At 33.6% G+C, this 71,357-nt stretch overlaps 2 protein-coding genes and 1 long non-coding RNA gene across 3 annotated transcripts in view; 2 read left to right on the top strand and 1 right to left on the bottom strand.

Annotated features, from left to right (window-relative positions):
* The window catches only part of LOC119073690, a 20,509-nt gene extending 4,639 nt beyond the window's left edge, over positions 1-15,870 (bottom strand). Inside the window, exon 1 of the long non-coding RNA XR_005087070.1 lies at positions 15,726-15,870. This is a non-coding gene — a long non-coding RNA (uncharacterized LOC119073690). The remainder of the gene's footprint in view (positions 1-15,725) is intronic.
* Positions 15,871-23,132: 7,262 nt separating this feature from the next.
* Positions 23,133-24,175, top strand: LOC119073192 (piggyBac transposable element-derived protein 4-like). Its single transcript, XM_037178500.1, has 3 exons — positions 23,133-23,152; positions 23,221-24,067; positions 24,134-24,175. Exons 1-3 carry the CDS (start codon positions 23,133-23,135, stop codon positions 24,173-24,175), a joined length of 909 nt encoding a protein of 302 aa, XP_037034395.1.
* Positions 24,176-30,174: 5,999 nt separating this feature from the next.
* On the top strand, positions 30,175-58,499 carry LOC119073539 (zinc finger protein Gfi-1b). The gene is made up of 2 exons (XM_037179086.1): positions 30,175-31,622; positions 56,147-58,499. Exon 2 carries the CDS (start codon positions 56,305-56,307, stop codon positions 57,643-57,645), a length of 1,341 nt encoding a protein of 446 aa, XP_037034981.1. The 5' UTR covers positions 30,175-31,622; positions 56,147-56,304; the 3' UTR covers positions 57,646-58,499.
* Positions 58,500-71,357: the final 12,858 nt, after the last annotated feature.

The raw sequence follows: 71,357 nt of genomic DNA, 5'->3' as shown, positions 1-71,357 counted from the left end.
ATGTTCAAAACAAATGAAGTAAAAGATTTCTGAAATCGATCTCTGAAAATCTTCGATCAATTGAAGTAATAGATCAGATATAAAACTGTCAATATGCTTGCCGTCTGTGATAGGTTAATTTAAATAAGAAATTTCCATGAAACTACGTAATCATCAGTATACTAAGGCGCAAACTGTAAACAAGACGCTTCTAACATGCTTGTTTAAAAACTGATCTGTCGTTATCGCTAACGATGTCATATCTTTCTCTTTATCATGTTGATGTTCATAAAATTTTATGAATACAAGTTCTCTTATCGCTTAGCTATGCTAGGAGGTATATACTAGGTCATTGGTATCAACATAAACAAAAAGGTCGTACTTCCAGTTATTAATATTCGTATTCAGTTCGTTCGTTCGTCAGCGATCGTAAAATTGCTCAGTCGTATCATATGTGACTGCACTCCCATCAGCTAGCAAGTTGTTTTGATCCACAGAGTGTTTTTTTGTTGCTTAAAAATAAATGAAAGCTCACACTTCTTGTCACGGACATATATACTAACAGGATCCTACATAATAAGTTGTAAAATTAACGTAGTCACACAACAAATCCAAAACGTGAAATTTGATCTTGAAATTAATAGTACTACGGTTCGAAAAAGATCGAAAACATTGGAATAATCGTTTTGTTGCAGCCAAAATGTTATAAACTTTGATGCCATTCAAACAATGCTCAACAGAAAACTAAATTTCTGCAGAAAATTCTTTAAGGTATGGGTAACGATAGATCAGGAGTAGAGTGTAGCATCTAACATAATCTTCTTGTATCGCAAAATTGGTATACGTGTCGCGCTAAAAGAACACTAAAAAAAATTATGAACTTGTGATACTTCAGCATTCGTTACAATTACACCTTTTAAGCATATGTTTGTCGGTGCCGTATAAGGGAATTCGATTGATCGCTGCAGTATATTATATACTGAGTAACGTTACGGGTTATATTCGAATTGAATTGATGCTACTGTGATAAATACAGAGGACAAGCAAAATTTATTTATAGAATTATCTTCATCCAGTCTCTAACAAGAAAAGTTTTTATTGGATACGGAAACACTGGCACAGGGAACTTAACTGGAAGAAGTTAATAATTTTTTTTTTCAACAATTACTTGAGTTGAACAAATGCGTAAAACTTCATTTCGTTTGTGATAAACGATTCATCATATCCAATATCTGAGATGAGGACACACCTTCGCTTTGGTTATTTTTACTTTTTTACAGAAGGGAATTTATCCAGAAATTTTAATCTTTGATAGACGGCAAGCCAGTATTATATCGAGTCTATAACTCAAATCAATCAAAGTATTTTCAATCAGTTGATTGCAAATCTTGTACTTCATTTTTTTACATGCATTTTACTGTATAGAAGACCAGAATTTGTCATTATTTTTTTCGTCATTATCGATAACAAATGAATAGCCGTATGTGACAGGTTGATAAGCTGGTTCTTTCGTGACGTAATTAACAATTTTCCACAGGATAACAATACCATTTCACTGCACATTGCATATCTGGGTTGAGAATCCTTGTATATATTCCAGATGTGAGAAAATTTCATAAAAGATTATTGTTGACGATGTTAATCCCAGCAATAGAATTTATTTATAACCATTACGCTGAGTATTTCGGTGTATTACACCATAAAAAATGTCGGTAAATATCAAACAAGCAAAATTTTCATTGTAAAATCGATTGTCTACCTACTCACGCGGAACATAATAAGAAAGCAATTAATTTTAAACCAATGTTTCTGATTCAGTAATTCCAGTTAAGCAAAATAAAAACTAATTTCTTTATTTCTATAACACCATTCCAGATTTATTTGGAATGGTTCTACGATGATGATTTTAATGTCGATACAAAACAGTAGATATAATACCGAATACATCTCAGTCAATATAGAAAGTTAACAAAAATTTCTACTTGCTCTTCTGCATAAAATATGTTATATAAACTGCTCAAGTATTTCTATATCATTCCGCAATCGACGTTAGCAGTTGGCTAAATTCATGAAGTTATCGAAACTGAACGTATGAAGACTAAATTTTTCTAATAAATTTTCTATGCAGTCTGTGGCATTCAATTTCGTGATGAGGTTTGCATGCACCAGCTGGTAAGCATTCCAATTATTCGCTATTGCTTGCTTATAAGGATACTCTAGCTATTACCAAGCGCGTAGTGATTTAACTGTGTAAGCGCATACCGATCATGTGTAGGAAAATTTACCACCTGGAATTCTCATGTAGTATCTTAATGATATTAGCTGACACTTTATTGAAAATCAAATTTCAATATTTTTTTTCAAAAATCATTTAGAGTGAAACACTTTATTTACATTTTGCAGCCCCTGTTGCTGAAAATGCTAATATAGTATCTTGATTAGTGCAAGGCTGTTAGGGGAGTTCATGAAGATCACCAATTTATTAGTTACGTGGAAACATACCCAGTACTGATGATCACGCGAGGTGAATTTTTTGTAAGAAAATCGACCATATTATCGTGTCACCGAGTATCTGTATCTGATTGACCTTGTAAGACTAAAATAGTATGTTGTGTTACAAGTATTGTAATGTTGATTTTTTCAGCACTAGACCCAAGTTTTCCTTACGAGCGGAGCGAGTAAGGAAAATTGGGTCGTGTGCTGAAAAAATCTCATTACAATACGTGTAACACATCATGCTTTGTGCCAACCGAGAATTGAAATAGACAAATGCACAAAAATTCAGAATTTTCATTGTAAACAATCACTCTTCGAATTTGATCGATCACGTTGCTTTGCATTTTTTTAAAACGAATGCTGTAATAACTCATACGAATTTCATTTCAACACTGGTTTGAGTGTTGTAATAAGCCATGAAAACGGGTGTTGTAATTTTGGACATTTCAATCTAGTTATCGATATTGAAATCCGTCGTATTTCAATTCTCGGTGGCACAAAGTGATTTGTGCCAACCGAGAATTGAAATAGACAAATGCACAAAAATTCAGAATTTTCATTGTAAACAATCACTCTTCGAATTTGAGCGATCACGTTGCTTTGCATGTTTTTAAAACGAATGCTGTAATAACTCATACGAATTTCATTTCAACACTGGTTTGAGTGTTGTAATAAGCCATGAAAACGGGTGTTGTAATTTTGGACATTTCAATCTAGTTATCGATATTGAAATCCGTCGTATTACAATAGTATGTTGTGTTACAAGTATTGTAATGTTGATTTTTTCAGCACTAGACCCAAGTTTTCCTTACGAGCGGAGCGAGTAAGGAAAATTGGGTCGTGTGCTGAAAAAATCTCATTACAATACGTGTAACACATCATGCTTTGTGCCAACCGAGAATTGAAATAGACAAATGCACAAAAATTCAGAATTTTCATTGTAAGCAATCACTCTTCGAATTTGATCGATCACGTTGCTTTGCATTTTTTTAAAACGAATGCTGTAATAACTCATACGAATTTCATTTCAACACTGGTTTGAGTGTTGTAATAAGCCATGAAAACGGGTGTTGTAATTTTGGACATTTCAATCTAGTTATCGATATTGAAATCCGTCGTATTTCAATTTTCGGTGGCACAAAATACTATTACTTTACTAGTGAGGTAATGTGGCCTTTCCCTCACTAGTGAAGACCCTTTCCCTCGCTCGTAAAGTAAAACGCCATACTTTACACGTGAAATAATTTGATATCAAATTACTTCACTGGTATAGTAATGTACTATTTACTGATCGAGAGATTTAAATACAAAATATATGCTTCAAAAGTTGCATTGAAACGGTGATTTCCGCTCACCATTTCGAAAATTATGTACTCAGTGGTCACAGGAGAGGGAAATAATGGATTTTCATATAGTATGGTAAGTGGTAAGATTGTTGTTTAAGCTATCTATTGTGTGCAACTTATGCTGCATCATGCTGATTTTTTTCGCACGCTCGACGTCGCCTCAGATTGACATTTCGTATCTATAAAAAATCGGTTACTATAACTAACTATTATCATCACAAATTTTTGTCATTTCTGTCAATATTGTAATGCTTTCTTTGGTATCTTGCAGACAGAAGTGATAAAATATTGGAAAAGTTCATCACTTATCTCTGCACGTAAACGGTTATTTTCTACTTCGAACTACCGTTATACTAAAACTAATTTTTCAAGCACATAGCAAGCCATTAAAAGCTCCTAAACACATAATTATTTGTCAATTAATTTATTTTTTCTTCTTCAAATATTTAAAGACCTGAAAGGTACGAGAACAAAAAAAAAACAGAAAAAAACTTGTGTTGAAGATCGCGTGCTAATAAACTTAAACATTGGTTGCGTCTATGCAATAATTTCCGAATAACAATGAACTGAAACAATAATTGTTAAGTATGGGTGAAGTTTTTAAAAACAGAGGATTTCTTTTCTATAATCTTTATTTAATAATACACTTGTGCCAACGTTTAGCCAAGGCGTTTTCATCTTTTACCAGAATTACAAAATTACAACGCGTTTTTTACATTTCGTTCAAAAACTATTTTGAAAATCAAATGTATATAAACGATTCGAATGTGAAATATACAATTTAGTCTTTAGCAAAAAATATTTATCATTCGAATAATTAAGAAAGCAAAAGAAATGACTGAACTGTATAAGAAAAGAGATCGCGTGCATTATTTCTGTTATTCTCTGTTGTGGACCTTGGTATGTTTTTTCGTTTTTTTTTTTTAAATTTTGGTATTCGTTTTATAGGCCAACAATCTGTCTGCTTGCAGGTGGATGATGATTAAGTTTGAAAATTTTTTGGTAGCAAAACGTGATCATAAATATTATTTTGCGGCTGGTTCTTTCACTAACCCGTCGGTTTGCGTGTTTGTTACTGAATGAACCAAAAAATTATCTTTCAATTCGGTTGAAAAAAATTATTTCCTATTTGTTTTACTTCGTTATATTGATTTGAATTTACTTTCCAACTCCCTACTAAGCGCACACGCACACACGTTTAATAAATGTAACCGAAAAAATTAGATTAACCAGTCCTGACAATAAATACTTCCGACTGCGTAATGGTTTCAATATGCATCATCGGTATATCTTCAGGTACTGGTTTTTCTATTGTTATTGAAATTTTTCGTTCTTTGTTACCACACAATTTATCCTCAAATTTATCTTCTGTATGGATTAATTTCCAGTTTAGAAACGAAAAACGGATCTACCGTCGTTATTGCGATTCAACGTTTTCGGGCAATAATGGTCTGTGTAATGTAAGTTTTCAAGCTGGGGTGATTTCATATCAAAGCATGTCGTTTTTCTAGTCCCCTCGCTATATAATGGTCGTGAAGATTTTATGCGAATAAAAAGGAAAAGATAAACTTTGTCTTCCCGTTTTGAACAGACGTTCGGTGATTTTTAGGTGTATTGTTGTACAATGTATACAAGACTTAGACCAATTTCAGTTAGAAAATATTCTTTTCTTTATTTATAGTGTGCAAGTAAAGGACTTAACGAATCGAATCGATCATTTTGACTGCGTCACGTCATAGTATGGATATATTTGAACAACATTCCGTCGAAAAGGTGATTTGATTTTAATTTTGACGAATCATGATGATGAATCAACGTGTAGAATAGTGACTAGTGGGTATCTATATGTTTAAATAAGAAACAATAACTAATGTCCAACCAACTTACCGAATTCTTTTACGATTATCGCATTAAATTTTAAATCCTAATTGTTTATGCATGAGTGTCCTTTATATACCCTAAATGAACATCAATAATTAATTTCACAAATTCCTTTGTCGTATCTGAATCCAATACTACTGCAGGTATCGCTAAATGTAATGTTAAAACATTGTAGCCAAGTATCCAATTAATTTAAGTTTGTATCAATCAAACGACTTCTGTTGCTCATACCAATTAATGTATGTGAATATTAATTAAACTTATGTTTAAGCTGAAATTTACAATTAAGCTAAATTGGCTATTTCAAAAGTCAAACGGTGTTTGCTTTTGAGATGAAGATGAGAGTTGGTTGTTAAGGTATGTTTACACGCAAAATAATTGCTTCAGCGTGAGACCACATAACTACTAATGCCAAAACATCTCTGGTTTGACCACTTAACTAAGGCATTGCCGCTGAAGATACATATGTCAATGATTGATGACAAATCTTGTACTTCATTAGCTGTAACATTCGCGTTGCTATAAAGTGAATCCCTTAAGTCGTTTTTTATCGTTATCGTATTCTTAACCGTTTCTGTAGGTTCATATGAATCAACTGAAAAAAAACTTGTATTCATTCGATTTTTTGCTACCATTACGCGCATTGTGTAAACAATCCTTTAACGAATTAACGACCGATGAAAAAAGCAAACGTATAAATACGCATGAATATCAAAAAGAAATCGAAACAAGACCATTCGAACTGCTGACTAAGACTGAGTAAGAGGCTAAAATGTTTTTCTTTATTAGTACGAAGCGAGTGAAAAAAAAAATGATTTCGTTGTTTTCAACGATGAATTTACGCGGACCGCCTGCGAAGGTTCACATCATTACATCAAAATAAAATAAAAATAAAAGTTAAAATTCAAATTTAAATTCAAACAAATTGTTTTATTAAAATTCAATTTTTTTTACCGAAATCATTAATTAAAACAAATATCTGCGATGCTATACATTCATTGATATCTCTGGGTTATTTTGTTTCGTTTGCTGCCTATTCCAATTATTTAGATTTATACCACATGGAATTTTATGTTCGTATTTATATAGAAAAAATCTATTTCCTATTTCATGGGTGGCTGTAGAGGGCACACGTAAACATTATTTGATGAATTGTAAAAACCAAAAGAAAAAATTGTAATCTAATCGAAAATACACAGCAAAGCGAAGCAAAAAATTAACACGATCTCTAGTAATAAAAATTAACAAAAATTATTAGCATCAGCAACTTTGCGTTCATTTAAGTCAAATACACTTTGCGAGAGTCATTACTCAGAAATTCGCATAAATTTCATTATCTTTCGGATTGAGTGTTATAAATTTATTATACGCTCAAATAACAACACCTTCATAAATATTTAACTTTGTGTGGGCGTTTGTCTGTTGCATTTTCGTTCAGCAGACGACTGCAATTATGCTGGAGGTGATTTCACCTTTATCGTAAATATGCGCTAATTATATAGTGAAGAGTGTCTGTATATTTGGCGAAAAATGCATCCAATTGAAAGACGAATATCGATCTTTTTGGTTTTATTGCATAAGACACTTTGCGGCCGTTGTTATCATTGAAAGGTTCGACAGTGAAAGGGTACCTCGTTCAACCGTATTAAGTTACAATTTTTGCATATTTTCATTCTATAAACACATATCTCACGTGTCACTACATATTTCCGTTAATTAAAGAACCCCTACACATTCTGAATGGTACACAAAAAATAACGATTTTTTTCATTATTCTATGGATGAATGTACCACGTGCTAAAAAATCATATCTTTTCATAAAGAAAGATAGTTCGTTTATATAGATCCGTTGGTGAAAAAAAGACCGGGACGAAACATAACGAAAAAAATAGCACGTGCTAAGCAAAAAAAAAATTGATTTTAAAACTGTATTTACCCTCGAAATGAATATGATTTTCTTGAAGATTATTGAACTGCCTTTACCTTCTCATATGTTTAAAGTTTAAAGACATTCATCTTAAAGAAACAGAAATGTATTCATCAGTAGTTATGATCGCCCCTACACGTTGTGTTATGCACAGACAAAAGAGAGAAGAAAAAAAACATCCATCCATCCAGCTGGTTTTTACCAAAACATATTAGTTTTTGTAGCTAACAATAGAATATTGGAGGCTGAAGAAAACCTTTCGTAAATCTTTACGATTTGCTTTACATAGTTTCTCTCTTTTCTTTAAAAGGCTGACAATAAAAATACACATCTGAAAATCATTGAATGCAACTGATTTCACAATGGGCACCCGCGTGTTAACAATAAAAATATATGTGTAAACAAAATCGGTGACACATTAACACGATACATTTTGTTGATCACCTTTTAAGATTTCTGTTGTTCATTACCGTACATAAGTTATACGTCTTTGCATTGAAAGACGAAGAACTATTTAGAATGATTTATGTCTTAGAGGTAAATCTGTAATTGCCGTCTAATTGGTAATGGAAAGCAGATCGTGGGTGATCAGGACTTTCAGGAAGACATAATTATAGCTTACAATTCGGTTAACTTTATCTTCAGCTGTTATTCGCAACGGCGTCAACCATGAATGATGATCTCTTACTAGGGTTCGCTTGTAAGTAGCAAAACGTATAGTAGAAAACAAAAGAAGTACAAGATTTCATATCAACATTAAACAACACTTAAAAAAATGAAGTATTAGATTGAATCTTTTGTGATAATATCTTTGCGGGACTCCCATATGCTTATGAATAAGCTGAAGCAAATCAGACCAGACAGTAAAATGTTCAAAAATATCAATAAACTTTTGGGTGATAATAGAAAGACGGTGCCCGAACTGAAGGCAAGTGATGGCTCTCTAATTAGTAATCCATTCGATAAAGCTAACGCCATTGCTAAAGTATATGGCGACGTTCACCGACAGAATAGAGAAATGGGTGATCCTGATTTTGATGTAGTCGTGTTGTCTGAGGTGAATTCGTTCTCTCAGTTGGTCGCGCAAAATTTATTTATTTTAAAGGTATTAAAAACAAAAAGTCTAGTGGACCTGATGCTATTCCGAACGTTGTCCTGAAGAAACTTCCTGTTTCAGCACATGTACTTCTGGCTAAGTTGTTTAATTGTATTCTGAGTTTGGGATACTACCCCAGTTCATGGAAGACAGCCCACGTTGTACCGATTCCGAAGCCGGGTAAACCGGCAAATGAGGCAAAGAATTTTAGACCCATCAGTCTCTTAAATGGCCTGAGTAAAATCCTAGAAAAAGTTCTCTATGTTAGAATGCTAGAATACTGTGATGAAAATGATCTATTACCCAACAGCCAATTCGGCTTTAGGAGCAAGCACTCCACCGTACATGCTCTCATAAGGTTATTCGAAGAAGCAACCATTGGTTTTAACGATCTCAAAGTGACAATAGCAGCATTCCTGGACATAGAGAAGGCTTTCGACACGATGTGGATTGAGGGACTCATATATAAATTGATGAAGATGAACTTCCCAAATTATCTCATCAGAATTGTGTTTTCCTATCTCAAAGAACGGAGCTTTAGAGTTAAGTTGGGAGACCAGCTGTCTGACTCAGTATCTGTGAATGATGGGGTTCCACAAGGATCTATATTAGGTCCTTTACTCTTTATTATATTTATGATAGACCTCCCGACGCACATGAACACAACTCTAACAGTCTTTGCAGACGATACGAGCATTTTCTCAACTCGATTGTCGCATAGTAGAGCAAGATCAAATGTACAAAGCCACCTCGATAAGTTGCATAGATATTACCAAACCTGGAAAATTAAAGTGAATGTGCAAAAATCGGAAGCACTCTTCATTCAGAGATCAAACCGTTCGCGTATTGTCCGTGAAAACTCGTGTGCTATTTTAATGAATGGCACAAAAATCCCATTCAAGAACAGCGTCCGTTTTCTGGGTTATTATGTTCAATCGAACCTCAAGCATAACGAACATGTGAACAGAATGTTACTCAAGGTAAACACTGGGCTGCATAAACTGTATCCTATCATGAAAGCGAATAATGGCAATTTACAAGATGTGAAGGTTAAAATCTATGTGACTATACTTAGACCGGTTCTCACCTATGCTGTGGCGGTTTGGCATACCTTACCAAAGTACTTAATTAAAAGGCTGAAGGTTTTTGAGAATAAATGCCTTCGTATGGCAATAAACTTCAGAAGGTCAAGAACGAATTATAAATTTATATCTACTGAGGAACTGCACAGAATTGCGAAAGTACCAAGACTCAACGTGTACTTATACAAATTGGCTAAAAATGTGCTTAGCAAGACCTATTTACATGATAACACTGTTATCAGTAAATTTGGTAATTTTTCAAACGAAAGAATCGCTAACTGTATTTACAAACCCCCTCACTCGTTGATAAGAGGCCTTGACTCTAAGCTGTTGTCTTTAGACACACGCGCATCTTGAAATTTTATTTCCCATTGACAATAATAATTATTGAAAATTAAGAATTTATTGGTTTCTTTCTACTTTGATTTGTTAACAACAGATTAGTTGTATCTCTAGGTTAAGTAATCCCCCCCCCCCCTTCAAAAAAATAAGAATATTGATTGTTTTTATATACTTTTTTCAATCTATAAGGTGATATGCCTACTGAAATTTCATTTTACAGAAAAAATTTTACTCTCTGAATTATCGAGTCCAAACACGAATCAAAATGTAGAAATCTCGAACATAAATTTGAAAAAGTCTGGATGACTGTAAATTTATTTTAACCTCAAATATTTATGTAAAAACTAATTGTGTACTTAATTTGATTGAATAAACTAAATATACAAAAAAAAAAAAAAATCTTTGCGGTTTAAAAAACGTCAACAAATCTCGAATTCGGTTCGCTAATTTTTTTTCTTCATTTCTCACATATTTCCATGTGATAATCGATATCTTATAAGAATGCAGAAACTGGAAGAAGTCGAGCACATTTGTTTCAGTTGGATACTAAGAAAATAAAATTTTAATTTCAATAAGATTTCCAGCAGAAAGAAACTGTTTTCGAATCGGAATCGGAATATTAATCGTGCGACGTATCCTCTAGTTTAATGGCAGTAAATCTCCCGAAGGGAGACCAATCGTTACGATATAAATTTGGAAGCACTCGCGTACTATATTTTACGTGTAAATGCAAAATTTATGTTAGTACCGCGAATGTAACAGTAATTTGTAAAACACGAAAATGATACTTTTATCCCGAGATATGTGATCGATTTACTGAAAATTTACGTCGAAAATACTGCTAAAAACATGAAAAGTACGGTTTTCGACGCATGTTAAGACGTCTCACACACGTAAATAAATAAACTGACAAATCAATATCATAATTTAAAATAGCGTTTTACCGAAAAACTGTTATACACCACAAAACGTATAATACTCTATCTTACTTCGCTTAAACATCTTCAATTGTAAAAGAGCAGATGAGTTTGTTTGCACACAAATTCAAACGAAGGTATACATGCCGTTCGTGGGAGGCTTATTATTATAATAATCACGTCGTCGACGAGACATGGAATGATGTATGATGTTTGTTGTGACGAATAAAGTTAACGCATGAAAATATTTCCAAATAATGATTTAGTTTTGTTGGTTAAATAATATCTTGTTCTTATTTGAATAAGTTGTTCGTGTTTGTTCATATTTGTTTTGAAAATATTAAATCTGTAGGTTTGAGTATGTTTATATGTAGCGTCATTTGTTTCAAGAGGTCCAAAACCATTCGTTTTTTTTAAAATCTGTTCAGTGAGTGTAGAGAGGGTGGATTTGATATCCGTAGGCGCAAATAAAAAAATCCGATGTTTTTATTGTCTTCTATTACTTCTAATCTAATCTTCATCAATTTCCAGAGTTGTAAAATAAAGGCTTAAGAAAGAATGTGTTAAACACTAAATTTGATTAAAGTGTAAAGTTCAATCCAAAGGTCAATACTCCTGCTACATTGGACACAGTATCTTTCAGTTCGATTTATGTCAGAAAAATCTTACATTTCATCCTGTTGTTTCACACAGCCGGTTGTATTGTGTAAGTGGCTACAATCGTTTCCGTATACATATACAAATCAGCTGGCAAAGACAGCTTTATGAACCACTACGCGAGAATTGTATAGCATAATGTGAGTAAAATAATCGGATCTAGGTGCTTTGAATTAAACCATTGCCACGAATTATACGGTAGTAGAGAGTCTTCAAAATTTTAAAGAAAGAGTAAAAGAGAATTTCATTTAGATTCTTTGGCGATTTTCCAAAGCTTGCTAGGTCATTGACTGGAACAACACCATAGTATATAAACAATGAAGGTAATGAAAACCCGCAGAATGACATGTGATTTTAGTTTCGGTTGATATAGTAAAATGCATGTCAAAAAAATTGAAGTACAAGATTTGAAATCAACAGAATAAAAATATTTTGATGGATGGAAGTAATAGACCAGATAATAATACTGGTCATATGCTTGCCGTTTTTAATAGGTTAAAAATGAACCTATGCACTCACACGCTTTAATGCCATTATTGAGATAACCAATAAAAGTGGTTAAATTTAACACAATTTTATTTTACCGGAAAAAGTTTTTTGCCGATAAAGTTCAAAAAACATTTATAAATTCAACCCCAATATAATCAGAATACCGAAAAGTTAACTGCAGACATGACGGTATTTGTTTAAACCAATAATTTCTCACGAGAAAATTCTTGATAAAAGAAAACTTTATAACGTAAGAACTAACATCGAAATAAAATATTTATCTTTTTATGAAAAACAATTTTTTTTTTCGTCGATTTTATATAAAAATATATCTCAATAAGTGAATCTGTTGTTCAAGGGATTTGATTTTTTTATTGGTTTATCGATTTAATAGTCTTACTGATAAGTGATAACGCAATGATAATAACTCTTTATGTTGAAAGATGGTGTAAAACGGTTCGGTTGGCATTCGATAAGAATGTTATGAATGGTCTGCTGGTGAGAACTAAAATGATACAGAAGGTTTATCGACAGTTTATTTGTTTATTTGCTAGATTTTACGTTGACAAGCTTATTTTTTTGAGTGAGATGTAGTATACCGTTTCACACGGTTTTTATGTGCTGATCTGAAACGTTTTGTATCTAATGATATGAGGATGATGCAACGAAATTCGGTTCTTATAATTTGATGTTGACGTGTCATCCCATGGTTTTACATGAATTGGTTATGGTTATTGTTGTTGGCTTTTCGTGATTTTAGTTTTATTTTTTTCATCAGAGGGCAGTTACCAGTGAACATATATATGAGGAGGGTATGGCCTCCATGTGCATTGTTTTTTTCTAAAGTACATGGTGGACTTTGCTAGAATTTATGATACAAAAAAACACGGTGTTGTCAAGTAATTATTAACTTAATTATCTACTTAAATGGTAGCGCCACCGTGGATTTGAGCTTCCTAATATACGTTGGCATGTTCGATAATTCATTGGGTTGGTAAAACAAAGATTATTTCCTTCAAAAATTTAATATAAATCTAACATTTTATCGATAATCGATTAATATCGACTGAAAATCAATAAATACTGACTGATCATTCGATTATCAGTCGACATTTATCGCTTATCGATAAAAGATTGAATTAAATTTATCGTCGATTGATAATTTCTGGAAGCAATTAGTCTGTCTCAAGCTGTGATTGTGATTAGCATGCTCTGCCTGTTAAACTTTATAAACCATCGAGACAACGATTGTTAATTGGACTTACAATTCAAGTTTTCCTACTAAATTTTTGAACAAGAGTTTGCTCATTTGCTCGTGAACCGTCGTCAATTGCATCATGTACAATTATCTATAATTTACTAACGGTGCAACCTGTAAGTCACTTTTTTTCTCCTTTTTTGCTAAGCATTGCTATTGTTTAACATTCTACGTATGAATTGCGTTAAATAGCGGCTTCGTTTGAAATCCTATATAATTTGAATTATTCATTCGTGGGGGTCTGTGTTAACTTCCCAACGTTAAAGAAAAAATCAATATCAAAGTTTCATGAATTTGAAGAATTTACAAAATGACAAATTAACAACTTCTGTTTTTTTTCCTGTGCGTTCAACATAACAACTTGTAACAGTGAAGCCTATCTTTAAATACTTCTTCATATACATACAATATACCTCTACCTACAAATCATATTTACGTTGGTCAGCATTTATTGCGGTATGAAGGTATAATAGCACATAATTGCCCACGTCCGCCATAAAATGCACTTAAGATGCGATGCATATAAATAAAATGTCTCAAGCGGGATTACATTTAAAAAAGACTGGTTGAAATTAATCAACGTTTGAAAAACAATTTTATTACGTCACCTGAAATGGTTTTACTTTAATTGAAAATAGTTCACCAACATCCTCGCCAACATCTTAGCTCCTCACTGCATGTTGCGAATAGGTCTAGAAACAGTCTTACTTTGATAGAAAAAAAATCACCCGGCAAGTATACCGGACCACTGAGGGTTGGAAAAATTATAAATGTACGAACAACCGTAGCCTAACTTTCTAAATAGCAATAGTCATGGGTGCTTTCGAACAAAAACCGTTTTTCTTATGAATCTTTCGTTAGGTTGTGATTTCCTACATATCAACCAAAAACCATATTTCATGTTCAATGGTGACATTTTAATCTTACAGTTTGGTATACAATATCCACACAGAAGCATTGACTTCTAAAGGAATTTTCAGATCAATGGTAATGCTTTTTTTCGTATAAATGGAACATTAATTAACAAATAATGGAATGGATTTGCTTCATTTCCGAAGAATACCAAAAAAAAATCGTTTTCTATTTCCCACGCCAAAGATTGTAAATGTAATACCACGTTATACGTTATTATCATCTTAATACCTTTCAATACCACACTCAACTGTTCGATCTAACTAAATTTGACTATTCAAAAAATCAATACACACAATTCTATTGATGGGATATCCATGGAATTCCCAAAACTACACACTGTTTATTTCATTTGTGTAACCGTCATCGTCAATTTGTAAATTACAATCAAGCTTCCGAACGAAAATTATGTATATCGAGAAGAAAAGACGAACACACTGATCGAACCAATTCAACTGCTCTACTTAAAGTGTTATGTTTAGATGATGATATTGTTTGGTGGACGTTGGTTGCATTATATTTCGATTCAGAAATTGTATTCCGAATCATTATTGGTTATGGTTTTTGTGGAGGAATTGTTTCGGTTGCTGTAATTTTTGTTTGGTTAAAATTCACACGATAATTATAACTGTTTCGTACATATACAAAACATACAATTTTATATCTATTTGGTTAATGTTGATTAAATTTAAATATTTCGGTAATGTTTTCTATTCAAATTCTGTTTTTTTTTTTTGCTTTGTAAGCTGAATTGGAGCGAAGCTGTAATTTGTAAAGTTTATTACGACCAATATTCGAATTTACCAAACAAATCAGAACAAAAAAAATTAAAACCGCTTAATACAAATATTAGAATTCATGCAAACGTAAACTAAAATTTTTGGTAAGTTTTTCAACAAGAAAAGAAATTTCTTTTTGTTAAACTAGTCACTACACAGGCACAAGTAACTCACTGACTGTTTACTCGAACAATCTCACCTTTTGTAGTGTTTTTATTCGCTCAATGAATAAATTCGGGTATGAGATGGATTTTAAATCAACTGTAGATTTCTTTATTTGCCTTTTTATTATCGTTTTTTTAATGAACTTAACATCTTTGAAGCATAAAGTTTTGCTAGAAAATAATAAAAAAAGATTTTTGCAATTTCACATTTTATTTGGCTTTCTTCGTTTTATTCTGCGTTTATAATGCAAAATTGAATTACAATTTTTAAAATATCGAAGACTAGGGAATCCAACACCGGATTTCGGTATTGAATATTTATCAATAGTTTTCTCCTTTTGTCAGGTACAATACTACCATCTCATTAACTCCAGAAGACCAGAAGGAAACGCAGAAAAACTTGACAAATCCTTCAAATTACTCAAATTCTAGAACTGATAGCATGGTATACCATGTAAAGTGGTGGAATTTTAGGAACTAACATAATATAACCTCAACAATCCCAAAAGTCCAGAAGGTAACCCAACAAAACCTCAGATATCCTTCATAATACATACGTTCTAGATTTGGGACCATATTGTGCATGTGCAGTGACATAATTTTAGGAACTGACCTATTACCACCTCAACAGTTGGGGTTCACCAGAAGCCGAGAAACTTAACACCTCACAAGAAAAACATGTCTACCGCTTACAGATTTTCACAAAATATATTATGTAGCATATCGTTGGAAAGGTGAAAGAAAGCAGAATTAAAACATTTAGCTTTTAGATAGGTCCCAATGCCTGGCAGGACAACCAGCACTCTTCAAAGTTCACGGTACCACCTAGTTTTTGGTAGATTTGTACAAAAGTCCCTACCGTCTGGTGCAGTGAGACAATACCAAGGATGTTTTTTCGTGGTATGATAGTACAGAGGCTAGGCTATCTAACCCATATATACATGTCACGGGATCCCGTCACTGCAGACAGGCAGACACTTTGGAAAATGTTCATTTTTTTCACCGAAAATGGGCGATATCTCCAGCAGGTCGAAATGTCCATGATCGTGTGTATACTCAAAATAAGCGTCTTTTCAAGGCCTACAATCGTGCTGAAAAAAGTTTTACGATTATTTTTTATTTACATGAAATATCACACAAAAACGATTTTTGCCACTCTCATGCAGACCATCACTTCGCGCCCTCTAGCGCCAACCACAGAATTTATTTCGCCAAACGTAGTACTACGTTTTACTCGCATCAGTCCCACGAATCGAACGAGCTATAACTCGACCAGAATCCCGACCCCTTGTCCCAAACTGTCTGATTCTGGTCGACGTTTTCGCGATATCGCTCTTAAATGTAAAAAAATAAATTCCACAAAAAAAATTGACTTTTCTCTATAACTTATACTTATCTCGCTTACGAATGAATAATCATAGAAAAAAGTGGCATAACGGCCGCTCACCAGAGAACCATTGAGCTGCCGTCTTGGCAACATCAATTTAGAACCAGGAATCGATACGGAACAGCCTACAATCATCGTTATAACGATTTTGTAAGATGCCTAAGCAGGTCCACTATATGTCCGATATTCAAATTTTGTTAATATTGAAAGTAGTGTCGTCTGTTGAACGTGCAAATCGCGAATACGAATTTGAAAAATCATCGGAAAAAGTTAACTATTCCTTGAATTCATAGGAAGAGGAAGAAACAAGCAGTATTTGTTAAATAGATTTCAAATTAAAAAATGTTTAATTTTTATCTACTAGACGAAATTCAAGTGAAAATAAATTTCAAACCACAAGCACACCCAAATCAGAGTACGTATTTCGTGAGAGTAGAACTAGTTTAACACAAAGTCGAATAAGTAATCGTAATTATCGTAATTTTATCGTGATGATAAAAATGAACGTTAATAATCTATTGAAGTAGAAGATTATTGTATCAGAATACAGGTGATACAAACGAAGTAGTAGACTAAATGATAATATCGCTGTTCTCTATCTACAGCATAAAAAACTTAGTGAGAAAAAATATTTGAAATTCTCTCGCAAATTCGCGTCTAGCAGGTTTTTATGCGTTGCGTTATGGTAGTAATGTTGTCCGTAAAAAGTCTAATCAAGGTATACTTAAAAAATCTACGTTGCGATTGTGAGACCTAGTTTAGTTGAAGTAGTACCCGTCAGAAAATTGGAATAATTTTCTAAAATTCATGGCAAATTAATGAATGACAGTAATTTATCTCACACTCTCGAGATGTTTGCAGACGGTATGGGATATGCTACAGAGATAACAGATGGATTCGAGTTTCGTCAGAATATTTTTTTTGTTCCTGTATTTTCCCACACATTCAACAATCAAATGTTTGCCTCTAAAGAAATCGCATCTCGGTGTGTTGTTTCTTCCTTGAGTTTACGAGAAAAAAATATCCTAAACTCAACAATACAATAATAATTATTATCGTTGCTAGCGTAAAGTTATTGTGTTTATATGCACAATGGTTCCATTATAACACTACAGCGATTTAATATAAGCATAGGAGGTACACCAAGAACGAAAAAAAGAGTCCCGAGATCGCTCAAGGCTGTTTTTAAATATAAAAATGGGGTGGCTAGTTTTAGTTTTCTATTGTACTCTACACCCCACATGCAAGAAGCTTTACGAACAACCTATCCAAATAAATATACCCAAGACGACGTAACAATATGAACAAGAATAATGAAATTTTGGTTTTGCCGAATGTAAGAGGGGTCGAACGCATGATGGATGTGTTGACGACGTAGGATAAAGGATCCTTGAAAATAGCTATACAGAGAATGGCCTAATGGAAGAACGAAGCGTGAGAAAATTGCACCCTTTTCGATAATAAAATGGTTTAACAAACGAAATATTCGACGGAAAAAGCGTACATTTACTACAAGTATGATGCATAAATCATACCACCTATGTAAGGTATAAGTCGTAAATGCTTTATACTTTGATATTGTATGCTCTCTGTGCTATGAGTGTATATTGTGTAAGAAAATGCGGGGAAATCGCGAACTTGATTTTGTGACATCTGCTTCTTGTAGCCATGTATTTTATGTAGGCAATAAAATCCTCTATCGCTATGTAATATGAGCATAAATATATGTGGCTAAATGAAACGATGAAGTATTAAATGTGCGTCGTAAATATGAATAACATACAATGGTGCTTGTCGTCCGTATTCCCACAAATTCCCACGAATTCGCTTCATATCAGTAATCGAATAAAAAAAAGTTGCTATATTCTATGACAGATTTTGATAAAATTTACAATTTGTGTGTTTAAAATTAGCATGGAAAATGGTGATCAACGATTCAAATCAGCCAATAGACATGCACTACTGCTGATATGCGAAACAGTTTTTCTTTATATTGATTGATCATTTGAGTTGCAATACATTGAAGGCAGAAAAAAAGAACTCTTGAATCAATAAGAGCAACATACCTACATGTATATTACATTGACCCGTACCACGAACGACACACTACGCCTCATCCGTATATAAAATATTTCATAACTTGTGGTTAGCGCTTCCTTATCGCTGTGTTTATGTTTGATTTTTAAATACAAGTTACTTTAAACAAGGCATCAGAACAGTCGGAGCGTTTGCTGCGACTTAGCCCCGTACAACCCGTAATTCTATTTCGTTCGCAACCATTATACGTCCGTAGCCCTAATAAGCCCGGAACCCTAATACGTCTACAACCCTCTAATGCGTCTGTTACCAAAATGCAAGTCAAGTTGCGCATTGTCAAATTTACTGAAACTGTTCATTTTTAAAATTGCGCATAGCGCAATTACGAAAGCCCGTACGAAGTACCTTTCAAATAAAACCAACAATTTACGATATTATTTTAGAAGCCCAAAATTTTTTGCCAACTTTCCATTGGGTATTCAATTACCTCTCAAATGAAACAAAAACTATCAAAATCGGTTGAGATTTACTCGATTTATGTGCAAAAAGCACTTAGGGCCGAGTAGCGGCCTTAGTGCAAGGGCCCAAATTTGAAACTTTTTTTGCCATCATTCTATTCGTCATTCAATTATCTCTCAAATGAAACAAAAACTAGCAAAATCGGATGAGATTTACTCGATTTATGTGCAAAAAACACTTAGGGCCGAGTAGCGGCCTTAGTCCAAGGGCCCAAATTTGAAACTTTTTTCGCCATCATTCTATTCGGCATTCAATTATCTCTCAAATGAAACAAAAACTAGCAAAATCGGATGAGATTTACTCGATTTATGTGCAAAAAACACTTAGGGCCGAGTAGCGGCCTTAGTCCAAGGGCCCTAATTTGAAACTTTTTTCGTCACGTTCTTTTCGGTATTCAATTACCTTCCATAAAAAACTAAAACTAGCAAAATCGGATGAGATTTACTCGATTTATGTGCAAAAAACACTTAGGGCCGAGTAACGACCTTTGAGCCCTCCCAACAAGCCCACGTTGCATCTTACCCAAAAACAATGTTCAGCAACTTTGTTCTACTCGTCAATACCTTTCATTTGATATATCACAAGCAGCTATTGCGTGCGCATTTCGGTAGATATCGTCGAAAGACTGAAAAACACCTATAGGGCCCTAGCTCTGGAAGGGCCGACCCTACCATGCCCATTTTCGAACTTGACCTTACTTTTGTCGATACCAATTGGGGAAAAAAAGAATTTTGAAAAAAGGTTGTGATTTACTCTAGCTAGAGGGGTCACGGACGGACGGACGGACGGACATTTTTTTTATTGCGGATTCGTCATCTATGAACATAACCAAATGCTTTGCCCTTACTGTCTGCTTCCAATTCGACGTGTTACAAACGGCATATTAATCTTATAAGCCCCCAGTACTTCGTACGGGGCTAAAAAGGCAGACGTTAATCATCAGCAAAATTGATAAAAAGAAACTAAAATAGTGTTCGAAATGAATGAATTCATGATTAGTATAATTGATAATTAAATTTAAATAAATTAAATAACTGGATTGCAGAGTCGAGCAATTTATTCATTCGTTCATCGCTCATTTATGAAATGAAATTTAGATATTTTAATTTAATATTGGATTTCCATTTTATGTTTCATTCTGGCTATAGATTAGTACATAGTACACCCTTGAGATAAATATACGCTATTTTAGGGAAAATTGAAAGTGACGTTAGGATATCTGACAAAATAACTTACACTTTTTACAAACGTCGAACAATGTCCTGCATAATAGTTAAATCTTGCAATTTATTTGTTAAAACTCTCGACTGGTCACCACTCACTGGTGTTGGAAAACTGTTACTTCATAAGTTTTACCATTTATTTTGCAATGTAAATTGATGTCTGGACAGCTCATATCTTATTTTGGTTGCCGTTGTCGATAACACATGATCATTCTTAACACTATAAAAATGGTTTTGAATGATTCAGGTTTCAGAGACGAAAATGAAGGATTTTTTTTATTTTTCCTTGAGTTTTCCTACAGTTGAAATTGAAAACAAAAGTTTACAGGTGAAAGTAAAAGTAAATCTCGGTTGGCCTGTAGTAGAGGCGCTAATGTAGTACCTCATTCTTTGCACCCTATTTTATTTTGAAATAACTTCACTCCGGTTAATACATGTCTTCGCTGTGAAGTCTGTTCACAAAAAATTGAGCTTTTCTTGGATCTAGCGGCGTTGTATTGACGAAAGAAAACGAGGATTTTCGCAATATTTCGAGGTTTATTCACCTCTTCATCAGGCTATATTTGAAAAAAACATTTTGATTTGGTTACAAATTAATGATGACAGAATTCTACAAAAATTACATTACATTTGAGCGTTAGTTTCGAAACAGCCTTTCCCTATTGAAAAAAATTGTGATCAATTCTACTAAGCTGTATCCTTTTGTTGTTTTGGCTTGTGCGATTACTCCGATTACTTTTCTGTAAGTCTCGTATGCCTGTTCCGAGCCTTATAGGCTAGGTTCATGTCATGCAGAAATAACTCATACGTCTTTAGAATAACATGACAATAGATGGCATAGTAGTAGTATTTTAATCTTTTTTTGTAGTAAGTTGTTGAAAGTTATGATGGATGGATGGATGGATGGACTTTACCATTATAAAGATGCGAGGGCGCCTATAACTAATCAAAATTATATTTATTCGAGGGAATATTTTTTCCCCGTCTACCAATATAATCTTCATTTTACAAATATTTTAAATCGCGCATTCAATCCAAAATTGGAGTGCGATAATAATTGCGCCATCAGAAATACATGGCGCAATAATTTTAGCGCAATTTTATTCGAGTGCAATACTAAAGTAAAGTGATTTAAAATATTTGTAAAAGGAAGATTATATTGGTAAATGGGGAAAAAATTTTCCCTCGAATAAATATAATTTCGATAAGTTATAGGCGCCCAGGAGAATACAATTATATGATTTAATATTTACTGAAGATATTGGGTACGTTTTACATACTAGTATGTGAATGTACCCAAATATATCATTGGAGAAATTGTGGAAATTTTGCTGATTTCCTCGAATTGAGCGAAGACTTTAAGATCCAGTAGAGTACTTAACTAGTAGACAATATCATGCAGTTTGTGTTTCATCTCAAACAAATCATCTCATAATTCAGAAAACAATTACACTAAGTACTATTTCAAATTGTTTAAATAAATTATAGAAAAGTCTAGTCTCAATTTAAGAAGAAGTTGAATTTCAGACTTTTCGCATTGTTTGTATCCAGTATCCAGTGGTAACCTATACGATAAACTATTGAGGTTGCAAATCAGACACAGTTCTTCGTTAAAGAACATCTACAAACCAATCCAACTATACTCGGCACGATTACGATTATACGATAGCGCTTTAAATGAAAGCTGCGATTGAATCAAAGCTTTCACATTTAAAATTTAAAAATTAATTTGCAAATCATCAATGAAGCTCGGCATCGTAAAAGAATCACGAAAATATAAAACTCAATTAATTTTAACAACAATTTTGTTTAATGAACAATACATCGTTGCGTTGACTGTGTCTGTAATTGTGAATGATATTTCATGCAACAACAAAAAAAAGCATTGCTACGCTACACAACATCATGAGCCGAAATACACCTCAACCCAACGAATATTATATTCCGGTGTCTGTTAGCTCACTGAAAAATAAGATAAATGATGTTGTATGAAAACAATGCAAGAGGCAGACCGAAAACCCATCATCAAACACCAGCAGCGACATTTGGTTTAACTCATCGCGCAGAAATGGGCCAAATTTGACCCATTTTCTAAAATAATATTAATGTGTCCCAAATATCTCGGATATTGAGCCTCTACTCAATACATGGCTTAGAGATTTGATAATACTATTGGAAATATACCCGATGGGTGTTCTGAAATGGTACAATATACGTTTTTGCGAGCAAATGTAAAAAAAAATCAGATTCATCAACTTTGTTATTCTGAAGGTACGCGAAGTCATAATATAGTTTTTGTGTAAGATCTATCGATCTGGGGCGATATTGAGATCAATAGGCCTATGCTCTTGAACAGCTTCTTCAAATATTGATTATTTTTTGCATCTGTACTTGCCGTGCTGCAATACAACACAAATACTAGCATTTTATTATGAATAACAGAACTAATGTGGCTCAGCAAGTTATAGTAGCATGAATCTCAGTAGCTTTGATTTTTAAATGTAATGATATGTCACGACCATTCCTTATTTCGTGTTGGCAAAGCGTTTGGAAATCACCAATAAAAAAATTTAGCCTGTAAAGCTTGTGTATATAAATTTCTAAATTTATCTTTTTTCGTAAAATTTACAAATTCGCCGTGATGGCTCCTCGTAGCAAAAGGTTAGTGACAAAAGTTATTGATTCGAAACAATACAACGAATCAACGAATTTTTTCTGTTGCGTACCAGGACCGAAAAAGTTGCTCCAGAAGATTTTTGTAATCTATTGGTAGAATCAGAATTGGAAGATAGCGATGACGATGAGGCAGAATGCACGTTCGAGCAACAGAGCCGACGTATTAGAATCGGCAGCCAAGTATTGACACTGGACGAGGAGCAATTTGTTGAGGACGATAGCGATGAAGATGATTTTGAAGGATGGTCAAGTTTGGATCTATTGACAAACGTGAATGCTGCTGTTACGAAAACTGGTATCGATCAATGGAAGTGGACTCCCAAGGACAAAGTAAAATGGGGTAAAGGAATCGTCAACAAACACAATTTCGAATATCAACAGACGGATGACGACGATGCAGACGAAGAGTATTGGTCACCTCTTGAATATTTTTCGAAATATATTCCAGAGTCAATCTTTGACGATATGGTGACATACACGAACTTATACGCAGAGCAGCAAGACGCTAAAAAATGGAGACCCACGGATAAGGCGGAAATGAAAATTTTTATCGGACTTCAAATTATGATGGGCAATTTGAAGTTGCCGCGGATCGAACTGTATTACAGCAAGGAATTGGATTTGAAAATGTTTACAGACAGCATTCCAATCTATCGCTTCTATTTGTTGCGAACTAACTTCCATCTGATCGATGTCACGACCATTCCGAATAACTCGTCCGACAAATTTATCAGAGTTCGCCCATTGATGGATTCGGTGCGACGACGATGTCTCCAACTGCCACTCGAAGAATATTTATCAATCGACGAACAAATGATACCAATGAGAGGCAGAGCTACGAAAGGAGTGAAGCAGTTTGTGAAAAATAAACCAAAGATCCGATGGGGCATCAAAAATTTGGTTTTTATTTATTTATTTATTTATTTATTTATTTATTTATTTATTTATTTATTGATCAATAAACAGGCCTTTCGACCCAATAACATATTAATCATTTACAAATACTAAACATAAGTTCTTTAAGAAAAATTGAAATCAAAATCCATTATCCATTCCAGTCACTACTGATCTAAGTCCATATTCATTCCGGTACTCATGACCGAACTCTTGAACGATCTAAACGAATCATCAAAGATATTACAACTGGAAAAGTACTTGTCGTGTTGATCTTGCATTCTATTTAGTGGTTCATTCTGTTCGGCATTACTTGAATATGTCGTTGTGTAGAAAATCGGTCTGCTCACCCCAAGATTCATTCTGGTTAATCTCCCATGGTTGTGAAACGTAATCAAATGGTTCAAGGTCGTGTCCATGTGGCGGTGAATGATTTTGTAAAGGACGACTTCATCATTTATCAATCGTCTTCTCTTCAATGACATCGTGTTCAAATACACTAGCCGTCCATCATATTCCGGTTTAGGCATATTGAATTTAAAGAAAAACATTCTCGTATACTTTCGCTGGACCCGTTCAACAACATCGATGTACTTTTTATACATGGGATTCCATACCGCACTACAATAATCTAATCGGCTCCTCACCAAGGAATTGTACAACGTAGTTACACTTTCAGGCTTCTTAAAAAACTTACCACACCTGAAGATAAATCCGAGCATTTGGTACGCCTTCCTTGTCGTTACGCTGATGTGTTCGGCAAATGAAAGCTTGTTGTCGATGATGACTCCTAGATCACGTTTCGAGTTGACTCTGGGGATAATGTCATTACCAATCCTATACTGATATTCGAGTTTGTTCTTGTCGGCTTTGCGAGTGATTGACATCACGGCACATTTTTTAACATTGAGGCCCAGCTTATTTTCAGAACACCAAGCTTGCAGACGATCCATCTCCAATTGAAATACATAGCAGTCACCACTAGACACAATTTTCTTCAGCAGTTTTAAGTCATCAGCGAATGCGAACGTATTGCTAAGAGCTGAAAGTAGATCATTGACATATAGCAAGAATAAAAACGGTCCCAATATGGAACCTTGCGGTACACCTGAAGTCGGGGTGATGCGTCGAGATCTGCCACCACCAATTGCGACAAACTGCGACCGATCTGACAAATAGGATTCGAACCATTGAATCAATGACTTGCTGAGTCCGAATTGCATCAGTTTCTTGAGAAGGCGACCGTGTAATATGCGGTCAAACGCTTTAGAAAAATCAGTATACAGTACGTCTACTTGACCTCCGTTTGCCATTGATTTAGATACCGACGTGACAAATTCCAACAAATTAGACTGTGTTGACCTTTTTGAGAAAAATCCATGTTGAGAGCTGTGTATCTTACCTTTAAGTCTTTCAAATAGCACATCAAAAACCAGCCTCTCAAAAACTTTGGATATCGCACATAGAATGGATACCGCTCTGTAATTGGTTACATCTTGTTTGTCGCCATCTTTAAATATAGGAGATATGAAACTTGATTTCCAGCGATTTGGAAATATACGTTCTTTAAGTGATTTATTGAACAAGATAGACAGTGGTAAAGCAAGTGACTCAGCTAAGTACTTGTAGAACATGACAGGAATTCCATCTGGACTCGAAGTTTTGTTCACATCAAACCTTTTAAGCACTTTCTGAACATCCGCAATCGAAAACGCCATGTCAACACTACCGTCCACATCAGTTGTGGATCTGTAGTCTAGATCGTTTTCATTTGAGTCATCGGTAGCAACATCGGTTTGATACACTGTGGTGAAGAAATTAGCAAAAAGATCACAAATTGACATTCTGTCGCTGGCCACTTGATTACCGTATCTCATGCTGTTCATCAGAGAATTCGTCTTCCTTAACGATTTAGTAAATGAGAAAAAAACACTTTGTGTTCGACTTAAGCTTAGACTCACAATCTTCAACATAGTTCGCAAAGCACTTCTTTATCTCCCCTTTGACTTGCTTCCTTAACCTCATAAACGGAATTTGATCAGAAAATGCTATCAACATTTGGGTCAGGTGCTACCATGGTGCTGCATTTGGCGAACAGAATTGAAGGAGTTGGCCACAAACTGTTCTTTGACAATTATTTTTCCACCTTCCCACTTTTCCAAATCCTGGCTCAAAAAAAAATTTACGCTACCGGTACAATTCGATTAGACCGTTTTTCGAAGCCGCCATTTTCTACGGATTCTGAAATGAAGAAGATAGGACGAGGATGCTCTGAAGAGGTCGTCTGCTCGGATCGATCTGTCGTTTGTGTAAAATGGTACGATAACAAATGTGTGGCTTTGGCGTCGAATTACGTTGGGGTTGGAACACCTGACAAAGCTTATCGATTCGATAAGAATTCCAATCAAAAGATAAGTATTGATCGTCCGGAGATCGTTCAAAAGTACAACATGAATATGGGCGGAGTGGATCTAATGAACCAAATGATCAGCTACTATCGTATTTTCATTCGATCGAAAAAATGGACTTTGAGAATGGTCTCCCATTTTATCGATTTTTCTATCGTGCAGTCCTGGATTGAATATAAAATTCACTGCAAACGGGCTGAAGTACCACAACGACAAATTATGGACCTCTTGGCATTCAGAATGAAATTGGCGAAACAACTTATATACTTCGAACAAACCGGCAAACGAAATGCTCGAATCACACTCGAAGATGTTCGAACGAAGCACCAACGAAACGACAAATCACGAGAATGCCGTACCGATAAAGACATTCGATACGATGGAAGCTATCATCTGCCAAAGTATTCTGAGAATCGCCTGCGATGTAAGCTCGAATCATGTAACTCGAAATCTCAGATCTACTGTACAAAGTGTAATGTTCATCTTTGCGTGAACAAAAGCAACGATTGCTTCTATGAGTATCATCGGAAACCTTGAGAATTATGTTCATTTCTTACTGGCTTCAATTTAAATTTTTGTTTTTCTTCTCATTTTTAATAATATTTTTAAAACTTGAACTTCTGTGGTGAGTGGAACAAGTATGATATGAATTTTATGTAATAAAGTTCCTCTTGTCTAAATAAAAAAAAATATTTTTCTCAATCGGTGGAACTTGCGTCACATCTCTTATGATCGTTGGGCCAAACTTTCAGATTTATTTATTTATTCATCAGAGAACAACATTGAATTGTTCGCCCCTTGCTCACTGTTCAAATTTTAGATATCTTTTATTATCGTTGCCTTGCTTTCGTTCGTTCGTAAAAAAAAAATGTTGTCAAACAATCTGCTCTCGGACTATCACAATAGGTAGAAATGTTTAGATGAATAACAGAACAACATTCGATTTTTTGTTCTCATATTGTATTAGTAGCGTACATGGGATGCTGCGAAAATAACTCATTGCGTATGAGGTAAAAATTTTGTCACTAAAGCAAACTCGCAAGTTGCTTTTAGCAACAAGTTTCTGTAATGATCTTTTCTATAAATGTAGCGAGTGAGATCAGGGCCCACCATGCAATGTATGCAACAAATATTGAAAAGGCCACTGAACGATGCCTTGTTGCTTAGCATGGCCAGTTCAGCCTGAGTGAGATGGAGTCTGGTAATGAAAGTTCCCACCAGGAAGGCAATTTTGTGAGCGTTACCGAAGCAAGTTGCTCAAACATACGCGAGAGAGTTTTCGAGTATCACAAAATTATTTCCGAATTTATAAATTACGTACCGTTTTACTGCCAACAACATGCGAAAATTGAATTTCACATGAAAATTCCCGAAAAATGAATCTGAAAAAATTCCACTTGTAATCTATCATTTCCGCAAAGGGCAAATGGCTACGTAATGATCAATTTTCGCATAGGGCAAGCAGTAAAACATGTCTCGTGATTGTTGCACCTCTCTGCAAAAGCTGAGTGCGGGATTCGTTCTCAGACCGTTGTATTACAACTATTTGTTCTTAAAAAAATTCTCGTTCAAAATAAGTGTTTGTTTTTTCTAATCGAAAATTTTTTTATCAGCTGTGATGTCGACACCCAGGTGTTTATTGCAACCGTTGTCATTTTCGATCAAGAATTTATTTCGTTTTTTTTTCAAATAGCCAGAAACGTGAAAGTCGAACCGACGACAGCACCCGATACGACGGACTAAATCACCTTCCAAAGTACTCAGAGACCCGGTTACGTTGTAAATTTGAAGCGTGTGATTATAAGTCTCACATATACTGTGCTAAGTGTAATGTCCACTTGTGCCTAAACAAAAATAATGATTGTTTTTACCATTATCACGTAAAATGAAAAATTGTCCGTGAAATATTCTTTGTGCGGTAATGCATGATCCGATTATGTAAAATAATTTTTTATTATAAATAAAAAAATGAATTCTGGCATTAATATTCGGTAGAACTTCCTTGAGCTGGGAATCGGGAAAAGTGATATGAACAAACCTACGAAGAAACATTGAAATGTCTGAGTTCTTGAGCTGGGAATCGGGAGAAGTGCTCTAATATTAGGAATCAACCTACGGTTGCTCTTATAATACCATTAGAACGTTTTACAAACAAAAAGAATTGCTACAATCCTTGAAAGGTCAGGATTCTTCAGCTGGGAATTAAAGGAAGTAGTCTAATGCTAGGAACCAACCGATAGTTGCTTTCACAATCACATTGAAGAGCCATATGAGAAGAAATAATTGCAAAAGTCCTCAAAACACCTAAGTTCTTGAGCTGGGAATCGTGAGGAGTTGTCTGATCCTAGGAACCAGCTTACAGTTGCTTCCATAGTCCCATTAGAAGTCTCCACAAGAAAAAATAATTCAAAAGGTCCTCAAAATGCTTGAGTTCTTGAGCTGGGAATCGCGAGGAGTGGTCTGATCCTAGGAACCAACCTACGGTTTCTTAAATAATCCCATTTGTGAGCCACACAAGAAGAAATAATTCAAATGGTCCTCAAAATGCTTGAGTTCTAGAGTTGGGAATCGCGAGGAGTGGTCTGATCCTAGGAACCAACCTACGGTTTCTTCAATAATCCCATTTGTGAGCCACACAAGAAGAAATAATTCAAAGGGTCCTCAAAATGCTTGAGTTCTTGAGCTGGGAATCGCGAGGAGTGGTCTGATCCTAGGAACCAACCTACGGTTTCTTCAATAATCCCATTTGTGAGCCACACAAGAAGAAATAATTCAAATGGTCCTCAAAATGCTTGAGTTCTAGAGTTGGGAATCGCGAGGAGTGGTCTGATCCTAGGAACCAACCTACGGTTTCTTCAATAATCCCATTTGTGAGCCACACAAGAAGAAATAATTCAAAGGGTCCTCAAAATGCTTGAGTTCTTGAGCTGGGAATCGCGAGGAGTGGTCTGATCCTAGGAACCGACCTACGGTTTCTTCAATAATCCCATTTGTGAGCCACACAAGAAGAAATAATTCAAATGGTCCTCAAAATGCTTGAGTTCTAGAGTTGGGAATCGAGAGGAGTGGTCTGATCCTAGGAACCAACCTACGGTTTCTTCAATAATCCCATTTGCGAGCCACACAAGAAGAAATAATTCAAAGGGTCCTCAAAATGCTTGAGTTCTTGAGCTGGGAATCGCGAGGAGTGGTCTGATCCTAGGAACCAACCTACGGTTTCTTCAATAATCCCATTTGTGAGCCACACAAGAAGAAATAATTCAAAGGGTCCTCAAAATGCTTGAGTTCTTGAGCTGGGAATCGCGATAAGTGGTCTGATCCTAGAACTAGAACTGGTATATTAAATGATGGGCTTCAACATGAAACATTACCACAAAAAAATATAAACATTCTATTCCCAGTAGAAATTCAAGTTAATGGGTTTTAACGTAACGAACGTATAAATATAAAAATCCGATGCAACGCAACATTTTCAAACTCACACAGTGTGTTTCCCGGGGTGTGTCTGTATGTGTGACATGTGAAAGAATTCTGCGTTGGTGTGTGCCACTCGGCTGTGTAGGAACACCGAACACGGAAAAATAGGGAGGTGCGCGCGCACTGTATGTTCACTATATGTGTGTTATAATGTTTGCGCAACCCGCAACCAAAACAGAAATCAACTACTAACAAAAGCAGCGTGCCAAAGTATTTTTATTCTTCTATCTTGTTGTGTAGTGTCGGTTCATACTCGGGGCCGGCAAGATCGTTACAAAATAGTTAGTAGACTGTATTCACGTGGTATTGTATATTGTGTGTTAGATGAATAATCTTCAATTAATTTTTTTTTGAAATGTCAATTAATTATGTTAACGGGTTCACGTTCGTTATTTTGTTAAAACCATACTTCGTTGTACAAGACGATGCAATAACATTTTTCGGTTAATAAATAAACGGATTATTGGTAGCCATCGGTGATTGATTTGAAACGATTCGTTGTGGAAATTGTAAATGGCTTGAATTTAATTTTCAAAACTGTGTTTTTTCGATGTACTGTTGTTTACTTCTTTATATGTTTGTTTGATGAGATGAACTTTATGTTTTAACAAAAGGAGAAAAAAAAGGAAAACTAATTTATTGTTAAAATTATCAGTTAACGTTTTGATGTTTACAAATATATGGACAAATGTGTTGGAAATGAATGTGCATATTAGGTGCGCCGATTAAATGAATATTGTGAATCACATCACATGGTATATAACTAAAACTGTTTAACTTCGAGCAATAACACTCTTGACACAAAAGACATCAACAATTAAGTTATAGAAAAGAAAGGATTTCCTATAATAATAACAAAATATAAAAAAAAACTGCAAAGCAATAGAATATTTACATTTTCAACATTTTCAGCATTTAAACAATTTTTCTCAAATTATATTTCCATAAAATATAAAATTACCAAATAATCGAAACGCTAGAATTTTACAATTTTACTACATAACTTTAACGTACCTTCTCTTAGCTTGGAAAATATTGTTAAAAATAAATAAATTACACTCAAATAAAAATTAATTTAACGTGAAAATGCTCATTATTACAATGGTAAAAACAAAATTAAAATAGCAAAAACAAAAACAAAAAGTTATTATACAGAAGAAAAAAAACTCTATTTTTATACATTTTCATATATAAAGTATATCGGTCGAAGATAAATCTACTATATATTATATATGAAACCATTATTACAACACCAGTTAAATGAAAGACTTAAACAAAAATATTTAAATATACGACTATATCTACACAGCATAAAGATTAAAAATTATTAAAGAAGAAGCAGAAGGAAAAAAAATAAATAAAATAAAAGTTATTATTGAAACAACGTGTCTTAATAAATTAAAAGTGATAAAAAATTTTTAACAACAATTTTTCTATAATAATTTATGAGAAAATATAATAAAAGTGAAATCCAAATGTGCTAAAAATTAAAATGTTACAATATTTTGTGTTTGACGACAAAATTATGGTTTTATTAATTGAAAGCTAATGATTAAAAATAATAGTCGTGTTTGGAAGCTGTGTCTGTGAGTCTTATTGGCGAACAAGTGAAGCTGAATTATACAACATTCAATGCAGTAAGCAAGGAAAAGGATTATCAACAAATTGGAATTACGGTGAGTTATAACGACACTTTAACTCTGCACGATTTAGTATATTTTCGACTATTCACTTCCTGTTAAACGTTACATTTACAATCTATTCAGCTTATCTTTGGAACTCCTACATCTTGCACCCATACCCATATATACAACGGCAGTTCGTATCAGTTTTTTAGTCAGTAAAGAATACGTAATACAATCAGGATTACATAAGAAAATTAACAGGTTTTCCGTAAAAGATCGCTCGAAAATTAAGGACTTTGTGCGAATTAAATAATTGAGAATAAATGTGATATTCTCGCAAAAAAGAATTTCTTTTGAATTTAGGTTCTGATCATCAAAATCTGATATAATCCTCGCGTTTAGGCGTTACGTTTTCAAATTAGATCTTCGAAGTGGTGTTGACTGTTAGTACACTTTTAGAGGTTGTAATGGTCAGTCTGATAACTTATTCTAAATTCAACATATTGTTAGTAATTATAATATCTTTTGATCGATCGATATGCTGTGTAGTAAAGCAACCTAATTTAATTGGGCAGCACATTTATTGGTAAAATAAATTATTCTTCTAAAGTACCTTTTATTCATTTTCATATACCTAAATATTTATCAGAATATGAAACAAATTCCACCCATGGAGTGGCTTCTTTTCTTGATAAACGTTACACTAATCTATTAATCCAGAACCATGGAAACTGGCTTGATTCAGGAGAAACACTAGAAAGTTAACTTAGCTTATTGAACTTAAACTAAATTAATCTCAAATTAAACACAAAACAATAATTATAAAATATTGATTTTGGGATTATAAAATATAAACGATTTCTTCACATCGCCTTCGAATGGTCCCATTATACAAGCGGCGCGGCGTTAGAACGTTGAAGTGCAATGGATATTCTTTGCGTTAAATACATTTTCGATTTCTTTTTGTTCGTAACATTTACTAACAACTTTCCCAAAATGTCAATGAATTGAATTGTTTCAGTAGACCATGGATTATGGATTATGTAATTGTCTTCTATTAGTTTCTTAGATTTTAATCTAAATAAGAATACTCGCGCACAACAGGCTTATTGGCGGCCAAGGTGCAGGAAACTCTAGGGCTCTGCCCTAGTTTCTGCACCCACTTAACCTAATCTAATCTATGTTGAATATTGTTGAATAAAGTCATGGTTTTAACGTTCAAATACATATAAGACATATTATCTACCAAAAATTCAATAATTTCCTGATGGTGCCGTTGTGGATGATATGGATGTTGGTATGAAGTTACAGATCATCTTCAAGTACGTTTCAAATGTGTTAAAAATGCATCAACGTAAAGAATAATGTCATTCACTGGCACAGCCGAGTTAATTTTTACTTTTCTTCTCAATTATTTGCTTCTGAACACTAAAGTCAGAGTACTATCGATGTTGATTCTTCAACACCACTAGCTACCAGCTAGCTTTTACTTTGTGGCTTTTGGGGTGAATTTGAGAATCAACATTTTAATTAGGGCATCTAGCCCGTTTCACTGCTAATTTCTGCTAATTTTTCTAATTCACCGTTTTCGTCAGAACACTTCTACATTTTCATGGCAAACTCAAATTCGACGTTCCAACAATCGAGTACTATTTCTGTGGTTATACACCACTGTCAACTCAATGTCTAATTATGTGACGGCTAGTCTTCTATCGACACAAAAGTTAATCTTAAAGGATGTGTGACAAGATAGATTATTTAATCCGATTATTTTAATCAAACGAAGTAACAGATTTCATCGTTAACTTACACAGACGTAATTCCTGTCAAATCTTAATTTAGATGAAAGAAGCAGGACATTTAACGTATCAAGAGGTCATAAGAAATAGGACTATAAAAGTTGAAGCATTACGTATGATACTACTATATCGTATTTGACGTATTAATTTTGTGACATTCTGCAGAATATGCTGTTAGATACGGTTACTATTTTATAATAAACTTGTATGGCGCACCGCCGGTACAAAATTGAATACGAGCCAAAATTGATTGACTTCATTGATGTCATAGGCGCAAATATTTTCCCTCTTAAAATCGTTACAATAGGAAAACAATAAGATTACAAAGAAAAGGTTTGAATCGAATGATTGTTGTAGCGAAATCGTCATATCGTCGACAAATATTAATTAGTAATTCGTATTTAAATGTCAACTTATGTGGTGATTTTAGTCATTTACGTTGACATACCAACTTCTGTGATAAAGTTTTATTTCTTTTTAAAAAAATCTCTGAAACTGTAGACCAATAATACTTAATGTCAGTATAGAAAATGAGATTGTGTCCAGTCTATTAATTAATCATGTTGCGTCGTAATGTTAACATTAACATAATGTAGATATCAGCCAGTAATCTAACCGAAGATTGTTAGATGAAAGCATTAGACAATGTTAATCCAATCCCATTTAATCATTTTGAATAATTTTTTGTTCTCTTCATTTTTGTTTGTTTTGTAAATAAATTATTTGATTAATTAGTTTGACATCAATAATTCGATGTTTTTCATTTCGTTTTATTTGATAAAATGCGTTTGAACGGTTTCGTTAGTTATTTAATATCTCTGAAGTACGTCAATAAATAACAGAAAAAAAATTGTTTTCTTTAATTCTTTAATCGCTTCGCTTATTATTTGTTGTGTTACTTTCATTAGTTATGAGTGTAAATATGTTAACGTGAACAAATAGCGGAATACATCAATACATTCCTCAGATCGGCTGAATTAAATTATCGGAATAATTAGCATTATTCGATGAAATATTCAAGAGGATTTATAGAGACAAACATTTTGTTACCATGATTTCAGTCTTTTGCTTCGTTTGATAGCAACTCTTCAGTGAGATTGCATCTGATGCCGTTAATGTTGACTGTGGGAATCACAATTACATTAACCAACAGCAGCAATTTCAGTGATTCCGTTCCTTCTGCGCATTGCGTTCCGAACTGTCCATTGAGGGATTCTATATTATGTTTTTTGCAAATCTAATGATTAAAACGATCTCGGTCTTCTTAACTCTAATTTCAATTAATTTAATCGTCATCACCAGATGCTATAATGTTACAAGCATACCACGTAACGATAAAAAAAAACGACAATAACAAAGGCAACTTAAATTCATTCTTTCGTTACATCGAAATGAGTTTTTAAGTGGCCATATGAAGTTAAAAAAAATATTCCGAAACAGGTTTCAAAAACAACCTGCAGCATCTTTATACACCTTCTACAATGTACCATAAAAAGTACATGAAACATAAAGAGTATAATTCTTTGATATAATATTGAGTAAGAGTATTCTACAAGCATGTTGTTGGGTTCACATATGAGTTAAATCCGGTACAATTTTTTTTTTGTTTCTTATTCTTTCCAATAAAATACAAAAAAATTGGATTCATTCTTAGTAAACGAAAGAAAATAATTTTTTTGTGAGTGTGATAAAAATGTGTAATTTAGTCACACGTTACAAAGCCGATAGAGGTGTTCTGAACGAGACACACAAAACAAAACAAAACTTACAAAACTAAGAATTTCTACTCGGTCTGTTGTTTTCAGATAAAAGAAACGCTTTTTATAGGAACCACTGACCGGCTAAAGAAAGAATCTTTAAAGGCCAATAACAGCAACAATGTTCTCGTTGAATTCTTGTTGTATATGTAATATAAAAGCGGTCCTATACACTTCTACCAAACTGATATGAATATTAGAAGATATAGAGAACCAGAAACAGAGTACAATATAAATCGATCCGCAGATGAAATCAAAATTCCCACGGCTCTTCGGTATGCCTATCGCCGTTCGATTGTACAATAAGATATCTTTATGTATAATTCATTCAAAAATATGTATAAATTGGAGGAGGATTTTGACTTTAGTTTTTCTTTTCTTTATTTTATTTGTCTTCTTCTGGTCAGTGCTGATATTTTATTCATATCAAAATAAAGTTTTTTTTTCTTTCCTCATTAATGGGCTGTGGTGGTAATCGGTTATTGATATGTATTCGTCATGAAATCATTAACTACTTCAAACGAGAAGAGAATATATACAAATCTGTTGTTGAATCAGGGAACCATTACGGAAACTTCGCATTTAATAAAATATGAGATGAGATGTTATGGTACGTACTACGTAACTTTGAACATATTTACTGAGTGCTCTTGTTTCATTCATTGCGTCTGTTGTCTTTCGATGGAATCTAGATTAACATCCCTTGATAATATGACGATTATGCTAGCGGTTCCATTTGTTAAGGTTAAATAACAGTTTCAAAACTGAGTAGTACCTTTTGGTCACTGCGTCCTCTGACTGTACCTTTTTGACTTGAGACAATAAACAAATCGCTGACATTTCACATTACAGCTGACTGGAAATTTTGAAGACATTGGAACACTAAAATTCTATATTGTGGCTGGTTTTAGAATGTTGGGCACTGTATTACGCAATTTAATTCAAAATGGTTAATCGCAATCAACTATCTCCATGAAACCATGAAAGTCACCAATTTCTTTAGTTTGTTAGAACAGTTAAAGAACGTTGCCCTTAAATGGCAGTATTCCTTTTTCTCATATTATTAATATCTGCAACACTCTACTTTACACCACGCTATGTTCAATGGTTTCAAGTTTAATGAAAAAAAGACCGAATACAAATTCCATAGCAATTAATACATGTATAGCATCGTGAGTGTTATGTTGGCTGACAATGCACATTCCAATTTTCATTATTTGTTAATGCAAGAGACTCGATTATTTGAAAGAAAACTGAAAACGTATGCTACCACGCTGGGTCTCAGTTTACTGCATACATTTTTGTAAATTAATTTTTTTTTTTACAAATTAATTGGGTCATCCTTAACTGCAGCGACATTCAAGTGTATATAAAAAAAAAGCGCAACGTACTGATGTGTATTAATGTAATGCATTCTGTATTTTGATTTGAATTCAATTGACTTCGAAACATTTTTTCCGTTGAATATATTCAACCTTATTTCGAAAACCGAATGTTTAAAATTGCAAATTAGGGCTTTTTGTTGTGCTGTGGGGTCAGTATATATTAATGAAAAGAAAAACTTGCTGTGCTATTGTGCGTAGTGTTGTGACGACAACTTAGGTTCAAAAAAATTTCGATTGAGTTTTTAAGAACGAATACTTCTAATCAAATTGTAAAACGATTGCTCTCAGTATCAGATACCGATCATTCTCAATATCGTTACTCTGACAAGGATATATAATATCTGAATAACCTTCTCCAATAAAAGCTTCTTTTTTCGGTGCAAATTAACCTTCAATACGGGATTTTTTTCATTATTAATGTCTTCTTCTACTCGTTATAATAAACTTAATTGATTTCCTCAACGTTATTGTATTGGCTTTTTCTCCGGTCACTGTCTTAGACATTTTATTATCGGCTGAGTTAATTTAAATTTTCGTTTCCATTTTGTTTGATTTGAATAAAAATTAATTATGAGCAATGAAATGTCGTTGTCCTTGAAATTTTTAGAACAACTCATTAGCAAGTCCGCCGGGTTTCGAAAAGCTCCAAAAAATATTCAGATTTCCCCTTTAATATGTATCGCTTACCAACGAATTATATGTTCGTTTCTAATCGACAAATTGTTGACCTTTATCTCGTAATTCCATTGAAACTTCCAAACATTTTTCACAGAATGCTTACTCCCGCACTATGATCGAATGAAATTTAACAGGGTGATCATGCAAAAATAGTTGGTGCGCTATTTTTATTGAAATTGGTTAAAGGATTGGTTGGATGTTTGGCGACGGGTTAAGTAAGTTTATTATAATGATCAATCCTGACGGATAAATTGTCAGGGTTGGTGAATCTTAAGGTTAGGTCCCCTATGCCGTCTAGTTGATTTTTAAAAGTTCAACTAAGGCCAAGAGTAAACTCGTAGACTGTTCTCTTAATTGTAAGAATAGCAATTTTTTCTGCGTAAGTTGTCTATTTTATAAAAACAATTTCCCGATTTCTATTTGAAATAATAATATTCGTTTTTAATCCGATAAAAGAGGCACGAAAAAAAAAACCAGTTTCAAAATCTCTAAATACCTGTTAAAATATGAATACACCATATAACCCATAAAAAAGATGATATTTTGTTTATTACATATTAATCAAATCTGTTGGATAGATCATATGGCTGACCAATACACATTTTATTCACATAGCAGCATTAATAAGCACAATATTTTCCTTGGTCAAAAAATTACCTCGCATACCCAATACACCTTTATGCATCGTATACACTTCTACATCTCCAGTCAACGTATAGTGGTACATATATAATGCTCATGTCAACAGATTTGATATAATTAGCAATATTAATTTGTTTTTAAAAATAATGACTTTGGTAAAACAATTGGACATATGGTTCTATAAAATTATGCTGGGCTTCCAACCGTGAAAACTGTGCGTGCGAGGTTGTTGGATTATTTCATTTCATAGATGGTTAAAAAACAAGAATTCGATGGTTAAGCATAACAAACTGTTATTAACAGTCACGAACAATCACCGAATGCTTTTGTGGGAAATTTATGTTCCATTGAAATTCGGCCGTATCGATCTGTATGGTGTTGGGAATGCGTTAATTTATCTTAGAAGAGAAAAAAAAATTGTCGACTTAATTTTATATCGATCTAGGGCACATAGTTTTCGGTTCTTTTGTGTACACGAGCTGATGGTGCTTGCTTAAACACATCTGCACGGTAATTTCAAGAATTGCAATTGACTTTTTATCTCAGTCAAATTTTAGTAGATTATGGGATAAATGGTGGAAAATGGATACGAGGATGGATTGTGTTACTGACCTCTTGTGCGCGAGACACATCCACCCGAGTACATTACCATGGTCCGTAGTTTCTACGAGACCAGTACATATACGAGCCCTTGCGCGAGTATTAGTGCATCGAGTATATTATCGCTGAATAGAGTGAATTTTTTGCTCTATCAATACATTCAAATCTTATTCTAGTGTACACTAGGCCTGTTCATTTTAGAGAAATAGTCTCAAATTCATCTGGCATGGTGTCTATCTGGATCGGAAGGGTAAAATATTGGACCCGTATTTTTTTTAGAATTTAGATCTGGGGAGCGAAGCATTTGTTCATATGTACGAATGTGTTGGTTAGAAGAGTAAAAAAGATATACACCATCATTCTCCTCTCTTCTAACCAACGCTTTCGTACATTTGAACAAATGCTTCGCTCCCCAGATCTAAACTATTTTTTAAAATTCTAAAAAAAAATACGGGTCCAATATTTTAGCCTTCCGGACCAGATAGACACCATGCCAGATGAATTTGAGACTATTTCTCAAAAATGAACAGGCCTAGGTACACTCACCATGTTTGATAAAATAGGACATGAAAAATAATTTTCTACCTCGTGTGTTTGTAGCCCGTTCCACTTGTTACTTTACAGTAGTCAAAACGAAAATTCTCCTCGCTGCATAATCTAATATTACTTCACAATTTTTGATGCTACGTTGCTATATAGGAACTCTTTAACCAGAGCTTATCGTTTAATTTTCATCGTTACTGTCGACAAGAGATGACATCCATCTGAAAAAGGTGAGATATGCGATAGGTATTCTCTGGCACCGTCGCCCAATCACTACATCTAAAGTTTCTATTTCATCAAATGAATCATATGAATTGATGGAAAGGAACGTGAATAATGAATGAGAGAGAAAATATGAACTTTTGATAAATAATTCAAATTCTTAATGTGTTCGAAACCCAGATATTATACAAGAACAAATAAAAGAATCTTGTCATCTGAATACCGACTACGAAATAAACTTAATATGTTGATGTTTCAATAAGAAATGCAAATATTTTATTTTAAATTGATGATTTTTTTATTAAAAATTAGAGATAAGATGAAATCATGATATATGTAGATATTATTACTGAAACGTGTTTTCATCTTTGCATAGCTGAACAACAAAAAGCTGTACAGTGTACAGCTATATAGATTTTTGTGTTTGACAAAATAATTTATTGAATTTATGTTTTGTAATCTTAATGTTTTGTTTTGTAAATTAAATTGTCTTTCAAATTGAAATTTTTATTTTAAAAATAAACATTTTCGTGAGGAGGTGCTATTAGACGATGTGGTTGACGGTCGACGGCTGTCTTTAAATATTCTAAAGATGGGAATCCCAACGCTCCGCAGTACAGCGAGCGTGGCCACGCGTGACCTTAACTAAAACAAAAACTTTGAACGAAGACTGTAAAATACTGTCATCTGTTGGTTGTAACTTATTCATTCTGGATTGTTTCTCACATTAGTCAATTGACCAATATTGCGAGATCAACCCAAAACAAAAGTTATGAAAATACCAGTTTCGCTCCACCTTAAATTAATAACACAAATGTTTCGTTCGAAATTATTCAAATTTATTTTCTGTTAGAAATCTCGTCTGCATGTTGTGAAAATATTGTGGCATATTCATTACCAACAAATGTTTGTTATAATCCCCGCTCATTCTAATCACTAATTAACTGAAGAAAACAAATACTTGAAATGCATGCATGCCAATAGCAATTTAAATATTTCTTGTAGACATTCGGTTGGTCTTATATGATGGTGATGATCAACTATTCTAGATTTTTATGTTGCGTTTCATTACAGCTTAATGCGAGTGTTGTGGGTAATCATGCTATTTAAGTTACATTGGCAATGGACATATAATAATTAACTATTTTTACAGTGACGTCGTTTTCACAAGCACTCTAATTTTCGTAGTATCATTGGTGGCACAGAACACGTAATACTTAAAGGAAACCAGATTTGAAACATCCTACGTTGAAACTAGATGCATAAGCCTAGCAATAATTCAATGTGCAGTTCCTTATCAATTTCCGAAGTTTTAACATTTCGTTAGATATATTTTATAAATCGTACATGGTACCGCATGTGCAAGTGGTTAATTTATAGATGCAGTTGAGTAAAAGAACCTGTTGCAAGCCCGTTTCGAGAAGAACCGAATACGAGTCAAACATTGCTTACCAAAAAGGCCATATGTTGTCATTTCTTTCAGCTGAAGGATAAACCAATAGCTTGTCACTGCGCATTTAATTGAATTTTGGTTTCATTTGAATAAATATCCCGCATTACCTCGTCGACTACTTTCATTGATCGTTGATCCGCATCACCTGACAGTACAATATCTACATGACTATTAGTTTGACTGAAATCTTTTGACTGATTCGCGTTTCATAAGGATACCTAATTGCATCGATTTGGTTACAGTGATTTTGAACGATCATAAAAACGATGAAATCTGAGATCTCTTCGAATAAATCAAGTTTTATTTTTATGATGAATTCAAATTCATAACATTTGCCCATAAATGGCTTTTTTACATGCCGTCTAACGATTAACTTAATATGCATCTTGTGTTTTCTGATGAAAATTTGAATGATCATCGCGGGTATAATATTTTGTTAAAGTTGAATTTTAAATTCATTTTTACTACTTTGTATTATTAGATCAATAATTTTTTTTTTCCTGAAATTTATCAGGTTTTTGAATTGCTTTGATGGCAGATGTTTCATTAAAATCAAATTTCTTACTGGTTTAATGGTATATAAAATCGAAATTAATGTGCTCCATTGATTGGTCGATGATTCGAATTAAACAGCCACGAGACGTGAGAGTCTGTTGGAAAATAATTTATTCAGAAAAATGTGGACGAATCTGAGTAGAATTTGAGTGGGCTGAATTGGGTGAAATATTATTGAAATTTTGATGTTCATTCGTAATTCCTCTGACTATATCAGTTTCTATTGTCTGACATTAGGCTTGTAAGACTACCGTCCGTACGAACGCTTTGTATTGAAATTATTTCTTATATCTCTGCGTCTGATTTATAAAGCTACAAATTCTAACGACGGTGTGACTATAAAACAAAATCTAACGAGTTTCACATGCCTTTGAGAATGGTCGTCTGACTTATTAAATTAACCACTTTATCATAACTAAACTCGTTTTAATTTTTAATTTTAAATATTTGTACCAATGAAACAACTTTTATGGTCGAACTTAAATTGAGTATTTCGAATGTACATTAGAGTACGCTTACGTTCACATCTCGTGACTTAACACTTAACCTTTTTTTTACAAAGAAAAACCTCTGAAGTTATTGGTTTCAAATTAAAAGATTCGTTTTCGTCTTCTTCGTCTTTTATTGATGCAGTCCAATAAAACTTGTTAGTGTTAAATTAGTGATCAATCTGAACGAACAGAAATGAAAATTTCTGTCCCAATGACCTTTATATCTCATAAAGCATTTGTGTTCGATTCTACCGATTTCAATCTATTATTGCGGGTGTTGTTAACACCAACCAAGGCACTAACATACAATGTTATTATCTACATTTGTGAATGGGCAACCATATTTTTAATTAATTCGTAATTAATAGCTCGGTAAATAGACATTGAAACAACGAAACCTTTCGTATATGTTGCAAGATATAAATCATCCAAGTAAAATAAAAAACACGTTTCAAATTTCAATCAAAAGCTCCAACCAAACAGTCCAAGATAATGGTTTCGGTTCGGGCATATCAATGCAATACACCTTACAATATTCCTGTATAACGATAAAAATCATCACCGCCGCATAACTTGTCATTAAAATTGATAAAATATTAAACAACAAAAAGGCTCATCAATATTTATCAAGTTTTTTTTTTGTTGTTGTTCTTAATATTCCAGACCATGAATATTTCTCTCGTACCTTGCCTTGGCAGACTTAAAGATTTGAAAAAAAAAGAGTCAGAAACTACTTTCTGTGTATACGGTACAATTGAGCTTGTGTATGATGAAGACCAACAACGAGTTGATGTTTTGTTTTGATCGCTACAAGAGACGTTCACGTTGCAGTATATTTTTTTGTTGAACGTACACACTGATATGTATCATAATACAATGCAAGTATGCATTATGATATGACTGGGCTGACGATATTGTGTTGACTACAATGTTCTGCCTACACCAATTGCAACGTATAATTTGATATTGATGGGCATTGACGGCTGGGCTTGATTGCCAAATGATGCAAATGCATCTGCACTTTTTTTTCGCTGTTAAATATAAAAATCCAAGAAATATGCAAAGGAAAAGTATCATAAAAGATGTTTTCCGTTTCGCTGTTTTTACTTTTGCTGTGCGATGAAAGAAAAACACGTAAAGCAGGTTGAAATTCTTTTATGAATATAAGCTGCTGTTCGTATAATATGGTGTTAAAAGATGCAAGCCTAGAAACGACGAATGATACTTTTTTGTTCGAAAAAATTATATTTTGTCACGCGATCTTAATTAAAATTGAAAAGTTACGTACATGTGTCATATTCGGATAGGAATACGACCCGAACAGCGATTATATTAATTGTCCGATCCGATTAAGAGTTCTCACTTTATGTTGTTCTAGTAGGTAGGTAAAAGCTCTTTTTATTGATGCAGACTCGGCAGAGTTAACATATTCATAAATGATAGACTTCGTGAAGGTAACATTTACAAGGCAAAGTAAAAATTTACTGTTTCAACCTTAGGGATAATTCTTAAATTACGTAACGCTTTTTCAGTGCTGTGATAAAAATTAAATAAATAATTAATTAATTAAATAACTCAAGAAATACCTGGCCTGCAAAATTGAAACTATGTTTTACCACCAAATGGATGGATAGAACATACTTAGTTTTAATTTCACAGAGCGCGTGTATCTCTAGTTATTTAGGATTTAATTTTGATGACACCACTGAAAAAGCGTTGCGTAATTTATGAACGATCCCTTATACGGAAAGTGTATCGCTATATCCAATACCCTCTCTAGCAAACAAACTACATTTATTAAGGGGGTAAAGACGTTTGTGAAACTCTGCTACTTGCTTGCGATTCGTGAGTGTGTTCACTTTAGGCCTTTTGAAAAAGCAGAGTCTCTAAAACTTGTTTTACCCCCTTATTCAATTTTTTAAGAAAGTTTGGTCTCTAGTCTGGTGGTAGTGCTATATCACGATTAAATCTGTTACTGATCTTGTTTGAGGTCGCTTAGCGTTACATATGTAAAATCTTGCACTTCCTTGGTTTTACTGTATATTTCACCATACATAAGAGAACGCTAGCCTGAGTCCTTGAGTTTATCGGTAAATTTTGTCGTTGTTATCGACAACAGATGAGTAGGACTAATCTTTTCTATGTGTTTATGGTGAAGCTTTTGCCTTTTTTGAGTATTTTCAATCATTAAAATGTTTCACTTTTAATTTGTAAAAGATAATGCCAAATACTAAACTCCTCAAAGGTGAACCTAGCTCAACTATCAACAAGTATTTAAGCTACCAACGTAAACAAACACACAAAAAAAACCGTAAAGAATTTCAGATGGTAATTTGTTTAACTCTTAGCGTCAATTTTAGATGCATTAATTTATAAATTCAATTTCTCCCGAAGCAATATTTGGCGTTTCATGATTAAACCGTAATATCATTATAAATGGAAAAGAATTTCTATTATATGACAAGCATACTGCATCTGGTCATGCAATGCTAGAATGCTTGGAGCGATATATATTCAAAGAAGGCTAGTTTATTGCATAGTGATATGAATATAAATATATATTCCCATTCCGGATGGATAAACCATTAAATTGTAAATAAATTTCCACAAGAGAATTATTTTATCGCACATCAATATTTAATTAAAACTTATTTATGAAATTGTTGCCAGTGAGAATCTGTGCCGAGATGAAGTTATAAAATAGGAATTTATGGCACTCTGGATTTGAATCACAATGAACCGAACAAAAAACGATTATGTTTTAAGGTGACACACTTCCTTCGAAAAAAAAAAGATTGCTTCAAAATTCAAGTCTCTAAAAAACAAGATCTCTTAGTCTAGTCGTGGTGGTTCAAATGATTGAGAGTGTATCGTCATCGTTTTGATCATTGTTTGCTTTCCACATTTCGAATTAAGATTTAATCTCCAATCGCCAGTTCAATAATCTTATCGTCACCGGCTCATACACCTTACGTTACAAAACACCGATCAGCTCATGTGCATTTTTTGTCAATTTTCAGGCCATTAATCTTATAATGAGTTTTTTTACCCAATTCGGTTTAAAAAAGACCATTCATTCATTATTTGCGAACATATGCCCAGCACACCGTTGTCAGCATCGTTTAACTGAATCGTACGAATTATCATGAAGATTTAGTAATGCTATTACAATAATAAAAACGAAACCCGTGCATATTTCATCAATAGTGCGATAAAGAAATTAACAAAATAAATTTACAACTCTATTACCGACTAATTAATGACAATTTTTTAAGAAAACAAATTTTTCAACGAAGTTCGACGTCGAAATAAAAATAGCCACACCACTGACTGTGTTGTTATTGTTGACTTTAGTTTTTAAAATATTTTTTTATTGTGTAACGAAGTTATCTCATGTTTTAATCCGTTCATCTTTGGCTGTTTTGCCTATCTATATAATTAAGATAAATTTTGGTTTGATTAAGAAATTATTTTAATTTTTGTGTTGCTGGTCCCTAAATTGTACCTATCCAAAGAAGAAAAATAACCTGAGCCTTGTGTTGTGGCAAAAATATCACTACACAGCTTCACCTAATTTTGATGTTGATATTTAGATCAAAGTGGTTTTTTATCGTTTGTCAAGGAGCTGCAGGCAATAGAGATCTCATATTACTTGAATATTTCAAACGCACTTCAAGCAAGAGTAGTTCTGTAACTATAGACCACTAAAACAAGACTGTGTACCGACTGTCATTCGAAGCAATTTTGCTTGAAGTGTGTTGATATTTCTGATTTTCTAATTGACACAAAATCCAAATTGTTGAGAGATAACTGGACGCAGCATCCATGGACATGGACAATTCAAAGTTTGTATGCATAAATGGCACGGCAATTTTCTTGGACAACATAAGATTGTTCTGTTAGATTGGTTAGGTCGGTCCCATCATTAGAATGGTTTCCTAAAACTGTTCTTATTGCTGCTGGATATATTTTTCACATTCAATATGGAAATGAATAACTCCTGTAGAATAGCATAACCACTCATCACAAGAGTTATTGACTGTGATTATGTAAATTAGGTAAATAATACGCACCGCGCAAAAGATCAAATCAATTGATGATTTTTCGAATGTTCATTGATTGAACAATGAATAGCGAAGCATGTTAACATCTCCGAGTCGAATATGCCACATATTTACATATCTTTACTTTGATTTGGTCGTTCTCTTTTCAGGCACAAGCTGATATCAAACGATTCAACGAATTATTTAATTTTTTTACTAAATTCGTAACGAAATCAGTCTCTCTCTATATATGCTCGGTTCAACAAATCTTTTACGTATTAAGCAAAGTTCGTATCTCCTTCTTAATGATTTTTTTTTGTTATTCCCGCAAAATGTAAACTAATACGAATGTTGGCTTTTATTCAACAACGAGTCAATGCTACCTAACACATCAAACAAAAATTGAGAATGTCACTCAGGTTACATAAAAAAGACTAAAAGAAACCGAACGATAAACTCATCATTCAACATAAATAAATGAAATTAGTGAGTGGTAAAAAAATACGACTGAACTAATTAACTTGATGCGTTGGCGTGGGAGAAAAGTCATAACCATCAGACAACAGATAAAGTAAAACTGATCTATCAATCTGAGGTACAAAGCAAGGGTCCTGTCTCACAGATCGATTGTTTTACTGTGGGTTATTTAATTGAGAAACTTAACCTGAGGAAGTACAGTAGATAATTTTGTAATGAGGCAATGGGTGTCATCACTGCTCTAACTTTAAATTCCAAACTATTTTGAACATTGAAAATTCCCTAACATTTAGGTATATAAAAAAACAACTCACACGGTGCTATGCATTCAGCAGGCAAAAAATATTCTTGATCGATTCAAAGATCCACATTAATGTCTTTCAAAATACGTAGAGCTAAGACAATTTTCAAGGTTCCGTTTTATTATTAACCTTACCTTTAACTTTGGTAATAAAAAAACACGCAAATGAGCCTAAATGATAGAGTTCACCTGTTCCTCATACAAATTATTATAATTATCAATCGTGTAACCTGGTATTCGTTGGTTGGTATTTCATAAGGCTTTATTATCGCTTGATATGTTATAAGCGACGAACAGGTGCCCCAGTCCATGACATACGTCGTAGAATGTTAAGCTAAAAATGCTATTAATTATTAGACATATCAAATGGGTAACGGATATAGCAAGGCAAAACGAAGCGTGCGTACATGAATTGTTTGATCGATGATCATGTTGTCGTTTTGTTTTTGATCGTTGAATGGTGTAGGTCTCTCTACGTGATGTTAACGTTAATATTAGAAATTGATGAGCCTGTGCGTAATTATGGAATACTTGATTTCACTCCAAGACTTCTTCAAAATAATGAAAACCATGCCTACGATAGGGAACCATAATCTAAACTGAACGAACATATTGCTCATTAAGCCATTTTCACAATGACAAAACATTTTGTAATAGAAATCGGTCATGGTCTCTGTACCGTTTCAAAAAACTAAAATCGAAATGGTAAATACAAATTACAAATTATGTGCAAGTAAAGTAATTGAATAATACAGCCAGTTGGATACTGCACAATTTTATTGTGCAAAAAGATGCTGTAAAAGTATGGTTTTAAAAAATGTACTACTGAATCACATAAAAAAAAACAATGCGAGGCGAGATATGTATAAAAATACCTTTTAAGCAAAGGCAAATAATACAAATTCTTTAACTTTATGCATGATGTATAAAGCACACACTACTTTTATACATTTTATTTCAGTTCTATCGGAGCCATAAAAAGAACGAGAATAAAATGCTCATTCCAAATTTATTTATACAAACGCGACAAAAATTACTAGTTTTACGAAGTGTTTTTGCAATAAATATTTGCTGGTCTCTGAAATAAATCTGTTAACGGCCACTGAAGACTTAACTCTGTCCTAAGATTTGTGCTTTTATTAAGAGCGAAACAATATTCGATATTCGATACGAAGATTTTAGAGTAAGAATCAATCGCTTTTCAAATGCAGTACGAAATTAGTAACTACCTTACGAGACGAGATAGAGATAATTTTTGAACCTATTTAAGGCTTTTGTTCTAATGACGAAACGTTACATGGAATGAAATGGTCTACCGACAACTTTTGAAACAGGTTCATTCAGCATGTATTCCTGGTCGAGTGTAATTTTCTCAACATCTGGCTTAGTAAATTTGTCTTTCGTATTAGTATCTCAACCTCATTGCCACAATAAACGAAGAAAAAGAATATTTTGCGATACTTTATACAGAAGTAGTAATTTAATCAGGATCATGAGTTTTTCCTCTTAAGGATTAAATTGTATATTACATTGGGGTGAGCGAGACATTTAGTTCGGTCTCGCTCACACGAATGTAATTCCTTATTTATCTTAAAACGAAAATAGGTCATGATTCTGACGTTCTAAATTTTTGAATGTCCTCCAATTCATATCCTTACCATTTTAAGTTGAAACAAGAATATGTCCCACGAATTCTAAAAAAATTTCATAAAATTAATAAATTGAAGAAATAAATTGGAAGATCATCTATCAATTTCCCTCATCGAATGGTTTAAAACGTTGACATTACACTGAAATATGAGTTTCTAAAGATCAAAAATTTTTAAAACAATGAGACAAGAGTTATGTTCCTCGAATTATCGGACTTCAATCAATTTGAAATTTATTGCGGCTGACACACGACACTTTAAAACGTAGCATTAAAATATGGTAATGTTCTAATATATCCGAATATTAACATAATTCCAGATACAATCGCATTGCCCTCTGTCCTTAGTCTGACCATAATTCGTATTCCCCCCAAGTTTATTTAAATCTTTATATAGATACACATCGACAAAACTTCTTTTTCTAATATTAAACTTGACCATTTTCAGCTCATGATTTAACACAAAATCAAATAAAACTAATTCAAAAACCGATGTTGATCGCCTATGAAACGGTTATATAGAGGCATTACGTATAATAGAATGAAAATAAAACAAAATGTAAATATTGTTACATTTATTTATAATACCGAGAGAGAAAAATATATATTCTTATATTTATCGATAAGTGTACATCGCGCTGGCGATAACTTAAATGCACATAACGAGTTAACATAAAAAACCACAAATTCGATTGCAATCTAATTTATTCGAATTACAATCACAAATCAATCTTACTTTCACATAATAACTAAAAACAGTTTAAAAAAAACCCCATATAGTTAAGCTAAGTATCGACGAGTAACCCAAACGTAAAATGAATAAAATAAAATCAAGTGACATTACCATTTTTCATGAATAATTGAAAAGTTTTGCGTTATCGCAACGAGCCGAATACATTTGTTGAGCTTTGAAAAAAAAGTCATAGAAGAAAAAAAAACGGCGTCCGTATAAATGCATTTCGATTAAGCAAAATAAGATGGAAAAACGACCAAAAAAACACGAATCTATAAAAAATTGTCTTACAAATCAGTTAGCTAATTCCAATATCTTACAATCGAGTATTGAGAGGCCATATTTGGATGTAAATTATTCCAATGGATATAATATTGTATGGATGTGCGTAGAATATTTCGTTTTAAAGTGATATTAATCCACATTTAAAGTTGGTTATCGTTTTGTTGTATGGGTGCGCTACTATATGAAGCTGGATGCATAACGTAACATTATAGTTCAAATATTTTGTAAAGTTGCCTTTAAACGGTTGAGCTGCAGGTGCATATGGCATATAAGATAAAATGTCTTTGATATTTTGATTTGCTTCAAAAATAATGAAAGTCTTAAAAAGCACGTTCAACCTTTGCTTTTTGCTTGGATATTTTACCACAAATTTTGTTTGGATGTGACATCAGGATGTGATAATTTGGATGGTTGGATGGTTCGTTTTATTTGATAGTTGTTTCTAATAGAGTTACTGAATGGAGAGAAAATATTAGTAAAGTCTAAAAATGGTCCAAAATTATTACAAATATGTCACAAGGGTCTACAATATAAGGCTTCTGACAACAACATAACTTGTGAAGAACCAGATCTTGGACAGATTGGATTCTGAGGAAAACCAGTAAAGCTCGATCGTTTGCAAGGCAGTCATACATAAAAGTGCTGACCCAGAATAAATACCTTGCCATATTTAACACAAACTATTCCAGATAAAGTAACAAGAAAAACCATAAATTATTTTCGGTGTAAGCCTAACCAACCACTGCGGGAGGCTGCGACAAGTTTTTTGTTTCTCTCCACTATACTTCATAAAGTGCACCTCGCGGTCTCTCATCATAATATAAATTCAGCAAAATTGTGCAGCAGTATAAATGCTTGCTGGATAATAGTTGCACATACATGCTATTCTTTCGTATCACACACAACAAAAAAAAAAATATTTCCTTTTCGAATTATTTTTAAAATGAGTTTGAATGGTTTTTTATCGAGTGTCTGCATTGCGATGTTTACGTCGTTGTGTTATTATATGTTAATAGCTCATGTGTGCACATATATATAGTTGCAGACGCAAGTGCTTCAATTTAAAATATTAAAAAAAATCCAAATGATCAACGGGATCTTATTATTTCAATTACAATTTTAGTGGATAGTTAGTGCTGAAAAATTGAGATTGAAATTGCTTTTGTTCATTAAATTCCTTGAAACAATTTGAGGGCAAGGACGATTGAAGTTTTTCGTTCAGTCAATATTGAAATCGGTTGTGAAGAGGAGGTACTTCATAATCCAAATTTTAAAATAAGTTAATTAAAAAAAAACGAACGAAATTAACGTTTCCATTGCAATTTTAAAATTTCATTCGTAACTCCTTGAGACATGTAGTTTTTCGATTAAATTCTTCATGTTGCAAAGAAATAGTCACACCATTGACGAAATGAACTTTGTTCACTTTTTGTGTAAATTAACAAAATTAAGTTTCAAATACACTCGAAGAACGGCATTCTAACGACCTTGTGCACAACCGAGATTTAGATACAATCAAAGATATTTATCGTTAATAAAATTTATACAAATATTTTAACAGATACGAATAGGTACCATAATCGTGTTGGATTCGTTTCTGCACTTTGTTTTTCTTTGATGAATTAACATTCGTAATAAAGAGTTGGATTAATATGCGTTAAGCATAAACGTAATTAACCTTGAAAGCATTCATCCTTTGATTTTTGTGTAGCTTTAAAAAAAAAGTTACTTACCATAATACGAAGAAATTGTATGTATATGATTTGTTCGTGTTCATCATAAAACATTTGACGGAATAGGGTCATCAAATTGTGTTGTGGTCATCCGAAAATGATGAAAGAATTGTGTTGTTTTTAATACAGTCTAGGTGACTTGAATATGGAACGGCTGGCTGTTAATTGTTGATATGCGATTATTTTTAATCACAATTTGACAAGACATTGTTATGCTCTTTAACATCCATGCAACATCCAAAGATGTTGCTGTGTTCTCGAAATGCTTTATGATTTGATCGAACTATTCAAATTGTAAATGTAAAATTAATGGTGTAAGTACTGAAGGCCAGGACCTAGAAATCATGGATTGAAGTTTGGTAAGGCTGACTAGATTTACAATTTCAGAATCGGAATACTTTATGCGGATCTCATACTTATTTATGCATAATTAACATGAATTCGAAATGAATAGGGTAGACAGATTAGTTGCGAGCCCTCTACAAGTTACGAGCACTGGAAGAAAAAATCGAGTCAACAAGTGCTTGGAAAGAGATAAAATCAGAGAATTGTAACTGACCTGTCTGTAAAACCTGTAAAACAATTTACCAAGGGGAGAAAATAGAAAATTCCAACAAGAGCGAAAGTTTACAGTCAGCGAAGTGAGGGTCGCAATTCGCTCGAGTTGGAATTTTCTATTTGTTTCACTATTGTTCAATTCCAAAACAAAATGACAGTTGCAAGGTATTTCACATAACTAGGAATAAAAGGATGAAAAGGATAGTGTGAATTTTATTGATCCGAGACGAAGCTGTGGTCAATAAACAGACGAAAGCGAGACTTTTCATTTTTATCCCGAGTTACTATCACACGGAAAAGTAATTTCGGACTTTGTCCTTGTGATTTAATAGACTATTACGTCGAAAGAAGTGCTCATAACATATAGCATTGAAAATTTCGTGTTTACCACCCCATGGGAAAAACAAGAGTAGAGAAAATAAAAAAAATCTCTCACCTGAACTGTCATCAGAAAGAGCGTACACAAAACGCCAATTTCTCACCCCATTTGAGTGGCGAAAAGGATGGTTTAAGGCCTCACGGATGAAAACATTTTTTATCCTCATTTGCTGTTTATTGGTGCAAAACTTTCACATCCAACTCTTTACTCCTTTTTCCTCCCAGCAACTCCATGCTCAATTAATCGTCATCAAATCAAATAAAAAAAAAATATTTCCAGATTTTATAGTTCGTAAATTGATCCATCTGTGCGCAATTTATGACTGATATCGTTGTAGTGTGAATAAGTAATACATCTAACGACTTGGTTGCAATTTACGACTGTATGTTGTGTATAGATACAAAAAAGAAGAACCACATCAATATAAATAAAATAAATTATCTCTCTGAAAACGTTTTCCATACAATTTCTTTTTTCGTATTATTATTTTTTGCAGTTAATCATTTTTTTACTCCTTCTGTTATGCTGATGGTAGTTTTGTCTTAAATTGTACAGCAGTGGCTGCTGTTGCATATATATGGCTAATATCACAAAAATTATTTTATTCTTTTTTTTCTGTACGAAAGATGTTTGCCTTCTACTGTGCTGTGTTTTATGTTTAATAATAATACTCATCGCGGATGCCGGAGGGTGTTTGAGAATTTATCGTTTACTTTTTTGTAGGTAAAACGATGTTTTGTTTTTCTTTCGTTGTTTTCTTATGTTTTACTTATAATATATATCTGAAATGCTCAGATGATGATAACGAAGAAAAACTACACATTTGAAAAAAAAAACAAAATAAAAGGGTTTTTAAACACTGTTGCATGAAACGCTGCGGCAATATGCAATATAATGATGCAGCCACAGATGTTGGAAAAATATTGACGGACGAACGCACACACGATGTAGATAATATATATTGAGATAATAAGTGTTGTTCATTTGCCGATCTGTTGGATGTATATAGATAATCGATCTCCTTTAAAGATCTGTTAAGATCATTAACTTGATTGGGCAATTGTTTCGTAGGAATCAGATACTATGAATGTTTTGCCATCAATTTCGTATTCAGAGAGAGGCCAGGAGAAGAAAGAAAAAATTTCATTTCCTTTTCGATCTTAAATTAAAACTCATTAGAAACCGAATAATGATAATGATAAACCAATATATAAATTTACAACTTATGGTGTTGTGGCATTTCTACACATAAGTTAATGTGGTTAACCGCAAACTTCCTCAAGTTACAACAAAAAAAAAAGATCGTTGAAGTGAAGTGTAAATAAATATTTTCTTTTTAGCTGGTTAATAAATAACGAACAGTTTTTTTTGTAGAAAAACTCAATCGCTATATAATATAGCTACTCCATATGTATACTAATTGGATGAGTACAGACTGTACAGTAAACTGAGAAATGCAATCTATAGGCATTTAATGAACAACACGTGGAAGTGAGTGCTTATGCAATCGAGTGTGCAAATTTTACTAACGCAGAGTATTATGTAATATTACTTAATCGTACAAAGTTTCAGTTTGAGTTTCGAGAAGTGTTATCAAAAATCGACAAATTTTATGTGTAGTCATTCAATCGCAGATTTATGGAATAATTAGGTGCTGATTCTGCAATTATAGGATAGAAAAATTGGGTCTTGCATAGCCTGTTCTATTAAAATTGTTCTATGTTATCAAGTTAATACCAGAAGACGTTTATGAGTCATTTACTTACACAAAAAGGGGTACAAAGTTGAAAAAGTCGTGTTTTCGTGTGAATTTTGTTGATCCGAGGCGTAACCGTATTTTTATCCCGAGCTATGGAATGGATCTAACATGCTGAAGGCGTCGACAATAGGGCTTGAAACATGAAAAGTACGGTTTTCAATGCATGTAGCATCAAAAACGTATTGATAGCATGGGTCCTTTCATCTTACTCATTTATTAAAACTATTTCTTCATCGAAAGTTTTCTATAAATTCATCTCACCCAATCATATTGCAATGTATTTGCTATTAGTCTAAACAAATTCTATTCATAGAAAAATCGGTCTCTATGGCCACAATCGTTTGTATATTTGTATTTTTCAACAAAAAAATTGTATCACCAAACTCGCAGAAACGCCTCTCAATACCACAGATATATCACGCTATGATACACATATTTCCATTAATACGAAGAGAGAAAAAAAATCTCATTCATGCCGCACAGTCAATAAGTGCGCGATGTTTATTTTAAACTAAGTTTTTGTTCAGCACTAATAAAATCCGGTACCTCGCTGATTGTTGCACACGCATATATATACTTTCTAAATAAAAACCGAAACCGCGTTACCATTGGCTGTCTATATGATTGTAGGAGGGAAACATTTTATTATTAGTCGTTTAACCAACACATATCAAAGTAATTTTGAAAATTGTTTACTCGAAAAACTTTGCAACATTTTTGACGAATGTGAGACGAGCTGCACATACATTTGTATATTCGTTTTTGGATAATAACATCTGACCAGTCGATGGGTTTCTTATTTGAATTTTTTACATACAATTATTCAAATTACCTTCGGTGTATTATACATTGTTACATTCATTAGTATATTGCTGCATTACAGCACAACTTTGTTATAGTCTTACAAAGTTTGTGAAGTTTTGATGATTTCGAAAACCATCTTGCAAAGTTGTAAAGAAAATTGATGATGCAAATGTTAGACGATGTTTCAATCGAGTTTAATCATTTCGTTGTTTTTACTTATTGCGCGAAGATAAGAGTTTTACGAGAAAAACGATAAAACGATGTGCAAAGCTTTAGAATAAATCTGTTTATCAACTTCTTTGAAGAAACGCAGAAAGACGAACATTGAAGCCGGAGCATTATAATTTGATCGATTCTACTCATTTAATTCATTTTTAAATAATTGTAGTTTTCGAAGAAATCATTTCGAAAACATTACAGTATAAAAGCTTAGACACGTGCATTTGAACGGATTACCCGCAGGTATACCGCGAGTAAACAGATCTAATGCGCATGTGTAAGCTTTTATACTGGAATGTTTTCGAAATGATTTCTTCGAAAACTACAATTATTTAAAAATTAATAGAATCGATCAAATTATAATGCTTCGACTTTATGTAGGAATTTTTCGGATATAGATTTTTTCGCGCCTAGCTTCAGTTTCAAATTTGTAAACTAAAGTCGCTGATTGATTAGAAGATTTTCCCTTCATTAGGACCTACATCTCAAATGCATCTTTATGGATTCCTTTTCACAAAAGATAAGCGAGACAAGTTGTAAAAAACTGAAAAGCTTTTACTTCTTCGACCACTTATTAAATTGAGTGTATTACCAGCACTTCTAGAAGAAGTTATTCTAAGACGATAACGCACACAAGATACACAAAACCACTGCAACGATTAATCTTACATTTTTAAGTTGTACAACAATGCGAAAAGAGAAGAAGTTTTGCTTAAGGAAAATACATTTTAAAGCTAAAGTGAAAATACATTTTCCAGCCTCTAAATCACGTATTGTATTGTCTTTACAATCTTGTGTTCCGAATATCCGAATGCAATCCTTCACATTTTTAGACTGTACAGTATCGTCGTTATGTTAAATATATCTATGTATCTATGTGAAGTAGATGGCTAAGGGATATGAATGTAACGAGAGATTTGTACATTTAGATGGGCGTTGTAAAGAGCCAAATTTTATAAAATATCAGATGAAATGTATGGTTTGCTGACTTTTTGGCTTCTTTTTATACACTTTAGCGTATCTCTTGCTGGCAAATTTCTTTCGTTACTAGGAATATAAAACGGATTGATAATGTGGAAGGTTAAAGTTGCATATATTTTGCATGCAAGCATGAACTTATAACGTATTGCATTTTCTTTCGGATATTTTTTATGATAACAGGCAGGCGGACGGAAAGCTTTTAGAGTTGTGAACGTCTGTAAAATTTGTATGAGAAATTTTCCAGATCCATACTGAATCATGAATATGCTTCACTATTGGAAATTGATGTATTGATTTCGGTTGCAGTGTTTTGCTATTTTTTTCACAACCTTTTTCCGCACCCTATGAGAACAATTTTCAAATCACAGGGCGATGACAATAATTATTTAAATTTCAACTGCTTCAAAAATCCCCCCACAGTTTTTTGCTTTTTTAATTTATTGCCCCATCTAATGTGTCTTCAACTCCCCGAATAGCTTTACAAAATGCAAATGAATGCAATAATAATTTTTTCCTATTTCTCTTTTCAGTTATCATCGCCACAGCATTTTCTTGGAACGGATTCTACCAACGACATAGGAACATTTTCGAAAGCTGTTTATAACGCGAAAATATAAAAAATAAAAGAAATTCTCACATCAAAATTGATTCCGTTCAACACAACGCCATCACCAACGCAACGTACCCCATGACGATGGCCGAGGGTAATGACCCAATGGGGCACAAAAAACCAGAAACCCAACAGGTAAATAACAATCATCCGTACATGATCAACAATAATATGCCGTGGAAACAGCGGAAGCGAAAACGATTGTCAGCCGTGCTGGACAAATTGCATACAAACAATGGAAACGATCCAGCAATTCACAATAATAATCAGGGTGAACCAAGTATTAATTACAAATGTGAATCGAAATCCAGTGATACCGAGGACACCGATAACGATGCCTACTCGAATCTGGCCAGTCCAGTAGTAGCTAGTAATGTTAGCCCGTTGCTGCTAAAAATCGACGAAAACACGTTGAACGTACAAATACCACCGGATTTACGGAGTCCTGCACACAGATACTTTCCAATGCCTTCACCCCTCTTCGAATACTATTTACAAACGAAATATTTACCGGAAATATTTCGGATACGAAACAATTTGTACATTCAGTCACAAATGGCTGATGCTCCACCTCAAGAATTTCCATTGGATTTGTCGATGAAAGGGCAAAAAATTAGTATTCCGAATAGTTTAGGAACGGTACTGACGACGCATCGACCGACCAATCACTATCATCATGGGAGCGTCGGCGTACCGGTTGTGAAAGGTGATGTTGCATCGCCAACAACAAAAGAATCCGTAGCCTGGCGATATAATCTCGATGTTTCGCCGGTCGTTGAAGAAATGCCTCCTGGATCGGATGTTGCATACGTGTGCCCCGTTTGCGGACAAATGTTCAGTCTACATGATCGACTAGCAAAACATATGGCGTCCAGGCACAAAAGCCGAACGAACACAACCGATATATCGAAAGCTTATGTGTGCGAAGTGTGTAATCGTTCGTTCGCTCGCTCCGATATGCTCACCAGGCATATGAGACTGCATACGGGCGTCAAACCGTACACTTGTAAGGTGTGTGGCCAGGTATTTTCCAGATCTGATCATTTGTCAACGCATCAACGTACCCACACCGGCGAGAAGCCGTACAAATGTCCGCAATGTCCATACGCAGCATGCAGGCGTGACATGATTACCAGACATATGCGAACCCATGCTCGATATGATGCACAACGTTTGGCCGAACAGCAGAAAGCCGTAGGCAATGTAACCGTCAAATCAGAATATCAGAGTCCGCAGTATTTGGAGCAGAAACCGTTGATATTACCAAACAATGTGGTGTTGAAGCAAGAATATGAAAGTGAAATGTCGTCACCGTCAAACAGTGGTTTACGAGCTGATCAAATTAGTAATGTACAAGCTGGATCGTTATTACCAAATGCTATTGTAAAAACGGAAAGCACAATGCTTAGAATTCAATAATTTATAAAAATGAACGAAGACTGAATCATAACGTTAAGATATGTTAATAGTTTTTGCGGTTTTAGTTGACGCTGTTCCGGGAATGTTTTTGGGGGCAGCTCATTTTTGTTTGTTTGGTTGTCTTTGTTTAGCCGGTAGAATTTCTGATTAAATTAAGGATTTTTACTTTGTCAATTACAATCCCATTCCTAAATTATTCTTTTTAAGAATCTTCCTTTTCGTTCAAGGTTGTGACACTATTTTTTATACCTTTTAGGAATGTAAGTAATTTATCAAATTTCGAACACAAACAATTAAGTGGATATTATAAGTAGATCGTAAGTTTGGTTGAGAACTGAATGTTAAAATATTATCAGTCATATTGTGCGCTTTTAAACGTTTTTGTTCATTTTAAAAATGAAGTAAAATTTTGATTTCTTATTTCTTAGAGTTAAACCTAATTTATTGTCCACTGAAAAACGGAATCCTATAACGTCTCACTGATGCAGAACTGTTGTAGTACCATCGAAAGTGTTGTTAATCGGATTGTGACTCAAATATTTCAAGCCTTTAATATTACCAGAACACAGAAAGTTTCAAAGCCCCTTTTTTGTAAATAGGTACATCATCCAAAAAATTGACACCGTAAGTGAGCTTCAGAATTTAAACTGTGATTGCATTTGTGAATGAACAAATGAATTACAAACTCAATTTCAATGTGCTCTAATATGAGAATATCGCGAACTGGACAAGTTCAAAGCTGTCTTTGTTTAATCAATTGTCATTTCAACCTGTCGCATACGGATATTCATCTTTTATCGATAACGACGTCCTTTATATAGTAAAATACATGTTAAACAAATTGAAGTACAAGATTTGAAATCAACAGATTAAAAATACTTTACGCGTTGCGGCATGTTTCATTTTCATTTAAATTGCCTAATCTCGTAAAGCATTGTACTTACGAGGTTCCAAGTTGTGTATTTGATAAGTGGGGAATACAGCCCTCCCCTTCGGGAACCTCGGAAGTAATATACTATTGATCGATGGTAGTAATAGACCCGATAATAATACTGGCCAAATGCTTGCCGTCTGTAACAGGTTAAATTTACAGCGCACTTTCGGCGTCAATATTACATGATTGAAAATTAAAATGTGACGATCTGCAAAATTACCAAACGCAGATGATTCTTCATCAATGACAAATGGCAAGCGTGTCGTATTATATACTCGCTAAATCTACTACTTCTTTCGTCTACATACGGATAGTGTTTGAAGTGGCTTAACGCTCTTACACATTGTAAATCCATTAATGGCATACCAAACAATCATCATTTTGTATTGTTGTTGGACATGAGATTATCATGAAAAGATCCGTTGTTCCAAGATAGACTACACAAAAATCTCTTTCACTAAATGCTGAAATCCATTACGTTTATACATTTTTCACCTAACCAACTAGATAAGTTTTCTTTTCATTTAGACATTGGCGTAAGGTTTAGTATGTTGTGTTACAAGTATTGTAATGTTGATTTTTTCAGCACTAGACCCAAGTTTTCCTTACGAGCGGAGCGATACGTGTAACACATCATGCTTTGTGCCAACCGAGAATTGAAATAGACAAATGCACAAAAATTCAGAATTTTCATTGTAAACAATCACTCTTCGAATTTGATCGATCACATTGCTTTGCATTTTTTTAAAACGAATGCTGTAATAACTCATACGAATTTCATTTCAACACTGGTTTGAGTGTTGTAATAAGCCATGAAAACGGGTGTTGTAATTTTGGACATTTCAATCTAGTTATCGATATTGAAATCCGTCGTATTTCAATTCTCGGTGGCACAAATTCTTTTTCAAACATCGAAAACCTGATGCATTTATCATCGCAAAATTATACTATACACAAACAAAAAAAACGAATAATCCCATCATCAGATCTCGCATATTATAAAAATCGTATCAAAAGATTTATTTATTTTGTATTCTTATACGAAACATCTAACCGAAAAGAATAACGAATTAGTTGGATGTAATGATAAATGATTTGTGTAAATAACCTCTGTCCGCGCAGTCACAAAGATTATGATTTTTATCGTTGTTTCAGCAGGAGAAGAAAAAATGCAAAGTGATTGGAGAAATATATTCAAGTTTCCGCAATTAGATATACATGCTGATTGGACTTATCGTTTGTAACCTGCAAACTCTATGAGTAGTTTTATTCTCGTGGTGTATAATGATTTACAACCACTGTAGCAGCAATAAACATTAACCGGAATTTCAATAAATTCTGATGTTAAAGACAAGCGGTATTCTTATCGATTGTGGTATTGTGAACGAATTTATTCAGTTTGCAGAACCAACTTTTTACAAATTTTCCTTCAACGACTCCTCAACGTTTCAATTATTTATGCTAAATATTAGAATCGAAATAAATCGCACGAAAAGTGCACATTGTCGATGCACTTCTTAAATTGTTAAACTCAATCGATCGGTTCAAGCTTTAGACTCGAAAGCTACATCCTGATATCGATTTTCTGGTGCAGTTTGTGTGTCATAAAAATTATATTGTTCGGTGCAGTTGTTGGTATGGTTATACTAGCATAAAGTACGATACTCCCTCACTCACGAATATGTTGCTAACTCGATCTAGAGAATAGGGTCAGTGTATATAAAATAAAGCCGCAACCCGCATTGCATACATACATATACACACACACCCGCTATGCAGTGTCGGTAACAATAGGGTGGCAGAATTTGGGAGACGACATGTATAGTATATAACATAACATGCCGTACTACATGCACTCCATATCTTTCATAATAACACAAAATGTACGGGGTTATGTGCAGCGATTTTTTTTCGGTTTAAATTTTATTTATTGTTCGGACGGGCATGATGACTTGGTCTGGTACGCCGCTTAGCAGACAAACTACTTAATTTAATTTCCTGTATGTGTAGAACCGACGAAAATAGGTCTGAAAACAGGATATAGTTTCGATTAAATGGAATATTCTTGTTAAGTTTCAATCAGACGTTTTCGAAAAATAGTAACTGTTTGCTCGAATTGGTTAAACAATTGACGGAATTTGTCAGATTATTTCAATTTGTGATTGAAAATTTTTAAGATTTAGTCCAGAAATGAATTGGGCTAGAGATCATAGACACACAGACTGAGGCGTGTAGCGGTTATTTTATTCAAAACCATGTTCACCATAGCTTTTCAATTAAAATTTCATTGAAGAGAATTGTTTTACAGTTGACCAACCACCTCAGTTTTGATTTAAATTTTATAACAATTTACCGTCGTAGTAGAAAAAGAAGAGATTTCACCAAACTCTGCATGGATATAGTACGGCAGACGTGGATATTCATTTATGCATAACTAACCATAAACGATAGACTTCGCTTCTATGAATGAAGAACACATACATGTGTACATATATACACTCATATTTACGTACGTACATTATGCACTTGGTCACGTGTCACAGTATATATATGCAGTAGCAGTATATATATCGATGCTCATAACGCAATAACAATAACTGCACTGGAAATTGGTGTGTTGCAATGTATGGTTGAATGACTTTAAATGTACGTTATACTGCGTTTTATAATACCATGGGATTCTAAATGCATAATGCACGACCAGTATAACTTTTGCGTATAAACCTAGTGCAGCATAAACAATATTCCACCCCATTGCGAATTGAATTATTAAGTGTCATAATTCTCTGTTCTATTTAGGGATTATGATTTGATTAGTATTGTGGAATTCACATACCGTAGTCTATTAGTCTAAATATTTTATGCATAGAGTTGCGAAGAACGAAGGCTGCTAAGTATTATGAGAGTTTAGTGGAGTATTAGCAGTGCTAATTTAGCGATAATATTTTTGAATAGGGTTAGCCTTTGAAATAGGAACACACATACAGGAAAGCAAAACGACTAAAGCAAGGGTTTCGGTATTGTTCATTTATCGGTTATTCGTACTGACGACACATTGCAGAATATTCATTTCTATATTATTAACAAAAATCGGACCATAGGGTACAGATCGATCACATTGTAAGAGGTCAGGTCCTGATTCGATTCTTTTTTCTGTTTCTTTAAGCCATTCAATGTGTACCTCGAAGTACTAAATTTGCAAGAGTGATGCTCACAATGTGTTCGCTGTTCTATATGACAAATCTAGTACTTCAAAGTAGAAGAAACAATTTAATGGGGTTTTTATAGTTGCAGGAGAATTATTTAAATCGCAATCCTTTCGACTCAAGGGCATTAAATAATGTCGCAATCGTCACATTAATCTATTTTTGCATAAAAAAAGATCTACCGCATCCAGCGTCACGTCACCATAATTTTATTTAAAGGTCACAATAACAACTGCGCTGTACCAAATAACCTTTCCAGTTCTTTTCAGTAAACGAGGAAAAAAATGTTTTCGTTGAAATGTAACACCAAAAAAACAAAATAAAAATTTCATTAATTGTGCGTTTGCATTTACGTGTATGTAAAGTATAATTTGACGAATTTGTATTCTGTTTTTTGCTTGTTCTGTTGATATTTTTAATTCTTTTCGTTAATTAAATTAGACGAAAAATATTTCTGTGTACTGGACGATTTACAAGAATTTTTTTTCTGAATTACATTGAACATAAAGTTCCATGAATAATTAAATGCAAAATCACAGCTACTATTTAATTCATTAAATCCACTAAATTTAATAAAATGAACATACAATGTTGTTAAAAAAAAAACAGAAAACAGAAAACTTTATATTTAAGCAAAGTGCCAAAAAATTGTGTTAATAATAAATTTAAGAATTTTAAGGAGATGATTTGGCCAGTAAGCTTTGTAATGTACAGTTAAATTCATAAATTATTTTTTATTACAAACAATGTATAAGCTCACGCGTTTGCTCAAAAGACAATATTATTAATGATCTCTGATAAAAGTAGTTTGTTTTGAACAGATTATTTGAATTGAATGTTACGTTTGGGAGCTATGAGAAAGACTATGCTACGATTCGCATTACTAACAAGAACAATGAGATTTTCTTTCGAGTTAATTTTTTTTATTTGACGTTTTCATACTGCAAGGAACTATATGTTGTACCCACTGTTATGCCCAGTCCGAAATACCGATTGTAAAGTAAATGATGTTGTAGAAAGCAAAAAAAAAGATTCATTTGTGTCAAACACAAAGCTTTTTGGCATAAAAAGATTCGTTTTGCATGCAGACAATGAAATTTTCAAGGATAATAGAGTAACTGACATAACGTACTAAACGGTCACCTTCTGTGAAAGACTAATTTTTGGTTTTGTCAAGCTTAATGAAGTGATTTATATGAAAACAAATTTCTTTGAATTTTATTTTTTGGGTCCTTGTGAATTTAGGCTAGACCTTCGCATTCGGTTATTTCAAACTACACTCACCTCTTTTTCTCATCCATGTTCAACGCGTTGTAAAGTTGTCTTATAATAAGACGATTGGGACACTTCAAGCATCGCCGAAACATTCCATTCCATTAGTTTTCTTAGAAAAATTTGATTTATCACTGACAATTAAAATGATCTGTTTGCGAAATCGGAAAAATATTTGAATTGCTCGGTTTTTTTGTTACATTTATCAGAAAAATTTCTATTTGGTCAGTCGGTAATCCTTTAAATAAAATCCTTGATGTCCAAAGAACTTGATAAATCAACACCGGTCCCAAATCGGATTTCATGTACTCGAACTTAATTTTTACACATTTTCCTTGTGTTTTCTCTATTTTTTATGATAAAATTATTTAATATTTTAATTTTAGAATTATTTTAATTTATGCAAAGAGTTTGGATGTGCCGCGTCCAAGTCTTACACAATAATTTTTTTAATTTATGAATGAGAAAACTATATTTATTTGAAAAATATAAAATCTAAGAAATGCGATCACACTGAATAATGTATAAATGTCTTGTGAATGGAATAATTGTATTAATTTATTTAATTTTTTTTTGTTTGTTTTATGTTTGTGTTTTGATTTATTATTATTTTTAAATGTTTGTTTAATTGTATAACATTTGTTTTTGTTTTGTGCATTTCATGAATTTGAAGATTAAAAAAAGGAAGTGAAAATAAAATAGATTTTTTACTTAAAACATTTGCTTTTTGTATTTTCTTTTATTTCTTTCCACATTTACAGTTTCATTTCGCTTAATTAATATGTCCATGGTCATAAAGACATAAAAAAAAACATTAACTTAGTTTCTATAAACTCCTTCAACGCGATGGCTGGCGTTGACATTTATGCGTAGACGGACCAACGTTTTTCGTGTATTACACACAAACTTTGAAATACCACAGTAATTAGGGAAAATCCTGTACACAAAAACAAATTCTGATTCCGGGAATTATAGACCCACAGATGCAGATTGTTCTATTATCGAATGGAATAGTTACATTGGATTCTGCGAAAGTAATTCATTACATAAAGTAACAATTTTTTGATAGAAGCAGCAAGTGATTTACAAGTGTGTTTTCGGCAAGCATTTCGCATAAAAGATTCCAAAAATCAAGTTCTCTCTTTATACGAACAAATTTACTCCCGCGCTCTCTCAAAAATTGTTTTGGAATCTTTTATGTGAGATACCTGTGAAATACCTAAAGCTTCGGTAACTGCCTTTTCAACAAGTGTAGAGTTTGCATATCGGAGCCGAAGGCGAGGTATACAAGTACATTCGTCGTCTGCGAGTGAGTTTGCGACATTTTCAAAGTTACTTCCAAAATATAGAACCGTAAACAGTCCACATGTAATGCATCATATTCGCAGGGGGAAGTCGATATGTTATGATTTGCATGGCGCAGGTAGTAAAATATAAAATTTATATTTACAGTACGTGTAAATACACTTGCTGTGATTATATGCAAAATTGTACGTAAATCCAAGAGTCATAGATTTCATTGTATGTTAAAATTAGGTTAAATGGTCGATTTTCAGTGAATCGTGATTGGAAAACCAATATAGACTACCTGGTAGAAACAGGCGTTCGCACAGGTTTACACTGAATTTACTTTGTAGATGTTATAAATACAGTTCAAATGATCGCTACGTATGTCTATAATTGGAAAAATCTGCTTGATTTGACATGAAACGCAAGGCTCTCAAAGAACAGGTTACGATACTTACTAAGACGAGTTAAACACAAGTTTTGACAAATAGACTGTTAGACAAATTGTATAGAAAGAAAACTTGAAGAAAGAAATTTATTTTTATCAAGTTAACATTTCAAACAATCTGTATTTAACAAAATGTGTCTAAATTATCAAAATTTGTGTGCCACCACCTTTGTGATCAAGTCAGAAGTGTCGTACCGTTCTTTCTTTCAGAACCTTGGAAATTCTGATTTTTTTTCGAATTACGAGACACTCAAAACCGTCAGAGTCGATCATTTTAATTTGATTTTCTTTAAAAAGAACGATTAGCTGGAATGGAAGTTATATCAGTCAATTTTTAATTGCTTGTATTCCTTGTGAATAGCAACTTCACCTACAAAGTGGTCTGTCACCGAATCTGAAGATTAATACGCGTATTTATGTAAGCCAAACCCATAGTTCAATTTAGACAAATTTTGTAAAACACACTAATTGCAGATGGTACAGTCTTTGACATTTCAAATGTCTCACTGTCAAATTTTTCTGAGAATTTCATTGTGTCATTGCGAATTCACAATGGCATTCTTTGAAAAAAATGACAGTGAGACATTTGAAATGTTAAAGCCTGTATGGAAAAAAAATGAAATGTCTTAATCTGTTGTTCCACAAGCAAGGGCGAAAACATAGCACTTGATGACGCAGTTAGTTCCCATTTATGAAAAAGACATTTTGCGAAAACGAGCTGGTTTATTTTATTATAAAAATGTTTGAATTTGCAATCCGTCACTTGATGTGCCTTAATACTGATTTGCAGCTAACTTTTATTTTAAATAATTTTTGAAACAATGGAGTTGTAAATGTTTTATATGATCCTGACATATCAAGTGCTTTTCGATAAGGGCACAAAAAAAATGCATAAAATTTTCAACCGAAAAAATACGTAAATATAAATTGTAATAAGGCTTAACCATATTGAAATGCCGATTATAAATGAAAAAAAAGTGATGGTATTTTTGTACATAACATGGCAATTTGTAACTCATCAAACACACATTCATCGTCCAATTTCAAATTTAAATTTAAATAGAATCTTATGACATAGTTAAGAATTTTCTCGATTAAAAAAAAAAAACAAAATCATTTTTTTATATTAATTTTAATATAAAAATCAACAAAGCGTTGAAAATTTAAAACTAAACAAAATATTGAATCCAAAAACAACAACCAGCAACAAAAAATATTCTCTCCACCAAATTCTTCGCCCAAATTGCAGTTCATTTAAGCAATTAAAACATACAATAAAAAAGTGCAATAAAACGACATAAAATACTAAACTTTTCTTTTTGAAATTCTAGTCTCTGCCTCCATTTTAAATAAATAACAAAATATTGAGAAAACCTCAAATTGATGTTTTAACTAAATACTCAGAGCCGGATTAAGGTTTTCAGCTAGTTACCCAGCGCCAATTTAAAAACATGGAATTTCTTAAATGAACGTATTAAAGTATTCGACCGAATGTCCCAATAGCAAACCCTGACCGTGAGTTGCTTGTGGAAATTTACATGTACAGTTAGCGGTTCTTTCGAAACGTAAAAGTTGTGTTACGACGTTTCCAATAAAACCAACAATCGGTTCACAATTCTTTCTGCAACCGAGCATTGAAATAAGAAATTTGTCAATATGAATTTGTGTACGTTAAATCCTAATATTTTTCCAATGATTGAATTCCAAGTATGAATTTTTTCATCCCTTGGGTAAAATTACAGAATTTTTCTCGTTAATCGAGAGATTCTGTAGTCAATGTACCCTCGGTCGCTTATGTTAGTTATTTCGTATATTTAGGGTTCCCAGATCGAAAATTTCAAAAAGAGTACATTTTTGACTTGAAAAAGAGTACAAAAGAGTACGCTATCCAAATCAGGAAAAATCATTAAAAAAATGGTTTTTCAGTAATAGCTCTGTACTTTAACCCTTTTTGGACGAAGTATAACCATCGTTTTATGCTTTAATGGACGTTCAGGCTTCAATTTAGCATTCAAATGACTCGCCTTAATTGTAATACTGTTTCAACAGTTGTAATTGCCATAAAAACGACATGTCGATTACTAAAATTCGAATTTTCTCAATTGAAGCCGTTGTTCTGCTGTACAAATTTGTTGTTTGCAAAACAAATTTTGTATCAATTTCAAAGCGTTCCATAATTTTTTTTTGCGTAATGAAACGCGTACAATGATTTTAGGAGAAAATTGAATCTATTGCCGCGAAGCGATTTTTTTTAATATTTTAAAGCAAAGCACCTAGCAGGGTAATAGAGGTTTTTACACGTCAAATAGAGTAGTATTTTGATACCAATAATACCATTAGCAGCCTTAATGGTAATTTTGCAATGACATTAAAGGTATGGAAATATTAAAGTACTACTTTATTTTTTTTCTATTACCCTGCTAGGTGCTTTGTTTAAAGCCAAGTAAAATGAAATTTTGATACAAAACGTATGGGCTATCTGTCAGAATTTTCAGCTCGTGTGGAAAATTGTATGAGAATTTCCCTTCCCTGTAGAAAAAGAGTACAAAATCAATGAAATAGTAGCGGGCTAGCAGCAGTCGGTAAAAGTAGTTTCGACGTCGAAAAAGAGTACGTCTGGGAGCCCTACGAATATTGTACCGACGAAACAATGGATCCACGGTCTGCGTCTCTCCACATTCGCATAATGGCGACGTATCAGCATCACATATATGCATGTACACACAGCAGCCGTGTCCTATTCGGACTCGATTTAGCCGACGTGATAATTATGTTCTTTTCACTTCAATTGTAGGGTCCGACACTAGTTCTCGTTCGATTGATTCGAACCTACTACAAACGGTTTGCGGGACTCCAATTTACACATTCACGGATTGCGGCTTATTATTAATTGCAGAGTATTTTGACGTAAATAAAAAACCTTGGTCTTTCTAAGATTTAACTTTTATTAAATGTTACCTCGTGGACTTTCCTAATATAAACGCATTTAAACATCTTCAGCACGTATCGGTGCAGAATGAACATAAACGGTCCCCGAAATGATTCGCATTACGATGTTGACTTGCGTATTGATTTGCTTGACATCCAGACTGGTTCGCAGTAATCGGCAACGGACGACGAGTGTTGGTCGAGCATCCCCAAATAGTTCCAGTCAACTTTTGAATAACGTTGAGCAAATTGAATGACCAATCCTTAACTGAAATTGAAGAAACCATACGAAATTGATCAATTCGCTGGAAATAATTCAAATATTTTACCTAATGCAAACTGATGAATATTTCCAAGAGTAAGCAGGTTTCTCGGCTTGAGCAACCCTTTGACACCCAACGCCCTCAAAAGGACGAGTTAGCTGAAACAAAAAGAAAAAATTAAGGAAATTGATTTATTTAACTATTGTTTTTATAACAGTGACAACAGTAATGTCGTCGCCAGACTCCACATACACCACCTCGATAACCGAGAACGGGGTTGTTAATTTGGCTATAAGCCTATCCCCGCTTCCCTGTTCTTGATTACCGAGGCTTAGTGTCGTGCATATTTCGTCAAGAGTTGCTCCGCGTGAGTCCATACGCTCACGCGCATGTACTGACACAAAAACGTTACTCTTCGTGACGAATGTCTTATTAGTTGTACCAATATTTATTTGCCCATTGAGTTTGATTGGCACCGACCAATCCTCTTCAATAGGCGAAACCCAATCTAGTTGATATTGCATGTTGATATATTTACTCTAAGATAGTCAACGTATAACTGACGAAAAATTTCTAATGTTTTTCTTTTGTGAATTGTCTGATACAAACTGACAGAAAACTAAACAGCGGTCACAAGTAATGTACGTCTTCAGGTAATGTACGTCTTCGGGTAATGTTCGTCCGTCTTCGGGTAATGTACGTCCGTCTTCGGGTAATGTACGTCCGTCTTCGGGTAATGTACGTCTTCAGGTAATGTACGTCTTCAGGTAACGCTTGGAAGAGCTGACATTTGGGGTTTAGTAAAAAGTCAGGATTTCGCCCATTTCTAGGGAATGCGGTAATGTACATCTTCAGGTAATGTACTTTCGTTACATTATCTGTGACAGGTAATGTAGAGAAACTTAGCTGTGACAGGTAATGTTTTAGATCTTAAAAACAACAATTCACGCCATAAGTGCGGTCGAAATTCAAAACGCAAAGTTCGGAGGTCTTTTTAACGTAGCGTCATTCCCATACAAGTGAGCGTTGAAATGTATTTTTCGGTTCACTTTTTCATTGAATCGTTCACTTGAAATTCAAATTTTAGGCACACTTACGGCGTGAATTGAGTGTCTCATCATTTGTATTATTAATCTTACGTAATCTCTCATATGCACATTGTATTTCTCGCTGATGTGTGTGTCTTAGTTGGCATCGGAAATGAATTCTGAATTTTTTTAAAAAGAAAAATATGAAACTTGTGAGTTGTCACTGCGCTAACCAGTTTAACGTAAAGTGCAGCTAATTGTTAATATGAAGTTCCTTGTCGTGATACCATTCACAGATAATTTATCTTATAACATTACCTGTGACACAGGGACTAAAATAAGGAACAGAGTGCGGTGCCAGTCTGCGATATAGATTTTAATGCAAAAGTATAAAATGATACAGACTTGCAATTTTGCCGCTGTACTACTTTTAGTTTTAATCGCCCTGTATTTTCAAAATCTACTTTATTTTTATGCGAAGAGCTTTCCACACAAGTTATATCAGTGCCATATTCAATTCATAGATTTTTTCCTGAGAATTTCGACATTTGGGTTAAAAAAGAAACAATTTTTTTAGTGATATTTGAATTGAGCAGTGCTGCTAACTCTTTCAAATTATCTAACTAGCCTGCTTAATTTAACAATAGGTAGGGCAGAAAACAGTTCTTATTTGAACAATGCTCGATGGGTGATATCACTAACAGAAGAACAGGAATCTATTTTCGTTCTCTTTTTCAATAGCAGAGGTGACCTCTTGTTTGTACCAAAATGACCTCTATTTTAGAATTCAAAAATGGGAACCCAAGAAGGTATCTGACCGAGAGTTGTATGTGGAATTTTGCATGCAAAGAAAGTAAACCATGAGTTGTGTTATGACGGTTCTAATACAACCAACTATCGGTTCATCGATTTTATATGACATACCACAACCCACGATCACCATAACACAACTCTCGATTTTCTTAAATATCAAAATACTTATATAATATTCCAAAGGATCAATCTTCAATATAAAACTGATATTTGCTGCTTTTTCTAAATATACTTTAAGCAATAAAGCTTCGAAACTGTAATTTTTTTGATTACCCAAACTCTCGGTATCGTAATACAAGTTTTTCGAAAGAAACTTTACTCTTGAGAACTCCGGTTCTCTTCGTTAACCATTAAATTACCGTTTTTGGCATGACGATTTTTCAGTAAATTTTTGAGTATTTCCTCCGTCATGTCAGAAATTCGTTTTGAGATAGGTCCTTGAGAAAATTAAAGTTCGAATGGTTACCATATCTATTTTACGAATTGATGCATGTCATTAAATAATACAAGATTTCTGTTACACCACTCTTTCCATCCGTGAATAGTTAGGAACATTTTCTTTCGCAGAATCTGCGAATAGCGCCGACCTGCTCTAGTTATCTAGATTTTAAAATTATATCTATTGTCAATACCGATCGGCGCAAATCTCAATTAAGTCATGTTTCATGACAAAGCAATTACGTCATACAATTTCGCAAATTAGTGCCCTCAATAAATAGCAATAAGGCCCTGACCGCGAATTGCCACCGCACGGAAAATTGATTATTTTAGTCCCTGCGTGACAGATAACTTTTCTGAACATTACCATTAGCAGATGATCAATAGAGCTCGATAGGTTATTCTTTCTCGACTTTTATTATTGTATTCAAAATGTCAGACAGTAAACTATTAAATTATTTTATTACGACACTTGTTTATCCACCTTCCACCAATCTTTTGCAAAACGAAATTGTCCGCTATTAAAAACATTGATTTTTATAGAGATTTTATATCGTTGTCATAGAAAAATCAGTGAAATTACCTAAAATCGTAGCTACCTTTAATCTAAGTTTAATTTAATTTTGTTTATAAAAAAAATGCTCCCACTGGTTTCGATCCGGGGACCGTCGGATCATGAGCCTGGCGCTATTCGTTGCTTTTGGCGAATATAACCTGAAATACTATCAGTGAAAGCCAAAAGAAGTTACCTGCGACAAATAACATTTGCCGGACAAATTATCTGTCACAGGTAATGGTTAATAGATAGTCTAATTACAGGAAGCTTTGGGGCTCGATACCAGTCACAGATAATTTATTTCTATAACATTACCTGTGTCAGCTAACTTTTCTTAATATTACCATCAGTAGGTAATCTTTTTGAAAAGATTATCTGTCACAGGTAATTTGAAAAAAAAATTAAATGCTTTTATGTGTCTAGAACGGTAATCTCGAGCTTATCCCTCTAGGGAGTTTTTGTTTATCTCGACATATCTGTTCTCGACAGATAAAATATGATATGTACCTATTGCCAGACTGTTATTTTGACGTGTAGGC

This window comes from Bradysia coprophila, unplaced genomic scaffold (assembly GCF_014529535.1).
Source record: "Bradysia coprophila strain Holo2 unplaced genomic scaffold, BU_Bcop_v1 contig_138, whole genome shotgun sequence".
Taxonomy (NCBI): Eukaryota; Metazoa; Arthropoda; class Insecta; order Diptera; family Sciaridae; genus Bradysia; species Bradysia coprophila.
The sequence above is the reverse complement of the archived record's forward strand: the minus strand, read 5'-3'. Positions and strand labels throughout refer to the sequence as shown.

Bases quoted from the DNA above. Each gene is read 5' to 3' on its own strand.
- LOC119073192 (XM_037178500.1), top strand. From the start codon at position 23,133: ATGGCTCCTCGTAGCAAAAG. The intron at 23,153-23,220 runs GTTAGTGACAAA...GTTGCGTACCAG, and splicing joins ATGGCTCCTCGTAGCAAAAG to GACCGAAAAAGTTGCTCCAG. The intron at 24,068-24,133 runs GTTTTTATTTAT...ATCAATAAACAG, and splicing joins GATGGGGCATCAAAAATTTG to GCCTTTCGACCCAATAACAT.
- LOC119073539 (XM_037179086.1), top strand. From the start codon at position 56,305: ATGACGATGGCCGAGGGTAATGACCCAATGGGGCACAAAAAACCAGAA.